Source organism: Setaria viridis, chromosome 4 (assembly GCF_005286985.2).
Source record: "Setaria viridis chromosome 4, Setaria_viridis_v4.0, whole genome shotgun sequence".
NCBI lineage: Eukaryota > Viridiplantae > Streptophyta > Magnoliopsida > Poales > Poaceae > Setaria > Setaria viridis.
In genome coordinates, this window is record NC_048266.2 from 1,394,001 (window position 1) to 1,449,986 (window position 55,986).

At 46.9% G+C, this 55,986-nt stretch overlaps 3 protein-coding genes across 4 annotated transcripts; 2 read left to right on the forward strand and 1 right to left on the reverse strand.

Annotated features, from left to right (window-relative positions):
* Positions 1 to 9,505: 9,505 nt before the first annotated feature.
* Positions 9,506 to 13,095, forward strand: LOC117851621 (wall-associated receptor kinase 3). Its single transcript, XM_034733467.2, has 4 exons — positions 9,506 to 10,570; positions 10,662 to 11,177; positions 11,406 to 11,558; positions 11,643 to 13,095. The coding sequence occupies exons 1-4, from the start codon at positions 9,610 to 9,612 to the stop codon at positions 12,854 to 12,856; spliced, it is 2,844 nt and encodes a 947-aa protein (XP_034589358.1). The 5' UTR covers positions 9,506 to 9,609; the 3' UTR covers positions 12,857 to 13,095.
* Positions 13,096 to 30,801: 17,706 nt separating this feature from the next.
* On the forward strand, positions 30,802 to 34,422 carry LOC117851727 (wall-associated receptor kinase 3). Its single transcript, XM_034733604.2, has 4 exons — positions 30,802 to 31,882; positions 31,974 to 32,489; positions 32,717 to 32,869; positions 32,947 to 34,422. Exons 1-4 carry the CDS (start codon positions 30,838 to 30,840, stop codon positions 34,152 to 34,154), a joined length of 2,922 nt encoding a protein of 973 aa, XP_034589495.1. The 5' UTR covers positions 30,802 to 30,837; the 3' UTR covers positions 34,155 to 34,422.
* A 10,362-nt stretch (positions 34,423 to 44,784) lies between these two features.
* On the reverse strand, positions 44,785 to 51,339 carry LOC117851368 (uncharacterized). 2 transcript variants are annotated; one of them, XM_072292989.1, is made up of 15 exons: positions 50,921 to 51,339; positions 49,656 to 49,793; positions 48,904 to 49,045; positions 48,364 to 48,472; positions 47,683 to 47,733; positions 47,231 to 47,352; positions 47,066 to 47,138; positions 46,590 to 46,705; positions 46,108 to 46,177; positions 45,932 to 45,997; positions 45,752 to 45,814; positions 45,595 to 45,675; positions 45,468 to 45,501; positions 45,270 to 45,356; positions 44,785 to 45,191 (listed from the first exon to the last, which is right to left on the reverse strand). In XM_072292989.1, exons 1-13 carry the CDS (start codon positions 51,195 to 51,197, stop codon positions 45,493 to 45,495), a joined length of 1,317 nt encoding a protein of 438 aa, XP_072149090.1. In that variant the 5' UTR covers positions 51,198 to 51,339; the 3' UTR covers positions 44,785 to 45,191; positions 45,270 to 45,356; positions 45,468 to 45,492. The 2 variants fall into 2 exon arrangements, with proteins under 2 accessions (XP_072149090.1, XP_034589064.1); XM_034733173.2 differs by having other exon boundaries at positions 45,468 to 45,511; positions 50,921 to 51,338.
* Positions 51,340 to 55,986: the final 4,647 nt, after the last annotated feature.

Sequence of the window (55,986 nt, forward strand, 5' to 3'; positions counted from 1 at the left end):
GCTTCACATTCCTCGATTTCTCCTCCGAGCCTAGCTCCGAGGCTGAGGGGAAGTCATAATTCCGAACCGCAAGTGCAAGGAATTGAGGACATCTATGTTTCTCGAGGAGCTGAATTGTACTATCCAGGCAGAAGGATGCAGCGAATTCATTGATGCCCGTAATAACCTCGGGCAAACCCTCAAACTCCTCCTTAATCCAGTCAAATATCTCTTTGCTTTTTCATCACCTGGGAATAGGAGAGGCTTTGTGCCAAACTATGTGAGAGCAGCTTTGTACTCCACATAATGCTTCGCGAATTTCTCTTTGACAGCATGCTCTGCTTCAATAACAAAGTCTTTCTGCTCTTTGAGATCACTGCCGAGGAATTGAATTACCTTCTCTTGCTCTGCAATGATCTGCACATCTCTTTCTGTGGTACTCCAAAGTTTCTGTAACACTTTGAGATTGTCTTCACATTTTTTTCACAAGTTTTTCCTTTTGCTCACTAAGTTTCTCATTCTCTTCCAGGAGCTCTCTGCAAGTATTCTTCAACAAAGTGTTATTCTTCACAAGATCATTATTCATCTCGCTAAGCTCGCTTTTCAAGTTAAGTAAAATCTTGTTTTGCTCCTCAAGCTCAGCAACTCTAGCCTCGAGCTGCACTATCCTCCCACTCTTGGCTAACATGCTCTTCTGCCTAGCTGCTGCTTTTTCCTTAGTAACTCTCCCAAGGATGACAGACTACAAAACCAAATCGCCAACACCAAAGTCTTATAATTGTTTCTCATAATAATAGCAGAATAAAATAGTAAAAAACAAACTTGCAAATATACCTTATATCCGAGGGTAGCAGTCATCCTGGAAAGGTCCTCTTCTACAAAATGACTAACTGATTTCTCATACTCTATCAAAGGAAAAGTATGTTAGAACGCAAGTAAAATAGAGGCCAAGTATAAACAAGACCAGCCTTAGGACCAAAGAAGAGCTTACTCTCATGATCAAAAAACTTATCCTCCTCATTAACTTTGGCTAGCACCTTGGATTTTATCAAAATCTTGAGCGGAGCAAGCCTCGCCTTTCTCCTTTTTGTCTGCCCAGCTAGCCTTGCCGGCGACCGCCACAGGCTTCTTGATGACCTCTTTCGCCATTTTTTCTACAGCACGCAATCCCTCTTGAGCCTTAGCTCCCCACAACAAGGGTAAGTTGTAGGGGTTATAATCCTCACTTGATCCCGGCACGTGAGCAGCAATAGCCTCCTCTCTAAGATCCATGTTGAAAGCCTCGTTGTAACTCATCAGGGATGGCGACAACTCAGAATCTGCAGAATAATGTTTCACTGGGAGTTTTAAACAAGGTCCCCTGTATAGCTCTCCAGGAGCACCAATGGTTCTCTCCAAGTCCATCAAAAATCTCAGTGAGGTTCCGCCACAATCAAAGAATCTTAACCGAGGCAAGCGCACAAAGACGTGTTTACCTGACTTGGCCACCTTCAAAGTAGGATCCTTGAGTTCCTCGGCAATGGCATCCACCATTTTCTCCTTCGAAGATTTAGCCTCCGAATGTAGAGGGGGTGCAGTGACCTTGATCTCAGCCTCTGTCAGAGGAATACTGGCCTCGGGGGCGTCATAAGGAACCACTAGCAATCCTATGTCTATCACGACATCTTCCTCATCCTCAATGACCATGGCAACGTGAGACTTCATTGCAGATTTTTTCAATTTCATACCGGCCAAAGCGTCGGCGGCCTCAAGCTCTGGCTTAGTGGCACTTCGGGTGACTTTGGAAACATGTCGAGCAGATGGTTTAGCAACCTTGCTGGAAGAGCATTGCCCTAGTTTTTCCTTCTTTTTCTGAGCCTCGAGGCTGGAGGTTTTCAACTTCGATTTTGCAGCCTCGAGCATCACGCTAGGATGGCTGGCTTCCTTTTTCAAAGTCACCTCTCTGGAAGCGGTGCTATCGGTATTCCTTCTCTTTCCTCTTCCACCGCCACCAGCCTCTCGTGAACTCTTCGAGGCCCTACGGGCTTTGGGGCGGGGAACCACTTCAATCCCAAGCTCGTCGAACACCCGGTTCACACGAAGCTCATGAGCAACAATTTTCTTGACTGATTTTTGCCCAATCTTCGTAATCGGGCCAATGACGTCAATAGCGTGCCTTTCCACCTCTTCAGCAAAAAGGCTAGGGACAACTGTCGAGGGCAACTCCACTCCGAATCGAGGGTAAGGGAGCAGGCTCTTGCTCCATGAAACCTCTTTGGGCACAAGTTCCACCAGACTCCACCCATTAGAAAGGAGCCAAATATTGGCCGCCAAAAATTCTTCAACGAGGTCTCGCCCGACAATTGACTTCGAGACCAAAAGGAAAACACCCTCGCACTCCCTAACCGCCTTGGACCTCGTAAATGGAGGGGTTGTGGCAACATCCATCGGGTCTAGGGGTGCATAAAAAGGATACAGGAGACGGCTGGTACCAGATGCATTAGATGTGTCAATCTTGATGTAGAACCAGTAGTTCAGCTAGTCGTCCTCCCATCTATTTTTCTGAGCATGAGAAAGCTCAATCCTCTTGATTCCTTGCCTCTCATTTTTTCTCCGCGCAGCGAAGGTAAAACATCCAAATTGATTCTCAAAACACCTTCCTCACCATCGAAGGTAACCCTCTTCTTCTGAATATGGAGCTCAAACAGCCTCGCAAATCCATCCACAACAATATGACCGCTGCACTTGCTCTGCACCTAGTAGAACTTAGATAGGGCAACAAAAGCGTTCGGTGTAAGGTGGTGTTGCTTCGCCCGGTATCGGTCCAAAATCGAGGGTAGCAACTTATCGCACGGGAATCTTAAGCTAGCGGTAAAGAAATCTGATGGGTCCAGAGACTCGGGGTCCCCAACGGGACTGCTTCCCGTGACATCTAGACCAACAAAGAAGACATTGCAACAACGAGCAGCTGAGCTGGCCCAGCCGCTTGTGGTTGGGCCGAGGACACAGCCTGGTTGCTGACTAGGTCCCCCAACCTGGAGCCTCGCTCAGAGACCAACCGAACGAGGCCCGCCCAAGGTGGGACCGTGGTCCGACCCTGACCACAGGCTCTCGACCAGCACCCCTGGGTCAGATGCCCCTGACCCGCTCTCCTGACCTGGCTCTTCGACCAAGTCTCCACTATGCCGCCAGCGTTGACCCCCGACCAGGGATGGCCACCCCTTGTGGGCCCTGGGAGCAGGTGGGGTGGATAACGATGCAACACCGAGGTCAGCCAGCCGTATGCGAAACCATACCGCGCCACGCCATGCGCATGTCCATACAGTAGCACCATAAACCTACCTGCTACAGCATGATGGCCTGATGTAGCAATATGATGACCTAACAAGGAGAACAACAACCAAGGACGGAGGCCATACCATATCCGCCAGACAAGGGATTCAACAAGACTAGGCAGCGCCCGCATGTCCACTCTCTGATCTTCTTCCAATCTGTAAGGGACACCCCCTTGGACTATAAAAGGGCACGTATCCCCTCCTCCAACAACAAACAAGAGCACGAAGAGAACAACGAAGATGAAGACAACAACACACAAGAAAACTCCCCCTCCACTTTTCGAGCCCTTTGGAAAGAAGTTCCAAGCGAACGTTCCTGCTCTGGAAGAGCTCTCTCGAGAAGACTCACACACCACACACTTGTAACGCACCACACTCCCAACACTTAGCTCACATCTGGGCTCCACCTCACCGGGGGCTCTAACACCCCCTCCTTCCTCCTCTCATTTGTACCCCCACTGCAAACTTTGAACACTTGGGCTTAGGAATAAAGTCAATGACGGACCCCCTAACTGAATGTAGGGCACGTTGCCCAAACCAGTATAGATCCTGTGTCATTGAGTGCTAGGCCATATCTGATATAACGCGCAACAAAACTACATATATTTATTTGTCGGCCATATTTCGCACCGACAAAATCCTTGAATACAATAGCCTCGCCGTGCATAGGCTCTGGAACCTCTTCATTGCTAGGTGCCCTGGCAGCACCCTTCGGGAAGTAACCCTTGTCAACATAAAACTTATTTTGTTGACAGAAATGGAGGACCTTCCGAACCACATAGTGGGAATATAAACATCCTTGACAGCCAACAGTTCACATATGTCGGTGTCAACTCCAGTAATGTCCTCACTGCTGTCCCCCTCAGCCTCTTTGCCCGCAGCACCCTTGTCAGCCTCAAAGCTAGTTTCAGAATCACTGCTGCTCGAGGAACCCTCATCAGCAAAGGTTAGCTTTGAAGCTTTGGTGATGGCCTTTTCTATGTTCTGATTCTCTAAAGCTTGCTCGGACTGCTCAGCTTCGTTGCGAAGCCCAGCCTGTTCAACAAATCCTCCAAAGTCATGGGCCTAGCAGTCTGAATGATGCGAGCCAGCTACAAAAGCATTGAAACGTCATCTTAGAAAACGAAAACAAGAAAGATTCATAATTTAAAAGAAACGTAAGTAACCTTCCTACCTTCGAGATCCTCGAGGCCAAGGACACAAGCATGCATCGCACGACCCTCAAAGCATGGAAATGGCAAGTAGGAAGCAAGAGGCGCAGAACTTTCAACCGCGAAGGTAAAAGTGAAAGCGACCCGCGCCCCCCCTTTTATAGGTGCGGTAAAAGGGCGCGAAGCGACACTTGTAACCGCGAGCCCAATATGAAGGGTTACCCAATAGAAAGCCGACACGTTAGACTTAAAAGGTAACCGTTGGTTCGTTCTCACCGATGCTCGAGGGTGATGTTTTTTGTAAGAAGATCCTTAAGTCGCGGGTTTGATCGTCGGTATCAAGCCTCGTCCACGAGGGGCTACTGTTGGGGATCGACCAAAAAGATGGTCACCCTTGAGGTTAATTCGAACTGGCGTTCTTTGCGCAGCTCTGAAAGATGTTTAACCTCGGGTGGAACCCACTAACCTCGGGTGAAAAATGCAAGGTGGAGAAGTACTCTGTGCATCACGATCCTAAGGTTCGGTCCGAAGCTAAGTGGTATTCTTCAGTCTCCTAACTAACTAAGCTTGACCTCGAGCACTCGAAGCTAACCACGAGTGTTGAGACATCCGCTATCTTGTGCAGTGTTGCGTGCTCGAAGCTACGAACAAGGCGCGAGGTTAGGCACCTCCTGGACGTGAAGCTGAGGCGGTCGAAGACACCCGAATCCAGGGTAGCTTCGGGTGCAAGGTCATGGTCACGAGCGCGAGGCTAAGGAACGTGAAGACGTTGAAGCGGTCAAGGCGTGATTCGCGGAACTATGTCAGAGCATGATTCCTGAGACTATCGGGAGGCGTGGGAAGCGTGATCTCCAAAAGATCTTCATGTAAAGTATATTCCAAGAACGTAGTGGTTGAGTAGGGGTGATTGTGGAATGTAAAATACCCTCCGAGACACTATAAAAGGGGAGCCTTACCCCCGTTGTAAATTTTACATTCACTTCTTCATGGAAAGAAAGCATAAGTGTTTTCCTCACTTCGTTGTGTCTAAATCTCACCGAAGTTAGTGACCCAACACTTAGATACTAATTAGGAGGACTAAACATAAGCTAATTACAAAACCAATTGCATAGAGGGAGGCTAATTCGCGAGACGAATCTATTAAGGCTCACCAATCCCTCGTGGAATCTATTAAACTAGCGAGATTAGCTCTAAGGAGATAGCTGAAAGGTCTGCGCACAGAGAACTCGAAGAACATAGGTGACTCACAGAGAGACAACTGAGATAGAACAACTATGAGACATGATTCTCAGGGAAACACGAAACAACCATGATAGGATTACTTAGACAAAAAAATGAGTAGATAGAGACCTACTGGGTAGAATAGAAACTCTAAGAAAAACTATTTTGTTTATTAAGGCACACAAACTGTGCTTGAAAAGGAAAGACTTGGTTAGCTTTATGATACAACTGGATCTGAGCTGGAACTGAATTGGAAAGATCTAAAGCTTTACAGAAGGCTGGATCTACAGAAGAGATACTGAGCTAAAGCTGACAAAGAATGACGATCAAACAACTTGCATTTATGAAAGCACAAAAGACTATAAGCTAGGTTTATTTTAATTAGCAAAACATATGTAAAGGATATTCCGAAAAGAAAATACCCTAAGTTGGAATTAATGCAAATTATACTTTATTTGCAAAACCGAGGTAAATCCTAGTCAAGTTTTATTCATAAATGTTTATCTATAAATCATACCAATTACACACTTAACTTTAGAAAGGTAAGAACAACTACTCGAATAAACACATATGTCGTGTTGGCTAAACAAACTTTATTTAGAAAACAAGGTCCATTATGTACATTAGTCATTTCATCAACAATTAAGAAAAACCGAGTTATAACTTAACAATATTTTAATTACAAATATTGAAGTATAGATTATACCATTTAACATTTGACTTTAGAAAGGCTAAACTATATGCAACATCTAAACATATGCTTTATTATTCAAGTGAGTCAAATTGTTATTGAAAACATATTCATGTTGACATTTATCAAGTTAATATTTATTTATCAAAGCCAGGGTAGATTCCTAATCAGCTTTTATTTAGGAAAGTTTATTCAATGTTGAACATTAAACAAATTAACATTTAGTTCATGAAAAGGCGAGTTGTAGCTCAAATTAGCTTTTATTTAGAAAAGTATATGAGAGTAAGCATTAATCAAATTAATATTAAATTATTTTCAAAGATATGCGATGATGGATAATATCACTACTAACGTGTACATTATGTTATTATGAATCTAACGCAACTTGAACAGATTAAAACGGAGCTAAAACATAGATTCTATGAGCTAAACAAGATTGCAAGGACCTAGTCGTGATTAACCGTAGATAACAGGGGCTAGCAAGGAAGATTCCCGAGACACAGGAAATAGTGCTCGCGAATATCAGAAATAATAGGGTTAGATCCATAAACGTGTGAGCCTCGGTTTAGATTGAAAGAAACCGGAAAGATTGAGGGGTTTTCTGTAAAGTTGCCAAGACACAAGAAAAGGATCACTAATTACAGATTCTTCCGGGGATCCATTTGCAAAACCAGGGCCTTCTTCCTTCTCTACCTGATTGCGGCGGTTGCTCTGGCCGGCCAACGGCGGCGCTTTGGCAGCCGGGCCAAGGGGAAGGGGGGGCGCTATGCGGTGGTGCAGCCGGCGGCGGCACTAGGCGCGAGAGCGCGTGAGGTGACCCGAGGCGAGGCCCGCTACGCGACTGGGCGCCCATGGGCGATGGCAGGCGGCGCGTGCTAGCGCGTGCAAGCGCGGGCGGCAGGCGGCTCAAGGACGGCGGCCTGCACGGTCGGTGCTCGGGCGTGCAGCGTAGGAGGGGGGCGCCGGGTGAGCAGGAGCTCGGGGTCGACATGGCCGGGCCGGCATGGACAAAGAAAAAAAAATAAGAGGGAGAAGGAAGGGGGGGATCGCCGGAAACGACAACCAAACTCGTGCATAAACGGCAAAACGGAACGAGAATGACGAGATGAACGACATTGTGCGCTCACCAGGGCCAGAGATGAACGCCATAAGGAAAAGCTTGCCGGAGTTGGAGAAGAGCTCGCCGGAGCTGAGGAAGACGACAGTGCCGATATCGGATTCACGTAATCCACCACACCATGGCATAGATCTCGAAGAGAGGAACTCCGTGGTGGTGTCGGTTTTCGCCGAAAGTCCACGGTTTCACCGGAAAAGCTCGCCGAAGTTTGGCGAATACCGAACTTTGACTTCAGATCCATGGAGCTAGGAGGGGCAACTTGTGAAAACGTGTTCAGATCTGGAATCCTTGTGTCTAGACGAACGCGGTGATATATAATATATATATATATATATATATATATACACACATATATATCTGCGCGAAATTTCTATTTTCAGGTTCGGAAAAGTTATTTTCAGGTTGACTTTTCTATTTTTAGAATTTCTGGATTTATTTATCTGCGCGAAAATAATTCCAGAAATAGCTAGACTCGTTTTCTAAAGCTAGAAAAATATCTAGAAATTTCCAAATATTCCGAGATAAATCTCAGAGTTGGATTGGGACACAAGGAATGCAAATAAAATACTTGGAGCTCGTGAAAAGGATTCTAGAGCCCTCCAAAATTAGATTTAGCTCTAGAAAAAGGAGAATAAATTCTAGAAAAATCTGAAAAATTCTCAGAAGGGGTGGATAACATCTAAATGTATAATAAAATATTTTGCACTAAAGAAATACCAAGATGCATCAGCATAAATGCAACACACAGAACAACCTTATTTAATTTAGTACAAACAATTATTTTTCCTATACTAAATTTCCTGTAAAGAAAAATAAATGTTAGGAAAATTTTAAAATTATGAGAAAATTATTGTTTAATTATTTTTTTATCACATCCTGAAATTCAAAAATTTCAGGGTGTGACAAAGCATAAGTGTTTTCCTTACTTCGTTGTGTCTAAATCTCGCCGAAGTTAGTGACCCAACATTTAGATACTAATTAGGAGGATTAAATATGAGCTAATTACAAAACTAATAGTACAGATGGAGGCTAATTCACGAGACGAATCTGTTAAGGCTCACCAATCCCTCGTGGAGTCGCCACCAAGGCTCGTGCCAAGCCGGATGAGACGCTAGCCACTGAGATAAGGCCCACCAATCCCTCTCTTCCGGTCATATTGACACCGTCGACTCCACTACGGATCTTTTCCACATTGTTATAGTAAAAACCACAAAAAAATAAAAAAAATTTAATGGTACACATATGCCCCCCTCTTCTTTATTTTGATGTTATAAATAACCAAAATTCGCAGCAGTAGGCGTATGGGATCAGGTCCTGATTGAGAGCTACTTGTGGAAGAATTGTACGTAAGAAAAATCGCTGACTGGTGACTAGGTGATAATTCAAAGTCTACCCTGGTAAACTCTCTCGCTGTAGCACTATCGCCCTCGAAGGTTGCGTGGTGAAGGTGCGTCCAACGTGCAAGATTTTTCATCCTGCAGATTTGTGCTATTCTAAACTACGCATCAGCAGAGACTGACTTTCCATGCACTTCTTTTTCCCCGATTCAGGTCCGTGATTAAAGGAGTTTTAATCCCGGATCAAATATTAACCGGGACTAAAGGTCATCTTTTTATTCCGGGTCAAAAATCAACCACCTGTGGGAGACTTTTTAGTCTCGGGTGAAAAAATCAGCTGCCCGGGACTAAAGCCCTCGACCCTTTAGTCCCGGTTGGTAATACCAACCGGGATAAAAGGGGGTCTTTATCCCAGTTGGTATTTCCAACCGGGATAAAAGGGTCCCCACGAGTTAATACAAAAATATTGTATTCCCTACATAGTTAGATGTGTTGTGTACGTGAGATGGTAAGAAAGCTACGCGTGAGCTTTGAGGTCGTGGGTTCGAATTCCCGCACACGTTAGACGAGTCGCGCGTGTAAACATTTGACGTAACCGAGACTAAAATTTAGTCCGAGCTGTCAAACACTACCTTAGCCATCGCGCGTGACTGACCCGGCGGGCGACGACTGCGCGTCAGCGATTGTACTCTGCTCATCAGGGACGCCTTTATACGCGTAGTTGCCTTAACCCGGAACACCAACACCAATTTTTACTCGCAGACAAGCTGATTAGCGTAACGTGAGCTCGGCCAGAGTGATGGTTTGCGCCATGGCTTTCGTTCTGGCGTGCTTGGCAGCCATGCCGCCTGCATCCGCAGCCTTGGGAGACGGAGGGATACTGTATATCCCGTCCGCCGCCTCTGTAGCTCACTGCCCCTCCAACTGCGGGGACGTCAATATCTCCTACCCCTTCGGCATAGGGGCGGGGTGCTTCCGGCAGGGCTTCGAGGTTACCTGCGACAACACCACTCAGCCTCCAAAGCTGTTACTGATGAGGAACAGCACAGCTGAGATCACTGAGATATATGATGATGGGTTTGTTGAGGTCCGTATTTTCTTCAACAGTTCCTTTGGACCAGGTAGGAACAATATGTCTTGGGAGTGGGAGGCTCCCGGTAAGGGTATTACTATTCGCAGCTATAACAATTTCATTGTCCTTGGATGTGACTTTGATGTCAACTTGTTCGATTATGAGAGAAACCATGTCGGCTCCTGCGTCAGTAGGTGCCACGGGGAGGTATTGCCAACTCGAGGGTCTTGCAGCGGGATTGGTTGCTGTTTCATCAGTTTACCGAATGCCATGTCAGGCTTCCAGGCAACATTTTCTCGGGCTGATGGTATGGCAGGACAATCATCAGGTTCTATGTACCCTCGCATCATGGCTTTCATAACAAATTTGGGTGACACGAGTAACGTGACTGACCTTTTATTGGGTTGGACAAACACAAGCAAGATCTATGGTGCTTATGTTGAGGTTGCCATCACGGATCAACCAAGCTGCGAAAGCGCGCGAATGAACAACGCAAGTTATGCTTGTGCCATCAACAGCATTTGTAGAAATGCGTCATCATATGGGGGTTACCACTGTTACTGCTCCGGTTTTTCTTATTCCTTCGGTGTTTCAGGCCTAGGGGGCGATCCTTACTTTTACGGACTGAGTTATTTGTCCGACGACGACGGCAATAATAATCCTTACCTTTTCGAAGGTTGCATGCAAGGTACTCCCTCCTTGCTTTTCTTAAAAAATGAACATATTTAAGTTTTAACCACTTGCTTATTCTTACTATATGTTAATATATTATGGAGCAGATTATAACCCCGAGCCTAAAGAACACTGCCGGAGGTCATGTGGAAACATGAACATTTCCTTCCCTTTTGGGCTCGAAGAAGGTTGTTTTGGAAACAAAAAGTTCCGACTTAATTGTACAACAGCAAATGACACGCTTTTTAGCACAGGAGATACACAGTACCGCGTGACTGGTGTCTCAGTAGAAGATGGAACTTTGACTGTAACAAACATGCTAAGCAATGCGAGCACTGAAAAAGAAGCGATAATAGTTTCGACTCACGAGAGCGGAGGTATGGACGTCTTCAACGGCCCCGTGGAAGATGAATTTGATTTTTCTATGGAAAATGACATTGTCCTAAGATGGGTGGTTACCAATTCAACTTGTCAACAAGCTTTGCGGAATATAACTAGGTATGCATGCCAGAGCGTAAACAGTGATTGCCTACACGTAACCCATGGGAAAATGTTTATGGGGTATCGTTGCAATTGTTCTTCTGGCTTCGAAGGAAATCCATACATACAGGACGGCTGCACAGGTAATCCCTCTCCTCCTCCACTATGCTCTACATCACTAACATCATACTGGAAAATGGAAGAAAATTAATCAATTCACATACTCTAACAGAATTGTATTTTGTAGTAAGAGATTATAAATTCGATCAGGCTGATTTAAACATGGGATTTCTTTCAGAATCTAGCAATGCAAGAGTATGTCTATAATAATGATCCACATATATATTAAATAACAAATGAGCTATCTACAGATATTGATGAATGCTTACGGCCAAGCTACTGCAATGGTACATGTCAAAACTTTCCTGGGACTTATAAGTGCACACTGTGCCCTCATAATAAAGTATTTGATTCAAGAATGAAGCGGTGTGTTACACCAGCTAAGGAACGAAATCTTCTTTTGGGTAAGTGTCAAGCAAACAAAAGCACCATGCAATTGCAATTTATAAACATTAGTATGATTTCATAAGAACGGCGAATGCATACAGGTATTGCAATTGGAATTGGAATCAGTTGTGGCATTGGCTCCATAATTATTGCATTGGGTGTAATCGTACTTGCCAATAAGTGGAAAAGGGGCATCCAAAAGAGAATCAGAAGAGCACACTTCAAGAAAAATCAAGGCCTGCTATTGGAGCAATTGATTTCTGATGAAAGCACCACAAGAAAAACTAAAATATTCTCATTGGAGGAACTAGAGGAGGCAACAAACAACTTTGATGCTACTCGTGTTCTTGGTCGTGGAGGACATGGCACAGTTTATAAAGGGATTCTATCAGACCAACGTGTGGTGGCCATAAAAAAATCCAAAATTGTGGAGCAAATAGAGATCGACCAGTTTATCAATGAGGTTGTCATTTTGTCTCAAATCATCCATCGCAATGTGGTGAAACTGCTTGGTTGCTGCCTCGAAGATGAGGTTCCCATGCTTGTCTATGAGTTCATTTCAAATGGCACCCTGTATGAACTTCTTCACTCTGATACTACAGTAAAATGCTTGCTTTCATGGGATGATCGCATTAGGATTGCAATGGAAGCAGCAGGAGCACTTGCTTATCTACACTCAGCTGCTACAATACCAATTTTTCACAGAGATGTTAAGTCTTCAAATATACTCTTGGATGACAACTTCACCACAAAGGTCTCAGACTTTGGTGCTTCAAGATCTCTTTCGCTTGATGAGACTCATGTGGTTACGATTGTCCAAGGTACATTTGGCTACTTGGACCCAGAGTACTATCATACTGGTCAGCTTACTGAAAAGAGTGATGTATATAGTTTTGGAGTAATACTTGTTGAACTTTTGATAAGGAAGAAGCCAATTTTTATCAATGATTTAGGTGCTAAACAAAACCTATCACATTACTTCATTGAAGGACTTCATGCAGGGTCCCTTGTAGAAATACTGAATAAACAAGTTGTGGAAGAGGCAGACCAGGAAGAGATTAATGAAATCGCCTCACTTACAGAAGCATGCTTAAGGGTCAAAGGAGGAGACAGACCAACTATGAAAGAAGTAGATATGAGGTTGCAATTTTTAAGAATAAAGAGACTTAGAAAAGGTTTAGCTAAAAAAGATGCAGATATTGAGCCTTTGTTATGCCCACAAGATAAGAACTTATATGGGCATATCGATCTTGTCAATGCTGGGAGCTCTGGGTGCTACAGTTTGGAGCAAGAATTTGCATCTTTGCCACGCTAATTACATTTGTGCAAGATACCGATCGATGGCTTGCTTGGATGTTGAATATAATGCATCTGAGGTATGATGTATTTTATTGAAGATTCACATTATATTAGTTTCCTTTCGATGATACTATATCACATAGATGCATTTCACGTGTACAATATATTGTAGACCGCGACTGTTGTATACTTTTTATATTTGTACATAAGTCACTGTACTAAAGATAAGCTTGTATAAGAAAATTGTTGTGGTTATCAACGAGTCCAGTAACAATTGGGTATAAATTGCCAGTGGCTTAATAGGTTGGTTCCAGTAGACCGCTGACTGATATACTACGGAATATGATTTATTTTTTTTGAAAAGGCGGAATATGATTTAAGCTGCAATTATTACGGTATCTTTTTGCAAAGTATTATCATGATTACTATGAAGTGATACTCATAACTCAAAGGTCTGGAATGACGCCATGACGGCATCACGACAATAGGAACCCCACTCTTCCGTTGCATGTCTTTTCATGTGACACAGTATCGAAAAGTGTTGAACATAGAACTTTAGAACTCCATTTTCTGATCTGAAAAGTACACTCTAGCTAATAACACTACGGCCTTGTTTGTATACGCTTTTCTGGAACTCACTTATCTGATAAGCAAGCTTATCTGATAAGCCTGCTGTCTGGAGAATCTGCTGTCTGAATAAGCAGGGTGTTTAGCAATCCTGATTATTTTGTGTCGATTGTCTGTCCTGGTTGGTAAATTGACATGAATGCCCTTAAGGCTGAATGGCGGCGGGGGCTAAGCCTGGCGGCGGGGGCCAAGCCTCCAGGGGCCAAGCCCGGCGGCGGGGGCTAAGCTCGGTGGCAGGGGCCAAGCCGCCAGGGGCCAAGCCCGGCGGCGGGGGCAAGCCCGGTGGTTGGCACCCGACGTCGGTTGCAGGGGCGGCGGCGGCGGACGGGAGCCGGCGGCGGGGGCCAAGCCGCCAGGGGCCAAGCCCGGCGGTGGGGGCAAGCCCGGCGGACGGCACCCGACGGCGGTTGCAGGGGCGGCTGCGGTGCACGGGAGCCGGCGGCTAGGGCCAAGCCGCCAGAGGGCCAAGCCCGGTGGCGGGGGCAAGCCCGGCAGACGTGAGTCGGCGGCGGTCGAGGGAGGCGCGGGGGCGGTGGCGGCGGACGGGAACCGAGCGCCGGCGCCGAGATCTGCAGGCGGCGGGACCCGACTATGGGATCTGGCGGCGGACGGGATTGGGCGGCGGACGGGAGCCGGCGGCGATCGCGGGAGGCGCGGGAGCGGCGGCGGCGGACAGGAACCGAGCGGCGGCGGTGGGCCAAGCCCGGCGGCGGGACCTGGCGACCGACGGGAGCCGGCAGCAGTCGGGAGCCGGCGGCGGTCGCGGGAGGCGCGGGGGCGGACGGCTGGAGGCGTCGATGGGTGAGGGGCAGCGAGGGAAAATTTGCTTCGCTTATTGGAGAAGCGTCTCCCGCCCCGCGTACAGAATAAGCTGGATGCCAGTTGTTTCCCAGCTTGTGCACTAAGCGACTTACATAGCAAGCGGGAAATAATCAAAGCGTTTGGGTGGGCTTATGGCTTATTTCCACCGATAAGCGGGAAATAAGCAGATACAAACAGGACCTACATATGCAACTGTTCTGCATATAGAAAACCCCAGTTAGCTTGTCGTATGTTAGATTTCTAGTCTTTTGCAACATTTTGAGTGCGCGTGGATCAGTACCTACCTTTGGAATATTCGTACCAACCTTTGTTGATACATGAAGCAATACATTCCATTGAGATGGTCATCACTGTGAGGAATCGGTGCTCATAGTCTAAGAGGGGAAGGGGGTGCTCGTAGCCTAAGAGGCGAAAGGGGTGAATTAGGCAACTTAAAACCTCAATCTATGGCTTCCACTATTTTTGCATCAAACCTAAACTAGATCATGCTATCAAGATGTGCAACTATGGTTAATCTAGTGTGAAACCATCATCCCAAAATAAGTTTTGCAACCTAGAACCAATTCTAGCAAGATACTATACTAAAAATGTAAAGGCACACAAGTTGCAAGTATGAAATGCGGAAAAGTAAGAGGTGAGGATGAGGGGAAGCAAACTCTTGACATGATGATTTATCCCGATGTATCGGTAGGCACTAAGCCACCAGTAGTCCACGTTGTTGAAGCACTCACACATGAGTATTGCTTCCCGGTCACAAGTCTCTTCTAGGACACCCCTTGTGTCGGTGTTCCGAACCGCCGACTAGTGATTGTACGCCGTGCTCTCCTCACTTCCAATGGCTAGCACACAAGAGACAAGGAATTGTACTAGTTCGGGAAAATCCCTACGTCCAGTTTTGGCAGGAGTCATATTCTTTGGATCAAGTGCTGAAGCGTCCCCACATAAGTAGAGACTAAATGTGATCCAATTATCAGTCCCAGGAGGCTGATAACACATTTATTCAACAGATAGTTCAGAAACCGTACAACTCCCGAAGGAGCGGGCGGGCAAGCCACACCCAAAGCAAGACTAAAGCGATAACAATACAAATCCAAGTTGCAGTCCAGTCGGACTCCGGGCTGCAATCGGAACTATGCGTCAGCGGAAGCATCCTGCAAAAGGGCCAACACCGCAGGCAGCGTTGGGTGCAGACGCAACCTCCTACTCGAAGTCCTCGGCGACGAAGTTCGGATCCTCCTCTGGAGTAACAACACAAGGGTGAGTACAAAGTACTCAGCAAGTCCAACCCCATCCACGGAGGGGGATACAACAAGAATATGCATATGAATCTTCAAGGATATAGCTATGGTTTATTTGCAATAAAGCTGAATTTTAGACATATGTAGGGTTTCATTTTAAAGAAGTTTCATGAAAACATTTTAATAAACGATATATCAAGTGGGGTTGATCCTACATAAAGGATCCAAGTTTTATCGCTACCGGACTCCCCGTCCGCCGTAGCGCACGGCACAACTGCCGGACACTTCCAAAATTCCACACACCCACACACACCGTAAATACCATTCATCCCCAAAAGCTAGTTGTGTGACCGAGCCGTAACTCGTCCAATGCCGTGGACACGGCTACCCGGATAGGTTTTAACTCTGCAGAGGTTGTACACTTTTCCCACAAGTAGGGTACCGTATCGCGATCACCTTAGTGACGGTACGGATCCTAACAAAGCCATTACCCACCTTAGCCAACACTGACTAGTCCACACGGAAGCACCCAAGGGGTTAGCAACCCATCCACGGGGCCGAAACCGGGACCTAAGTCACCAAGAGCTTAGTCCTTTTCCAAGGGCTCCCGTTGCTCACCAGCACACCTGAAGCCTAGCAGTTTAGCTAGTGGGGTTTATGCTAAGCCGTTGCCCATACAACGGTCGAGTGGTTGCACGATGATGGAATCAGGCAGGATGACACATCAACTCGGTCCTTAGCCATGACAAGATGGATATCTCCCACTCTGCTCAACCACTTAGGTACGAGCCCAACAACCCGGCATTCCACACAAGAAACGCCCATCCATCTCATCCACCACCTCTCTTTACACCGAAAACCCACTCCTCAGTTGAACATACTCACACATTTACTTTCCGAATAAACAGATGTAGTCATGTTTGAATTTGGATAATGAGTTCCTAAGCATTCTAGCAGTATTTATCATCTAAACAGAGCAACTCATATTTAGAGATAAATATGGGACAACAAGGAATAATCATAACAATCAAGGGGTGGCTATCCAACCATGTCTTGCGATAAAACAATATGCATTTTATAAAACAGGCCAATAGATTATGTCTGAAAAACTGGGTATTAAATATGCATCAAAGGGTGAGATTGGACTTGCCGTTCTCAAAGCCTTCCGGGAGCTCCTGCTCGCGGTACTGGTCCTCGGGCTCGGGCTCGCGGTCGAACTCCTCCTCGCGCTCCTCCTCGGTACTCCACGATCTACGGCACACACAAACGAGCACACAATAAATAAAAAGGAAAAAGATTTTACCCGTTGAGCTCCGAACAGGAAGTATGAACGGAAAATAGGTAGGAGGGGTATTTTCATGAAATTTTGATATGCCTCGGCGGAAATATATGAGAGGGGGTCGTGGTCGAATTTGGGATTGATTGGAGGAAATTTGGCGCATGAAATGACGGGTTAAAGGGGTATTAGGGGCTTTAAAATGAGGTTTAGGACTAAACCGCGAGAGTAGGGGCCTATCTGTAATTATTTTTGGAATGGTGGGAGGACTTGTTCGCGAATAGGGAAAACTTGAGGGTTAGATCGGGAGAGGAGGGACTTTATCCTCTTCTTCCTCCTTAGGCCATAACAGGGGATGTGGGGGAGGGTTGACCGGCGGCGGGCCGGCCGGCCTTGCTCGCCGGCGGCGTGGCCGAATGGTGGGGAAGGGAGAGGGTGGTGTGGGGGACCCGTTTTGGGCCCTCACCTTGGCCGGCGACGGTGGGGGAAGGGGCGCCGGCGGTCGGTCCAGGAGGGGGCGGCGGCGACTAGCGGCGGCGGCAGTCGGGCGCACGGGGAGGCAAGGGAGAGGCGGCGGCGAGCTAGCGGCGGTGGTGGTGGTGCGGAGGGCCGGGCGTGGCCCCTTTTATAGGCCGTCAATGGAGGGGCGGCCGGTGGCAATGATGGTGGCTGGGACTTTCCGGCCGGTGGCGTGCCCGGGCGGGCTTGCTCGTGGATGGCGTGGCGGCGTGGTCGACGAGGAAGCACAGGGGCGGCGACTTCATGGGGAAACGCGCCGGGACGAGACATCCGAAGACCGGCCGGCGGACGGTCCGGCGCGGACGGTCCGGCGCGGCCGGCGGCGCCGGGCAGCACGCGCGGCCCGGCGAAGGAGCCACGCGCGCGCGCGCGCGGCGGCGCGGCCTGACGCGGGCGGCCGGGCGCGGTCGGCCGGGCGCGGCCTGGACGGGAGGAGCTAGGCGACGGGCGCTAGGCGCCAGGAGAAAGGTGCGGTAGGGAAGAAGGAAGGAGAGAGAGGAAAGAGGAGGGAGGAAGAAGAAGAAGAAAGAGAAAAAGAAAAAGGGAAAAAGAAAGGAAAGAGGAAGGGAAAAAGGAGGGGCAGCTCAGCGAAAGACGCGGGATTTAGACGGCTCGCGTGATGGATTGGACGGGCACGCGGCGAAATTTACGGGGAGCGGAAAAAGAGGGTTGACGAGTCGGGCCAGAACGACGGGTCCGACGGAAGGGAAAAGATTTGACGGAGCTCAGCGGTCGGAAAAATTTTGGAATGCATTTTTAACGAGTGATTTAATTGGGTGTATTTTTACGGGCGTTACAAGTGCACTGGGCTTACAACGGGGTGCCTGCAAGCAGGCATTCGTGCAATGTGTGGGTGTATGCGTTGAATGTGTATCAGAGAGAAAGGAGTCCCGGTTCCCCTTATATTAGCTAGGGACCGAGCAACAATGTTGAAAAATTGAGGGGGTTCCTGACCTCGAAGGGCGAGGGTCATGGCGTGGTCGGGGTAGCCTTGCGCCAAGAAGCCTCCTTGTCCAGTCCTCTTGATCGGTTGTGGGCTTCGCACGCCCTGCACGGCAGCTCCTGTGCAGCGTGGGCTACTTACACATGACCTAGCCTGCTTCCACGGCATGCCTCATCCTAGCCGCACGGTGTGAATGGACGGAAGAGGCCGTTGACGTCCGCACCGGAGATGAATGGGTGAGCCCCGGTCAGCAACCTGGGCGGGGCGTACCGCTCCCCTCGGCTTTCCCCAACCTGCCCATGGCCAATCTGCGCCATGACGAACGACACTAGGTCCCACCTTGCCTGCAGGTCCGTACGGGATCTGGCATAGTGGCATGACCTTGAGCTTGACTAGTCGTCTTGGCGGTGAGAGTGATGATGACGTTAGGGTGCATGGGCGCATACGGCCGTGCATGGCCTTGTCCTGTGAGTGGTCCTGGGCGGTTTATGGGGTGTAGCCTCACCCTCGAACACCTGTTAAAGGTCGGCTTCCTCCGCCTGGTCATGTCCCCCGTGGGGCGGTCGAAGAGGCCATGCCCCACATTTAATGCCTCTGGTACGGTGCAGGTCTTCCTGAGCCAAGGAGTGGGCGGGGTGCTATGGGCCCCTTGCGGGCCCTCCCCCGATCTGGCCGGACTTTCTTGAGCCACCTCCAGCATACTTCTAGCTGTTAGGCCTTTCTTGAGGGTACCCTGGTACAAGTACCCCCTTTCTTGAGGTACCAGGTACCCATCACCTTGACTTTCCATAAAAGCTTGGCCACTAAGGTTCACATAGTCACACCAAGTTCCCTGGTCACCTTGATGCCGTCTCCACTAATAAGCTTCTCTACAAAGGAAGGGGTCTCCATACCCCTACACACGGTTGTCAACACCGCTCCACACCAAGCCGGAGGATCGAAGACTTGCCGACGAGCCACCAAGGCTCCAAGGTGCCGGCACATCTTGTACAACCGTGGTTCACTCCTAGAACCAATCACAATATAGGCACACCTTGCACTCTCTCTTTCTCTAGGCCTATGCTAGCACTAATCACTCTTTAAGCTTGTGCTAAGCCTTTGATTAATCACTTATGCACTTTTGGTGGCTTGGATGTATTCTTGATGAGTCTTGATCTCCAATGGACTTATGCACACACTAGCAACTTCAAATGGGTGAGTGGAGGGGTATAAATAGCCTCCTTGCGCCAAGTTCTTCACTGACACATCAAAAATTCATCCGATGCTTTATCCGATGGTACCGTCGGATCATCCGGTGCTTAAGAGCTTCTAGCCAAAACCTCTTTGCAAACTTCACAAAGTAAATATGTTTCGTCCGACGCTCCTCTTAGCCCACTATCAGATCATCTATCGGATCATCCAGTGCTATAGGGTTTTCTTCATTTCTATGCAAATTGCTCCGATGCATGTAAAATACAGGCCATCGGATCATCCGGTGCACTTGAACTTTTTCCCTGATTTTCCCGTTGTACTGATTGCTCCGATGGTTAGTCCGACGCTTACTCCGGTGGACCATCGGGATATCCGATGGTACTGAATTTTCTGATTTAAATACCAATACTTGCACACTGAAAATACCATAAAATAATCCTAGATACCATAGTTTGGTCACTTGAATACCATAGCTTGGATGCTTGAATATCACGATTTGAACCGTTGCCATGATTTTGCAAATTTGAAAATTAAAAAACCTACAAGATACATGCTTGACAAATCATTAGTTCCAATGACTATATTGTCACTCAATCATCAAAATCTGAAACTATGACCTAGTGGGACCACGTTCGTTGCAATCACCCATCAGGCCGCGTGCCAGGGGACGATCGTACCAAAGTCTAGGAAATAACAGTAACCAAGGCATCGCATTGGCTGGCTGCTGCTCGCACTGGGAGCGTGTTAGCGTGGGAGGAGTGGAGAGGAGATTCCGAGCCCGAGGGGAGGCGTGCCCCCGCCCCGCCTGCCGATTCCCCTTGCTCTATCGCCGCTCCGGCGACCTGTCAACAACGAAGAGTGAGGTCTAGGAGTGGCGTGGTGGCCTGGTAGGTAACGTAGCGCGAGTTCGTGCTCAAAACGATATTACTAGATGGTTCGTCCACCGAAGTTGTGCGCAATCTTTTGCATTCTCCGGTTCCCCTCGTCCCGCCCGCATGGGATGGCCGGTGGAACTAGTGCAAAAGTTACAGAAGTTGGTCTCTAGCGGTGTGTGTGTGGCAAGCGTTGACCCAAGGCACAAAGCCAACAAGCGACCCACGCACGCACGCCGGAAGGTCACATCTGTCACTCACTGTCGTCTAGACGTACAAGACTCTTCACTCCAGCCGGCCGGTCCTAGTCCTATTTAACTCACTTCATTGTGGTCTCCTCATGTGAGTTGTGACCGGTCGACACCTCGCACTACGTCAGAAACGATTTGTACTCACACAAGCAAATTAGCATGCTGACGGATGTGATTGGCACCCGCCAGCACAAAGCTTCCTTGAGCTGGCGAGGGAGCATCCGCCAATACAATGGCTCCTGTGCTGGCGGGCGACGCACCCATCTGTGCTGGCGGGTGCTTATGTCTAGTCACCCACCAACTGTACAAATGACCTCCAAAAAATGATTATAAGAATGTTTCTTGCAATTAACATGTACAAATTTTCACAAATAAGATCAAAAAATTTCAGAAGATGATGTTAAAGACACATGTTTCATTTTAACTCAAACCATGAAAGTCCATGAAAGATTCACAAAGTTTTTAGGTACATTTCTCACTTTTATTAAAACTTTTAGTGAAAATAAATTCTAGTAATATCTAAACGTGGTCCAAAAATTATATAAATTGGTATGGAATCATTTTATGAGTTCACAATCTTGACATAAAAGTTTCAATATGTTATAAGAAAATTGGAATATATATTGTTCACAGATGTATACTTCATCTACAATATTTACTAACTTAGTACTATAACTAATTCATAAAAATATGATTTCTATCAAGTGTAATTTTTAGATGCACTGTAATCTTCTATCCAGCATAGATCGTGAATGGAGAGCGGGCTTTATTGCGCCTCTCCTTTATCTCCTCCTCCTTTCTCTCTACATCTCCTATCTCTTTTACTGCCTCTCACTTATACCCTCCCCATCTGCGCATGGCCTGCGAGCGGGCACCAGAGGCGGGCGGCGAGCGGGCAACGCTTGGGGGCGATGGCAACCGACAGGCGAGGGGTGGCGGTGGCCTGCTGCGATGGCAACCGGCGGGCGAGGGGTGGCGGTGGCCTGCTGGGAGCGAGCAGCGACAGCCCCGTGGGGACGAGGAGCAACGGCACCGGCGGCTCCGTGGGGGCGACGGGCGGCGGCGGCACGCAACAAGGTAGGGCTCCTCCTCCTCACCCCTCCCCTCTTCATCTTCTTTCTCTCCCCTTCCACGGCAAGATCTGCGAGAAGGATTGGGAAGGGAAGGTTGGGGGACGGTGGCTTCCCTTCTTTATTTGTTTGTTTGATTTTTATTTCATCTCTGGTATCTCAGGCGACGGGTGGCGGCGGCTTCAGCGGGCGGCAAGAGCGGCGGTGGGCGTGGCTTTGGCGGCGGGTGGGACGGAGGGGCGGCGGCTTCAGCAAGCGGCGGGAACGGCGGTGGGCGCAGCTTCGGCGACCAGTGGGGTGGGCCTGAGCACGGCTTCGGCGGCGGGCGGGCCGGTGACGGGCAGCGACGACATGACTGCAACGTACGGGCGACGGGCGACGTGCATGCTTTTTTTTCGAAAAATTAACTGTGCTGATAGGTGACATAATCACCCAGAGTTTGGGAGGAGAAATGAACATAATCACCCACCAACAGAGTTTGGGAGGAGAAGTGAACTGAGACCTTGTTTAGTTACTCTAAAATCCCAACTTTGATATTATAAAAAAGAAGATTCCCCCTTCACATCAAATTTACGGTAAATGCATGGAGTACTGAATGTAGATGAAATCAAAAATTAATTTGCACAGTTTGGTTGTACTTTGCGAGACAAACTTTTTAAGCCTAATTAGTCAATATTTAGTCAATAATTCATAAATACAAACGAAACGCTACAGACCCGTTGGGGGCGCTCTTGCGTCCTTGGACACAGCCACGCAGGGCACGGCGCCGGCCAGCCCTGCCCCTGCTCATTGCAACTGTGAACGAGGCGGGCGACCAGGACCCCCTGCGGCAGATTCCTGCTGCCACCATCTACAGACCTACAGCTAGAGCAACAGCAAAATTTAACTGTTCCCGGTACATCTGCAGATCCTGCGAGGGTGCATCAGATCATTTCCTTTTGCTCAATTTACAACGCATTGAGAGGCATCGCGCCCCGGCTAATCGCAGCAAGCTGCACACATTACGGGGGGTCGCTGCAGCACGACCCAGGACGAGCAGGCCAAGCGTGAGCCTGACCGCTCCCTGAGCACCAGTGCCAACACTGCTCACTTCAACTGTGAGCCACGAGATTCATGGTCCAACCGTCCCGGCCATCAACAGCAACGACGAAATCTTCTTCCTGCGCTGGCGCTGCACATCAGGAAATTTCGGAAGCTGCCGCCTGATCATGGAAATTTCTGAGATACGATGCGATTGAAGACCAAGTCACGGAAGGCATGGCGAAGAAGAGCTTTGACATGGAAACCGCAATATGTTACACTTTGGAGTCGCTGCAGGATGCAGGGCGACTGCAGACGCGCACCAGGTGAGCCGCCCCTCACGCTATGGGCTATGGTTTCTGTTGCTGTACAAAACTACAAAAGCCATCCCAGTCATGGCTCTGGGCAGCTGAGAGCGTGACTCCCTGAGAGGCAACGTTAAGCTACCCCAGGCAGCAACAACTCTTTTAACAGGCTGAGACGACAAAACGATGTCCGACCATAATGTCAAATAATGTATGGCTTCATCTTGTTAAATGAAGGAGGTGAGAGCTCCCTTGTGAGTCCTACTGTCCAAAACACCAAGAAAAACACCTGCATACAGAGGATGGACGGGAGGCACTGCCAACACGGGTAACTTAACTGTACACGAGGAGATAGAGTAAAGTAGTTATTACCATTGTGCTGGTGGAAAAATGCTGAGTCTGAACCAGTCATTATCAAAAGAAAAAATCCTGTATATTCTATTTCTTGATTGACTTGGGTCTGGAAAGTGAAAACAAATGGAAGGGTGTCTGTCAATCTGTCATACATTAAAAGAGACTTAGAGAAACAACATGGAAGTAATCTTATCAAGTAGATGGACATTGTACTTACCAGAGCTAGCACTGAATGTTACCAATCATGTTCTCTTTGCAATCCTTGCAATATAACAAGAGGTCTTTCAGCGCATTGAATTAAGATAAGTAAAAACAAGAAACGGAAGGGAAACAAGGAGAACAAACTTAGTAGTGATGTAATTCGGGAAATCATTGATCTGACGCTCTATTCCACGGTGGCGGTGTGTTCCCGCGGTTAAAGAGAGCTGACAAAAATTATTCGTGCATATGTCAGTGTAATTAGCGTGGTGGCAAACTCAGAGCATGCATAAGACATCTAATCGAATAACTTTGCATTTCGGTTCAACTAAACATGTTAATGTGGAAAAGGCATTTGTAATATTACTAAGCATATTAACTTTATTCATGAAAACCGATATATAACACTATATACTTTTATTTAGAAAAACTAGTTATAATTATGAATTAACCAATTAAATCTTAGTTTATGAAAAACTTTTTATTAGAAAAGTAATTGAATAAGAATTAGTCAAGTTCACATTTAACTTTGATGTTAAAAACCAGAAACAGGTAAACATACACGGCTAGCGCATAAGTTAAGGTGAAACGAACGAGAACAACAAAACGGACTACTCTAGAGCGTAAAATAAAAGCGTAAACTAAACTAGTCGGTAGAGAAACGAACTAGCGAGATTGGCTCTAAGGAGATAGATGAAAGGTATGCGCACAGAGAACTAGAACAACATAGGTGACTCACAGAGAGACAACTGAGATAGAACAATAATGAGACAGGATTCTTAGGGAAACACAAAACAAGCATGATAGGATTACTTAGATAGAGAAAATGAGCAGCACAAAACTACTCAAGAAGATAGAGACCTACTAGGCAGAACAGAAACTCTAAGAAAAACTATTTGGTTTACTAAGGCACACAAACCGTGCTCGAAAAGGAAAGACTTGGTTAGCTTTACGATACAACTAGATCTGAGATGTAACTGGAATTGGAAAGATCTAAAGCTTTACAGAAAGCTGGATCTACAGAAGAGATACTGAGCTAAAGTTGACAAAGAACGACGATCAAACGATTTGCATTTATGAAAGCACAAAAGACTATAAGCTAGGTTTATTTTAATTAGCAAAACATGTGTAAAGGATATTCCGGAACGAAAATACCCTAAGTTGTGTAATACCTGCCATTTTAGTCATCAAAGTGACTTTGAAGAAATGGAAGCAATTCGTGAAGAAAAGAAAAAGAAATTGGCCAAAAATCAAATTCGGGTCAAATTTGACCGAAATTTGAATTTTGAATTCGAAATTCAGAAAAATTCGACAAAAATATGGAATGGAGATGTAAGGGTGATTAGAACTCAAGTATCAAAATTTGGGACAAGAATTGGTCCTGAATACCTCAAGAAAATCAAAGAAAGAAAATGAAAAACAAGTTTATTGTTCCTCGTCCGACAATAGCTGTTTCAGAAAAACAGCACAGAGTTCCTTTTTGGAAATTGAATTCTGTTGAATTTTTCAAATAAGTGGATCCAAAAAACTATACCATATTAAAGTATGGACTTTGGACAAGCATCTTTAGGTGTTGTTGGCCAGGAACAGTGAGGGTAACAATTTCGAATTTGAGCTCAAAGTCAGCACATTGTCACGGGTTGACTGTCCTGCTGAAATTGCCTAAGTCTGAAACAGCAAAAATAGCTGAGTTTGGAGCCAATTTCAGAGAGATCTAGTGCAAAGGGTATGAGTGATTATGGGCAAAATGGAATCCTTGGATGTCATAGAACATGAATGGGAAGAAGTTGGACCGGAAGAGAAAGATTTGGATCACTAAATTGATTTACGAAGTCAGGTAAATGACCCTGTCAGGTGACTGACGAAACTGAATGGAGGGATAGAACGGTTCAGCCATTTGCCCGAGGAAAAATTCAAACTTGAAGACTTTTTGATGTTTATCTCGGGCAAAGGTTTAAATATGAAGTGTAGAGCTCAAACTTATCTACAACTTTGGTTAAGACACTTGGGGACCGTCGGATTTGAAATCGGCCGTGATGGAGCTCTAAATTTTCGGGCGTCAGAGATAAGGAAGGGGAGGATGACAGATTCGAGCTCGACGTGTCGCCGCCGCCGTTCTCGGTCGCACGCCAGCGCGGCAGCTACGCCACCTCCTCACCACGCAAGCCTACTAGTAGACCACGGTGTCGCCCATGCGTGCAGTAAAACGTTTGTATATCTACCGCTCCCGCGCCGCCCGTTTTACCGCCGCTCTTTTCACCGCCGCCGCTCCTTCTGTCAAGCCGCTGCCGCCAAGCAAAATACTCCCACCACACCGCAGCTCCCGTCGATTCCTCTCGCCCACTCCTCCACAGACACCCCAGCTACACCCCAGCCGAGCCGTTGTCCAACATCCTTGTCGGAGTAACCGTGCTCGCCGTTGTCTCTGTCCGCCGTCACCGCACCACCTGCTCACGGTGAGAACCCCCTTGCGCTTGCTCTCTTCCTTTTTGGGTAGTCGTAGGTAGGTCCTTGGGATGCCAGGATGGTGTAGCAGTAGTCGTTGGGGTAGGTTGCGCCGTCGTCGCGCGTAGCCGCGACCGGCCGTAGGTGCTGCCGCCCGCCGCCGTGAAGGGAGTGGCTCCGGCCATCTCCTGAGGAGCTGTTGCCACGCGCGGGTGCGTGAGGGCACAGAGGTGCTTTTCCGACCTAGCCCCGTCGCCGGTAGGGCGCCGGCCGGCGAGCCGTGCCGCCCCCTGTCGCGCCAGTTTTGGCGGGAGGAAGAAGAAGACGCTAGAGCCGCGGGCCCGCGCGTCAGTGGAAAAGAGGAGGAGAGGAAGTAGGCCGGCCGCAGCGGAGGCCAGTTGGGCCGCGGTCTTGAAGGCCTAGGAGCACGCGCGGTTGGCCGTAGAGAGAAAAGGGCCGGAGGCCCAGGAGAAAGACAGGCCACGCTCGCGAGGGAAAGGAAAAAGAAAAGTGGGCCGTTGGGGCGTCACCGGTGGAAAGAAAAGAAGAGAGGAGAAGAATCGGCCCAGTAAGGCCCGCCCGGGGGAGAAATAGGCCAGCGGGTAGATTGAATAGGAGAAGGAGTGGGTCCGCGCCGCGGGCCCAGCGTAAGAGAGAGGGGGGTAGAGTCGAGTCGCGTGAGAAAAGTTGCCGGGGGAGTTTTTCGGGAAAATTTAGATTACCTTTATAGAATAATTAGTTTAAATCCGAATCTCACCATTTAAATCACAGAAATTTCTAGGAATGTCCAAAATTAGTGAAACCAATTTTGTTAGGCTTGTTTTATTTTCCTTTACGCATTAAAATTTTTATACCCTAGAAAAATAATAAAAATTTGGGTATTTATTTATGCCTTTCTTTTAAGGTAATTAAATAAATACTTAATCTTTATAAAATGCATAAAATATGGAATAACATTTTCATAATCACAAATTATTCTTAACTCATAGGAAATTAGATTTTCAAGTTAGAAAATAATTGTAACATTTTCTAAAAATAAAAGAAAAGGCCTTAAGTAAGGTTAAGTAAGGAAATAAAAACTGTGGGCTAATCTTTTCGGGTTTTCGTGTGTTGGCTTGCAAATTTATCATGATAAATTGTATAGTCCTTGTTGGCTTGCAACTTTATCATGAAGGAAAGTTGTATAGTCTTTTATTCAAAAAGTTGCATTCCTAACCCCTGCATATGTTGTGCTATAGACCCCGAAGCACCAGAAGGAGATTACTCAGAATATTCAGAAGGATCTTCGGAGTTTGAGGAAATCTTTGAATTGGTCCCCTGCGAGGCCAACCCTTCGGACAGTGCTAACTTTTTAAGCGAACAAGGCAAGCCCCGGTGCATTACACCTATTATTTTGAAGTCAATATTTCATGTGTCCTATATTCAGCTATTTGCTTTATGTATGCACTAAGTCTAGGAGTTGATTGAAACCCATCCTTGTGCATTATCATACCTTATTTTAAGGACATCTTTGCCACTTGTTCAACCTTTAGTAGACAACCCAAGTCTAGAATTGCTTAGTTGCCTAGATGCTTGGTTTACCAACCTTAAGAAAAACTTTTGAGTCATACATGTTATTTATGAAGAGATGACTTGGAAATTGAGGAGTGGGCAGAAGCTAGGGATGTAGTTCTGTCTGCTAGATTAATCTGGTTAAGGCCCGATTCGTTGTCTTAACCTTTGATCAAGTGATAATCATCTGATCACTTACTGGGTATGGGACCAGTAAAGCCCAGTAGGTTAGTAAACTCTCTGATCGGGAATACTTCGTACCCGCGCTTGACGTGCTGGAGATTGGCAGGGGCGTAGCCTGAAACTCACATGGTGATCGGGCCAGACGTGGGGTCCCATGTGGGGGTGCGTCCCTGGGTCCGGGTAGTCTTATTCCCAATCATTGGATTTGCTAATCGAAAAGTCGTTACGTACGACCTGGACAGTCGTATATAACTGGTGATCAGGGTACTCTCCTGCAGGATGTAATATGATCCCGATCGCCGCAATTCTCAGTTATGAATGCACTTGATCACTGTTAAGCATCATAGCATAAATTCATGATGTTATATCTTCTGTTAATGATTGATGTACGACTTAATACCTTGTTTTTCGCAATTAATCTTTTCTCATCATCTAGAATGGTTAGGTAACGACTTAACTCAAATAAAAGATAAAACTAAGGCATCACTTGTAGTAAGCTTTTTGGCAAAAATGTATCAACCAAGTACACCAAAAAGCTATCATGTACTTCCAAGAAAAACTATTATATTGGTTAGTCGGGTAAGACTTGCTGAGTACACCGTACTCAGGGTTATCCCTTGTGGCTATCTTTTCAGAAGCACCGCAGGAGTCCACTGAGGAGGAGGCCCCGAAACTCTAGGGTATTGTTATGAGTCTCAAAATACCCTTAGAAGAAGTTTTATAATGCTCATCTCCACCTGAACCGTTTATGTTTTAAGTCCTAGAACTCTATCTAACACTGCACTATTAAGTTTGCTTCAAACTATGTTCTGTATTAACTCGTACCTCTTGTATGTATGTAAAAATGTAATATTTATTGATGCTATCCCATCGCAGATACTATCCTGATGTATGGCTATGAGACACGACGTGGATTTTTTGAGGAGTCCTAGGAACACTCGACGGACGACCGGACTTATACTGTTTTAAGTGTGCTTTGGATAATTGCTGCGTCGGCAGCAATTAGGCGCATTTAAACCAGTTTAAGTTGGACGGTTCTGCCACAAGTTGAAATTGATGCAAATTATACTTTATTTGCAAAACCGAGGTAAATCCTAGTCAAGTTTTATTCATAAATGTTTATGTATAAATTATACCAATTACACACTTAACTTTAGAAAGGTGAGAACAACTACTCAAATAAACACATATACGGCTCTATGCGGTGGCACGTCCGGCGGCGGCGCTAGGCGCGAGAGCGCGCGAGCTGACCCGGGGCGAGGCTCGCTGCGGGACTGGGCGACCATGGGCGACAGCAGGCAGCGCGTGCTAGTGCGCGTAAGCGTGGGCGAGGCAGGTGGCTCAAGGATGGTGGCCTACACGGGCGGTGCTCAGGCGCGCAGCGCAGGAGGGGGGCGCCGGATGAGCAGGAGCTCCGGGTCGACATGGCCGGCCGGCATGGACAGAGAAAAAAATAAGAGGGAGAAGGAAGGGGGATCGCCGGAAACAACCAAACTCGTGTATAAACGACAAAACAGAACGAGAACGACGAGATGAACGAGATGGTGCGCTCATCTTTGGCCAGAGATGAACAATGGCGACGGAAAAGTTCGCCGGAGTTGGAGAAGAGCTCGCCGGAGTCGGGGAAGACGACGAGTCGACATCGGATTCGCGCAATCCACCACACCATGGCGTAGAGATCGAAGAGAGGAACTCCGTGGTGGTATCGGTTTTCGCCAGAAAAGCTCGCCAAAGGTTGGCGAAGACCAAACTTTGACTTCAGATCCATGAGGCTAGGAGAGGCAACTCGCGAAAACGTTTTCATTTCTATATATATATGTTGGGTTCGGAAAAAGTTATTTTCGGGTTGACTTTTCTATTTTTGAAATTTCTGAATTTATTTATCTTTGCGAAAAAAATTTCAAAAATAGCTGGAGTTGTTTTCTAAAGCTAGAAAAATATCTAGAAACTTCAAAAAATTCTGAGATAAATCTGAGAGTTGGATTGGGACACAAGGAATCCAAATAAAATACTTGGAGCTTGTGAAAAAAATTATAGACCCCTTAAAAATTGGATTTAGCTCTAGATAAAGGAGAATAAATTCTAGAAAAAGTTGGAAAATTTTCAGAAGGGTTCGGACAACATCTAAACACATAATAAAATATTTTGCACTCAAGAAACACCAAGATGCATTGGCATGAATGCAACACACAGAACAACCTTATTTAATTTAGTAAAACAAACAATTATTTTTCACATACTAAATTTCCTACAAAGAAAAATAAATGTTAGGAAAATTTTAAAATTATGAGAAAATCATTGTTTAATTATTCTTTTTAATCATATCATGAAATTCAAAAATTTCAGGGTGTGACAAAACATAAGTGTTTTCCTCACTTCGTTGTGTCTAAATCTCGCCGAAGTTAGTGACCTAACATTTAGATACTAATTAGGAGGACTAAATATGAGCTAATTATAAAACCAATTGCATAGATGGAGGCTAATTCGCGAGACGAATCTATTAAGGTTCACCAATCCCTCGTGGAGTCGCCACCAAGGCTCGTGCCAAGCCGGATGAGACGCTAACCACTGAGATAAGGCTCACCAATCCCTCTCTTCCGGTCACAATGACACCGTCGACTCCACTACGGAGCTTTTCCACATTGTTATGGTAAAAACTACAAAAAAATAAAAAAAATCTTTTAATGGTACACATATGCCCCCCTCTTCTTTATTTTGATGTTATAAATAACCAAAATTCGCAGCAGTAGGCGTATGGGATCAGGTCCTGATTGAGAGCTACGTGGAAGAATTGTAGGTAAGAAAAATCGCTGATTGGTGACTAGGTGATAATTCAAAGTCTACCCTGGTAAACTCTCTCGCTGTAGCACTATCGCTCTCGAAGGTTGCCTGGTGAAGGTGCGTTCAACGTGCAAGGTTTTTCATCCTGCAGATTTGTGCTCTTCTAAACCTACCGGGGCACGAGTCAGCGTCCAGCTAGCGACGACACGTTGGGCGAGTCGCGGGTGTAAACATCGCGCGTGACTGACCCGGTGGGCGATGACTGCCCGTCAGCGATGTACTCTGCTCATCAGGGACGCCTTTATACAGTACTGTATCTAGCATTCACGAAACCTTGTGTCGCTTCAGAATATGCGTAGTTGCCTTAACCCGGAACACCAACACCAAATTTTACTCGCAGACAAGCTGATTAGCATAACGATGAGCTCGGCCAGAGTGATGGTATGCGCCATGGCTTTCGTTCTGGCGTGCTTGGCAGCCATGCCGCCTGCATCCGCAGCCTTGGGAGACGGAGGGATACTGTATATCCCGTCCGCCGCCTCTTTAGCTCACTGCCCCTCCAGCTGCGGGGACGTCAATATCTCCTACCCCTTCGGCATAGGGGCGGGCTGCTTCCGGCAAGGTTTCGAGGTTACCTGCGACAACACCACTCAGCCTCCAAAGCTGTTACTGATGAGTAACAGCACAACTGAGATCACTGAGATACATGATGATGGGTTTGTTGAGGTCCCTATGTTCTTCAATAGTTCCTTTGGACCAGGTAGGAACAATATGTCTTGGGAGTGGGAGGCTCCCGCTAAGGGTATTACTATTCGCAGCTATAACAATTTCATTGTCCTTGGATGTGACTTTGATGTCAACTTGTTCGATTATGAGAGAAACCCTGTCGGCTCCTGCATCAGTAGGTGCCACGGGGAGTTATTGCCAACTCGAGGGTCTTGCAGCGGGATTGGTTGCTGTTTCATCATTTTACCGAATGCCATGTCAGGCTTTCAGGCAACATTTTCTCGAGCTGATGGTATGGCAGGACAATCATCAGGTTCTATGTACCCTCGCATCATGGCTTTCATATCATATTTGGGTGACACGAGTAACGTGACTGACCTTTTATTGGGTTGGACAAACACAAGCAAGATCTATGGTGCTTACGTTGAGGTTGCCATCACGGATCAACCAAGCTGCGAAAGCGCGCGAATGAACAACGCAAGTTATGCTTGTGCCATCAACAGCATTTGTAGAAATGCGTCATCATATGGGGGTTACCACTGTTACTGCTCCGCTTTTTTTTATTCCTTCGGTGTTTCCAACCTGGGGGACGATCCTGGCTTTTTCGCAGATCTTAGGTCCGACGACGACGGCAATAATAATCCTTACCTTTTCGAAGGTTGCATGCAAGGTACTCCCTCCTTACTTTTCTTAAAAAATGAACATATTTAAGTTTTAACCACTTGCTTATTCTTACTATATGTTAATATATTATGGAGCAGATTATAACCCCGAGCCTAAAGAACACTGCCGGAGGTCATGTGGAAACATGAACATTTCCTTCCCTTTTGGGCTCGAAGAAGGTTGTTTTGGAAACAAAAAGTTCCGACTTAATTGTACAGTAGCAAATGACACGCTTTTTAGCATAGGAGGCACACAGTACCGCGTGACTGGTGTCTCAGTAGGAGATGGAACTTTGACTGTAACAAACATGCTAAGCAATGCGAGCGCTGGAAAAGAAGCGATAATAGTTTCGACTTATGAGAGCGGAGGTATGGAAGTCTTCAACGGCCCCGTGGAAGATGAATTTGATTTTTCTATGGAATATGACATTGTTATAAGATGGGCAGTCATAAATTCAACCTGTGAGCAAGCTAAGCAGAACTATAGCAAGTATGCATGCCAGAGCGTAAACAGTGATTGCCTACACGTAACCCATGGGGAAATGTTTATGGGGTATCGTTGCAATTGTTCTACTGGTTTTGAAGGAAATCCATACATACAGGACGGCTGCACAGGTAATCCCTCTCCTCCACTATGCTCTACATCACTAACATCATACTGGAAAATGGAAGGAAATTAATCAATTCACATACTCTAACAGAATTTTATTTTGTAGTAAGATATTATAAATTCGATCAGGCTGATTTAAACATGGGATTTCTTTCAGAATCTAGCAATGCAAGAGTATATGTCTATAATAATGATCCACATATATATTAAATAACAAATGAGCTATCTACAGATATTGATGAATGCTCACGGCCAAGCTACTGCAATGGTACATGTCGAAACTTTCCTGGGACCTATAAGTGCACACCGTGCCCTCATAATAAAGAATTTGATTCGACAAAGAAGCGGTGTGTTACATCAACTAAGCAACGGAATCTTCTTTTGGGTAAGTGTCAAGCAAACAAAAGCAATGGCAATTTATAAACATTAGTATGATTTCATAAGAACCGTGAATGCATACAGGTATTGCAATTGGAATCAGTTGTGGCATTGGCTCCATAATTATTGCATTGGGTGTAATCGTACTTGCCAATAAGTGGACAAGGGGCATCCAAAAGAGAATCAGAAGAGCCCACTTCAAGAAAAATCAAGGCCTGCTATTGGAGCAATTGATTTCTGATGAAAGCACCACAAGCAAAACTAAAATATTCTCATTGGAGGAACTAGAGGAGGCAACAAATAACTTTGATGCTACTCGTGTTCTTGGTCGTGGAGGACATGGCACAGTTTATAAAGGGATTCTATCAGACCAACGTGTGGTGGCCATAAAAAAATCCAAAATTGTGGAGCAAATAGAGATAGACCAGTTTATCAATGAGGTTGTCATTTTGTCTCAAATCATCCATCGCAATGTGGTGAAACTGTTTGGTTGCTGCCTAGAAGATGAGGTGCCATTGCTTGTCTATGAGTTCATTTCAAATGGCACTCTGTATGAACTTCTTCACTCTGATACTACAGTAAAATGCTTGCTTTCATGGGATGATCGCATTAGGATTGCAATGGAAGCAGCAGGGGCACTTGCTTATCTACACTCAGCTGCAACAATACCAATTTTCCACAGAGATGTTAAGTCTTCAAATATACTCTTGGATGACAGCTTCACCACAAAGGTCTCAGACTTTGGTGCTTCAAGATCTCTTTCGCTTGATGAGACTCATGTGGTTACGATTGTCCAAGGTACATTTGGATACTTGGACCCAGAGTACTATCATACTGGTCAGCTTACTGAAAAGAGTGATGTATATAGTTTTGGAGTAATACTTGTTGAACTTTTGATAAGGAAGAAGCCAATTTTTATCAATGATTTAGGTGCTAAACAAAGCCTATCACATTACTTCATTGAAGGACTTCATGTAGGGTCCCTTGTAGAAATACTGGATAAACAAGTTGTGGAAGAGGCAGACCAGGAAGAGATTAATGAAATCGCCTCACTTACAGAAGCATGCTTAAGGGTCAAAGGAGGAGACAGACCGACTATGAAAGAAGTAGATATGAGGTTGCAATTTTTAAGAACAAAGAGACTTAGAAAAGGTTTAGCTAAAAAAGATGCAGATATTGAGCCTTTGTTATGCCCACAAGATAAGAACTTATATGGGCATATCGATCTTGTCAATGCTGGGAGCTCTGGGTGCTACAGTTTGGAGCAAGAATTTGCATCTTTGCCACGCTAGTTACATTTGTGCAAGATAACCGATCGATGGCTTGCTTGGATGTTGAATATAATGCATCTGAGGTATCATGTATTTTATTGAAGATTCACATTATATTAGTTTCCTTTCGATGATACTATATCACATAGATGCATTTCACGTATACAATATATTGTAGACCGCGACTGCATAAGTCACTGTACTAAAGATAAGCTTGTATAAGAAAACTGTTGTGGTTATCAACGAGTCCAGTAACAATTGGGTGGTTCCAGTAGACCGCTGACTGATATACTACGGAATATGATTTATTTTTTTTAAAGGTGGAATATGATTTAAGCTGCAACATATTACGGCATCTTTTTGCAAAGTATTAGCATGATTACTATGAAGTGATACTCAAAGATCTGGCATGACGGTTCCTCTGGTCTGGTGAGGATAAGGTCAGTGGCGCTCAATGTCTGGTGGCGTGGGACACTGTTTGCCAGCCAAAAGCATACGGCGGCCTTGGCCTGAAAGATCTTGCTGCTCAAAACAAGAGCCTCCTACTGAAGCTCCTGCACCGACTCCATCACCCCGAAGGGTCCTCATGGGCTCGATGGGCGCGAAGCCTGGTCAGCCTCTGTAACCTCCAGGGCGCCATTAGAGGCCTCCATTGGAAGGGGATGCAAGAACTTCTACCAATGTACCAGGCTCTCACCTGCTCAGTGGTCTCCAACGGCACCAGTACTTGCTTCTGGCATGACCGATGGCTCAGCGCAGGACGTCTTTGTGACTTGTTCCCTCTACTGCACAGTCATGCCCGAGAAGATACCGTGAGTGTGGCTGAAGTGCTAATGCAAGGACTAACACCATACCTCACCCCACGTTTATCCTCTCAGGCAGCTTCGGAGCTTACACAAGTGAATTGTCTGCTGCAAGAGGCATTGCTTGGCACTGAGGATGATCAGCGCCTCTACCTCACCAGTCAAGGCCCCCAAATGACCACCTCAGATGCATATATCAAGCTAAAAGCTGCTGCTGGTTCCTCTCCGTCCAACTTCGCTGCCTTCATCTGGCACAATTGCGCTCCACCACGGGTAAAATTCTTTGGTTGGCTACTTGTGCAGGGAAGGATTCAGTGCCGGCTCAATCTTGTCAAGAAGAACGTACTGACGAATTCATCCTGTGAGCTTTGCGGGCAAGGGGAGAGCTGTGATCACATCATGTTTCACTGCCAATTTGCGTCGACCGTCTGGACTTCTCTTGGCATAGATACAGCTAATGCAACCGTTGCCGCCCTTTGGACTGTAGCCCGTCCGACAACAGTCCCAAAACGCCACTTCCCCGGTTTCCTGCTCCTTCTCTGTTGGCTGCTCTGGAAACAAAGGAATGCTCTGGTCTTCCAGCAAGTGCAGCCATGCCACACAAGCTTCTGGGCGCAATGTAGAGATGAAGCCCGGCTCTGGCGCCTGCGCCTTAAGCAGGATGATCGATATGTAGCTGATGCATGGTGCCTCCTGTTCTCTTCAATGTAAAACGACTCAATACCTATAAAACCCTCTCCCCCCATCCTAGTTTTCCTGCTGAACGTCTTTGTATAAGCTTTTGGCCGCAACAGGCCTAATGAAAAAATTTCAGGTGGAGATCTCCCCCCCGTTGACCCTCAAAAAAAAGATCTGGCATGACGCCATGACGGCATCAGGACAATAGGAACCCTACTCTTCCGTTGCATGTCTTTTCATGTGACACAGTATCGAAAAGTGTTGAACAGAGAACTTTAGAACTCCATTTTCTGATCTGAAAAGTACACTCTAGCTAATAACACTACATACGCAACTGTTCTGCATATAGAAAACCCCAGTTAGCTTGTCGTTTGTTAGCTTTCTAGTCTTCTGCAATATTGTGAGCGCGCGTGGATCAGTACCTACCTTCGGAATATTCGTACCAACCTTTGTTGATACATGAAGCAATACATTCCATTGAGATGGCTATCGCTGTGAGGAATCGGTGCTCGTAGTCTAAGAGGGGAAGAGGGTGCTCGTAGCCTAAGAGGTGAAAGGGGTGGATTAGGCAACTTAAAACCTCAACATATGGCTTCCACTATTTTTGCATCAAACTTAAACTAGATCATGCTATCAAGATGTGCAACCATGGTCGATCTAGTGTGAAACCATTATCCCAAAATAAGTTTTGCAACCTAGAGCCAATCCTAGCAAGATGCTATACTAAGAATGCAAAGGCACACAAGTGTGAAATGCGGAAAAGTAAGAGGTGAGGATGAGGGGAAGCAAACTCTTGATACGATGATTTATCCCGATGTATCGGTAGGGACTAAGCCACCACTAGTCCATATTGTTGAAGCACTCACACATGAGTATTGCTTCCCAGTCACAAGTCTCTTCTAGGACACCCCTTGTGTCGGTGTTCCGGACCGCCGACTGGTGATTGTACGTCGCGCTCTCCTCATTTCCGATGGCTAGCACACAAGAGACAAGGAATCATACTAGTTCGGGAAAATCCCTACGTCCAGTTTTGGCAGGAGTCATGTTCTTTGGATCAAGTACACTGGGCTTACGATGGGGTGCCTGCAAGCAAGCATTCGTGCAATGTGTGGGTGTATGCATTGAATGTGTATCAGAGAGGAAGGACAACCGGTTCCTCTTATATTGGCCAAGGATCGAGCAACAATGTTAAGAAATTGAGGGAGTTCCCGACCTTAAAGGTCGGGGGTCATGGCGTGGTCGAGGTAGCCTTGCGCCAAGAAGCCTCCTTGTCCAGTCCTCTTAACCGGTCGTGGGCTTCGCACGCCCTGCATGGTGGCTCCTGTGCGGCATGGGCTGCTTACACACGGCCTAGCCTGCTTCCACGGCATGCCTCATCCCGTCCACATGACGTGAATGGACGGAAGCGGCCCTTGACGTCCACACTGGAGATGAATGGTTGAGCTCCGGTCAGCGGCCTGGGCGGGACGTGCCGCTCCCCTCAGCTTTCCCCAACCTGCCCATGGCCAATCTGCGCCATGACGACCGACACTAGGTCCCAACTCGCCTGCGGGCCCGTACCGAGTCTGGCGTAGTGGCATGACCTTGAGCTTGACTAGTCGTCTTGGCGGTGAGGGTGATGATGATGTTGGGGTGCGTGGGCGCGTACGGCCACGCATGGCCTTGTCCTGTGAGTGGTCCTGGGCGATCCAAGGGGTGTAGCCTCACCCTCGGACCCCCTGGTTAAAGGTCAGCTTCCTCCGCCTGGTCATGTCTCCCATGGGGCGGTCGGAGAGGCCATGCCTCTGGTACGGTGTAGGTCTTCCTGAGTCAAGGAGTGGGCGGGGTGCTATGGGCCCCTTGCGGGCCCTCCCCCAATCTAGCCGGACTGATGGGTTGCGACCCTCAACCCCCGATCAGTGGAGGTTGGGAGGTGGGCCACGGTGTCTCCTGGCCACCTCCAGCATATTTCTAGCAGTCGGGCCTTTCCTGAGGGTACCCCTGGTACAAGTACCCCCTTTCCTGAGGTACCTTGGTACAGGTACCCATCACCTTGACTTTCCACAAAGGCTTGGCCACTAAGACTCACGTACTCACGCTAAGTTCCCCGGTCACCTTGATTCCATCTCCACTAGGGAGCTTCTCTACGAAGGAAGGGGGTCTCCACGCCCCTGCACACGGTTGTCAACGCCGCTCCACACCAAGCCGGAGGATCGAAGACTTGCCGATGAGCCACCAAGGCTCCAAGGCGTTGGCACATCTTGTACAACCATGGTTCACTCCTAGAACCGATCACAATGTAGGCACACGTTGCACTCTCTCTTTCTCTAGGCCTATGCTAGCACTAATCACTCTTCTAAGCTTGTACTAAGCCTTTGATTAATCACTTATGCACTTTTGGTGGCTTGGATGTATTCTTGATGAGTCTTGATCTTCAATGGACTTATGCACACACTAGCAACTTCAAATGGGCAAGTGGAAGGGGTATAGATAGCCTCCCCGCGCCAAGTTCTTCACTGACACATCAAAAATTCATCCGACGCTTTATCCGATGGTACCGTCGGATCATCCGGTGCTTAAGAGCTTGTAGCCAAAACCTCTCTGAAACTTCACAAAGTAAATATGCTTTGTCCGACGCTCCTCTTAGCCCACTATCGGATCATCTGGTGCTATAGGATTTTCTTCGTCTTCTCTGCAAATTGCACCGACGCATGTGAAATACAGGCCATCGGATCATCCGGTGCACCTGAACTTTTTCCCTGATTTTCTCGTTGTACCGATTGCTCCGATGGTTAGTCCGACGCTTGCTCCGGTGGACCATCGAAACATCCGATGGTACTGAATTTTCTAATTTAAATACCAACACTTGCACAAAATACCATAAAATAATCCTAGATGTTATGGTTTGGTCACTTGAATACTATAGCTTGGATGATTGAATACCACGATTTGGACCATTGCCGTGATTTGAATTTTCTGATTTAAATACCAACACTTGCACACCGAAAATACCATAAAATAATCCTAGATGTCGTGGCTTGGTCACTTGAATATTATAGCTTGGATGCTTGAATACCATGATTTGGACCGTTGCCATAATTTGGTTTGCATATTTGGCTACTAGAAAACCTACAAGATACATGCTTGACAAACCATTAGTCTCAATGACTATATGTGGCGGAACACCTCGGATTAACTCAACTAAAGCACGGTTAAGTCGCTTAACACGCGAATCTCATGCTTTAATCAAGTTAACTCGATGATCCATCGGATTTCATCCGATTTAACCACTTAAACAGGACCGAGTTAGCATAGCTCACACGAAGGTGAGTGGTTCCAGAGAATACAATAGATCCACAATTAGTTCAACAATTCATTACACACTGGTTTGAAATCAGAGTTTTACAAGGTTCGAAAACAACGGAAGTTAAAATATAGCGGAAGCTAGCGCCGGGGTCGGATGTCCCTGATGAGGCCAAACAGGACATCAGTGATCCCACTCCTCGCCGTCCGAGGAAGGATCCCACTCGACCGTCCACCCAGGAAGGAGCTGGGGCAGCCAAGTGCCAACAGCAGCACACTCGGAAGTTTCAACTTCACCTGAAAAGAGATGCCACAACAAGGCTGAGCTTCTAAGCTCAACAAGACTTAACCGACCGGTGGGAAAAACAACTCCACCACTTCTAGACATGCAAGGCTCTTTGGCTGAGGGGTTTTGTTTGCCAAAAGCAACTATGTTAGGTCCTTACTTTCAAAGTTTCAGCTCAGATTCTAAGTTCATTAACCAGTCTACATTGGCAACTTATACTAAACAAGCATAGATCCAAACATTATGTGTATAAACTCAACATCAAGGTCATGTCATCATCAGATTCCTTCTTTACTCAGTGTAGCATAGCGATCAAGCAGTCTCAAACTGTGAGAGGCAGACGAATCGAATCGAATTCCTTAACCATGCATGGCGAACCTAACCTCACGACATCCACGCACCACCGAGGGTCGCTTCCTGTGTCGGCCGTCCCCATCAATTCCCTAACCCGTGTCGGGCCTACTTCTCTTGGTGGAAGGTTCCACGAACCCGGCATTTGCCGTTCCGTGACCACACTTGCCACCATATGCGGCTGCAGGGGAACTCCGTTCCAGAGATAGTGGATCGAACCGCTCACGTCGAGGTTCAATCAGGTACTAGGCTTCCCCATCCCATAATGGGTATGAGATTAGTACTTTCAAACACTTGATCACGAACACCACCACTGTCGGGCCATAAACAGATTCAAGTAAACAGACAGGGCGATCAGCCGACCACCAAAAGAGTTCACCAAGCCCTGCCCTGTCCATCGTCCTTATAGTTGTAACCAGAGGGAGAACAACCAACTCCTATAACTCGCGAGTGACGGGAAATCACTCGACTTCTGCCGAGCCCTATTAAGCATTGCAATTACTCGGACTCAACAGACTAGTGTTCAGATCCAGGGAACTAAGTCATGCATCTATGGTTTCAAACAACTCCTATACGTAAATGCACATACATATGAAGGAAGGCATGTGCAAGTTTAGAAAGTTGGGTTCATGCTCCGGGGCTTGCCTTCGAGCGGGGTGGAGGCAAACTGGTCCTCAGCGGGTTCTGCTTCAGCTCCGGCGGTCGGCAGCTCAGCTACTGCTCCGTCTTCTGGCGCCGGATGCAGTTCATAGGTGCCGTCAGCGAGATTTAGCTCTACACAAATGCAATGCAGGAGTTAGCACTTAGATGGTTATTTCAACAACACTTGCACGTTCAGCTCAGACACTTGTAGCAAAGCTACAAGAAAGGCGGAGGAGTCCAACTTCAGTTGGTGGAGGACAGGATAAAAGGGTCGGATGGGGAGAAACTTATGATCTGATCCTTAGACTTGAAGGAATAACTGTACCGGGGTCCTCATACTTAACATAGAGAAGTCCCCGAAATTTTACACAGATACTCTCGGGTCAAAGGAAAAGATACAGCCGAGCCCTCGGGCGAAGCGGATAAGGGTCGGCGAAACAGGCAAGGTCGGGCGAGACGGAAAAAGGGGTCGGACGAACCAGACAGGGTCGGCAGTTTACCTTTAGGCCTACTGGTGAAGTCTTGGGGTCGGGAAGGAACAGACTTAGGCGGAAAGACTAAAGCGCTAAGGCTTGGATGGCGGCGAGGTTCGACAGTGCTCCGGCGGCGGCGGTGCTTCTTGTGGACAACAAGCAAGCTCTAGCACCGTGCGGAGGATCAGGCGGCCGGTAGGTTGGGGAGAAGCGGGTTTGAGCGGAGAAGGGAACTTATCAAGAGCTTAAGCGGCAGTGCTCAAGTGCGAGCAGAGTAGGGTGCGGTGAAACAACGATGGCGAAGGAAACTCCGGTAGGGGCTCTGGTACTCCTCTTTATAGCTGCGCGGAAGAGAGAGAGAGTTGAGTAGCGTGAAGATCGGGAAGAAAAGGATGGAATGCTCTGCCTTGGCGGTGATTGAGCGGCGATGAGCGGCGAAGCAGAGCTTCGGGGACAGGGTCTTTGGCCATTAGGCACTGGAGACAAAGACGGCGCAGGCGCGGTTTTGCCGGGATTAAGAGTTGGCGAAGGCGAGCAGGGTCTGTTCGCGTCAAGCGGCGGATTGTGGGCGGCGACTTGACTGGCGTGTGACAGGAAGGAAGGCACTACAAGCGAGGTCGCAGCAGGCGAGGTGACAGGACGAGCGGCGGCGCGAGCAAGCGCAAAACAACGGCTTGCCGGGGCACATCACTGGCGAGGCGGAAAAAGGAGTTGTCCCTGCCGGAGCCGTGGTTGGCGAGGACGGTATCGTCGTGGAGCGCGCTCATGGGCGGCGTGACTGTGGAGAGGCGGAAAAGCCGAAAAGCATCGGGGCGCGCGGCCGGGGATCCGGACGAGGTGATGGGTGCGGGATGCGAGGCGGTCTGGCGCGGCAGCGGCAAAACTTCTGCCACGGCGGCGACAGGGCGCCTTGGCGCGGTCGGCGAGGGTGCGAGCGAGACGAGGCGAGGCAGAAAGGGCTGCAAGGGCTTCCGCTGCGATTGGGAGGAAGGCACGCTGATCTATCTTGTCGCGATCGGCGACTGGGCGAGGCGGCGCGCGTCAGAGAGATTGAGCCACGCGGCGGGGAAGTTCTGAAGCGGGGCACACGCTGGCTCTGGCGCGTTTGACTCAAGAAAATCCGAGGATCTGGTTGTGGGTCCACCTTCCAGACTCTGGCTCTTCCACGTTTCTAAGATTTTGGAGGAACGCTGTTTCGGGACTTAGAGAAGAGCTGTCGTTTGCCGGTTGGTGCGGTTTTAGGGGTCGGACCGGTGGAACTGCAGATTGGGATTAGCCTTGAGATTAACTAGGCTGATTAACCAAGGTCGTTACATTATATTGTCGCTCAATTATCAAAATCTCAAACCATGACACAGTAAGACCATATCCATTGCAATCACCCATCAGGCCGCGTGCCAGGGGACGATCGTACCAAAAGTCTAGGAAATAACAGTAACCAAGGCATCGCGTTGGCCAGCTGCTGCTCGCACTGGGAGCGTGTCAGCGTGGGAGGAGGATTCCGAGCCCGAGGGGCCGGAGGCGGGCCCCCGCCCCGCCTGCCGATTCCCCTTGCTCTATCGACGCTCCGGCGACCTGTCAACAGCGAAGAGTGAGGACTAGGAGCGGCGTGGTGGCCTGGTAGGTAACGTAGCGCGAGTTGGGGCTCAAAACGATATTACAAGATGCTTCGTCCACCGAAGTTGTGCGCAATCTTTTGCATTCTCCGGTTCCCCCCGTCCCGCCCGCATGGGATGGCCGGTGGAACTAGTGCATAAGTTACAGAAGTTGGTCCCTGGCGGTGTGTGTGGCAAGCGTTGACGCAAGGCCACAAAGCCAACAAGCAGCCCATGCACGCACGCACGCCGTAAGCTCACATCTGTCACTCACTGTCGTCTAGACGTACAGGACTCTTCACTCCAGCCGGCCAGTCCTAGTCCTATTCAACGCACTTCATTATGGTCTCCTCGTGTGAGTTGTGACCGCTCGACGCCTCGCACTATGTCAGAAACGATTTGTACTCACGCAGGCAAATTAGCATGCTGATAGACGTGATTGGTACCCGCCAGCATGAAGCTTCCTTGAGCTGGCGGGGGAGCATCCGCCAGTACAGTGGCTCCTATGCTGGTGGGCGACGCAAGCACCACCAGCACAGATCACCCATCTGTGCTGACATAAGCACCCGCCAACTGTAATGGCCTCCAAAAAATAATTATAAGGATATTTATTGCAATTAACATGTATTTGAACTAAAATTTTCACGAACAAGATCAAAAAATTTTAGAAGATGACGTTAAAGACACATGTTTCATTTTAAGTCAAATCATGAAAGGTCATGAAAGATTCATAAAGTTTTTAGGTACATTTCTCACTTTTATTAAAACTTAGTGAAAATAAATTCTAGTAGTATCTAAACATGGTCCAAAAACTATATAAATTGATATGGAATCATTTTATGAGTTCCTAATCTTGACATAAAAGTTTCGATATGTTATAAGAAAATTGGAATATATATTGTTCAGAAATGTATACTTCATCTACAACATTTACTAACTTAGTACTATAGTAACATGTGAACAAACTAATTTATAAAAATATGAATTATATCCAACTGTAATTTTTAGATGCACTATCGTGACGTGTATGTTTATATGTACAAGTTTCAGACATGTTTGAATTTATTTACTAATTTACAAAAAAAAACTTTTTATTTTTTAAAATTATCTGTGCTAGCGGGGCAATAAAGCTCACGCGGCTTTATTGCCTGCCAGCATAGATCGTGAATGGAGAGCGGGCTTTATTGCGCCTCTCCTTTATCTCCTCCTCCTTTCTCTCTGGATCTCCCTTATCTCTTTTACTGCCTCTCACTTATGCCCTTCCCATCTGCACAAGGCCTGCGAGCGGGCACCAGCGGCGGGCGAGCAGCGCTTGGGGGCGACGGCAACCGGGGGCAAGGGGTGGCGGTGGCCCGCTGGGCGCTCGCCCCATGGGGACGAGGAGCAGCGGCACCGGCAGCTCCGTGGGGGCGACGGGCGGCGGTGGCACGGTGAGGTCGGCACCGGCAGCTCCGTGGGGTGACGGGTGGCGGTGGCACGGCAAGGTCGGCTCCAGTGGTGGCACGCAACGAGGTAGGGCTCCTCCTCCTCTCCCCTCCCCTCTTCATCTTCTTTCTCTCCCCTTCCGCGGCAAGATCTGCGAGAAGGATTGGGAAGGGAAGGTTGAGGGACGGTGCCTTCCCTTCTTTATTTGTTTGTTTGATTTTTATTTCATCTCTGAATATCTCAAGCGACGGGTGGCGGCGGCTTCGGCGAGCGGCGGTGGGCGTGGCTTTGGCGGCGGGTGGGGCGGAGGGGCAGCAGCTTCAGCAGGCGGTGGGAACGGCGATGGGCGCAACTTCGGCGACCGGTGGGACAGGCCCAGGCGCGACTTCGACGGCAGGCAGGAGCGGTAGCCGGTGGGGCATGCGACGGGCAGCGGCGACCTGACTGCGACGTACTGGCGACGGGCAACGTGCATGCTTTTTTTTAATCGAAACATTAACTGTACTGTGCTGATGGGTGACATAACCACCCACCAACACAGCCATTTGGGAGGAGAAATGAACTAAAGTGCTATTGGGTGCGCTCTTGCGTCCTTGGACACAGCCACGCAGGGCACGGGGCCGGCCAGCCCTGCCCCTGCTCATTGCAACTGTGAACGAAGCGGGCGACCAGGACCCCCTGCGGCAGATTCCTGCTGCCACCATCTACAGACCTACAGCAACAGCAACAGCAAAATTTAACTGTTCCCGGTACATCTGCAGATCCTGCGAGGGTGCATCAGATCATTTCCTTTTGCTCAATTTACAACGCATTGAGAAGCATCGCACCCCGGCTAATCGCAGCAAGCTGCACACATTTCGGGGGCTCGCTGCAGCACGACCCAGGACGAGCAGGCCAAGCGTGAGCCTGACCGCTCGCTCCGTGAGCACCAGTGCCAACACTGCTCACTTCAACTGTGAGCCACGAGATTCATGGTCCAACCGTCCCGGCCATCAACAGCAACGACGAAAGCTTCTTCCTGCGCTGGCGCTGCACATCAGGAAATTTCGGAAGCTGCCGCCTGATCATGGAAATTTCTGAGATACGATGCGATTCAAGACCAAGTCACGGAAGGCATGGCGAAGAAGAGCTTTGAGATGGAAACCGCAACAACGACGAAGAAGACCATGTTACACTTTGGAGTCGCTGCAGGATGCAGGGCGACTGCAGACACACACCAGGTGAGCCGCCCCTCACGCTATGGGCTATGGTTTCTCTTTTGCTGTACAAAACTACAAAAGCCATCCCAGTCATGCCTCTGGGCAGCTGAGAGCGTGACTCCCTGGGCAACGTTAAGCTACCCAGGCAGCAACAACTCTTTTAACAGGCTGAGACGACAAACCGATGTCCGACCGCCGCCCATGACGGTCATGCACCCAGTGGTGGCGCACCATAATGTCAAATAATGTATGGCTTCATCTTGTTAAATGAAGGAGGTGAGAGCTCCCTTGTGAGTCCTACTGTCCAAAACACCTAGAAAAACGCTGCATACAGAGGATGGACGGGAGGCACTGTCAACACGGGTAACTTAACTGTAAACGAGGAGATAAAGTAGTTATTACCATTGTGCTGGTGGAGAAATGCTGAGTCTGAACCAGTCATTATCAAAAGAAAAATCCTGTATATTCTATTTCTTGATTGACTTGGGTCTGGAAAGTGAAAACAAATGGAAGGGTGTCTGTCAATCTGTCATACATTAAAAGAGACTTAGAGAAACAACATGGAAGTAATCTTATCAAGTAGATGGACATTATACTTACCAGAGCTAGCACTGAATGTTACCAATCATGTTCTCTTTGCAATCCTTGCAATATAACAAGAGGTCTTTGAGCGCATTGAATTAAGATAAGTAAAAACAAGAAACGGAAGGGAAACAAGGAGAACAACCTTAGTAGTGATGTAATTCGGCAAATCATTGATCTGACGCTCTATTCCACGGTGGTGGTGTGCTCCCGCGGTTAAAGAGAGCTGACAAAAATTATTCGTGCATATGTCAGTGTAATTAACGTAGTGGCGAACCGTTATTTTTTATGTGCGTACAAACCTTGTTAAATAATTCAGACAATGGAGACGGATTGCCCTTCCTGCTTGATGATAAGTTGAATTCCTACAAGTTTATAAACCACAAGATGCACGTGTTTTGAGAAATTGAGGGGTTATACATTCTCAGCCACAGGCACAAAGTAAATATCTAAGGGGAAAAGGAGTGTCACTACAAAATTACCTTAGGCACAGTTGTATTCTTTTTTGCGCATCGAAATACACCAACATCACCTTTGCTCGCTAATATCTGTTCAAGGAAGAAGATACAAGATTTACTAGTTGCAGCTGCTGTTTGCAAGGCATGAACCTTCATAAAATGAGCTCACAAATAGACAGAAGCTATTAAACGCTCGCTACCTTTCTATCCACAGGCCGAGCTTTAAATTTAAACAGATCACCTCTGCAATCTTCTGGCTTTTTATCAACACTGCCATGAGACAACACAGAAACATGCATAAGTTCTTTGTTACAAAGACAAAACGGCCGCAGAAATGCATCTTATCACTTCATGCTTAATTGCCCATGTTTTGTAAAATCGTAGGCGGTCCATAGAGCAATCACAAAAGGAAGTTATAGATCACCTTTTGACAGATCAAACCATCTTGACAAATGCTGTCAAAAGATCTGGTGATTTGATCTTCTATAACAGTATACCAGCAGTAGAATTTGGGTAGTCTACTGGAATAAAAAATTAGATACTCCCTCCGTTCCAAATTGTAGATCGTTTTGGCTTTTCTAGCTAGATATAGTGTATGTCTAGATGCATAATGATACCTATGAACCTTAAAAAGCTAAAACAACCTACAATTTGGAACGGAGGGAGTATGAAATAGTCATACTTGTTAACATGCCTAGCATGATTGGATGTACATGCTGGAACATTTGACCCAACATGGTCACGTTGTCTGCTTGCATGCTGATGACCATGACCAGTAGCCCGGAGAGGTTGAACTACCTGCTACAGAAAAAAGGTGTTCAAACTGAACCAGAAGCAAAGTATATAACCATACAAGAAAGAGAAACATTTACAATTGCAAATTCAATAGTTCTCTAATTGAAAATGCATGTGCCTGTTCTAATAAAGCACACCTAAACAAATGCTAGAGGAAAATATAGGAGCAAACCAACAAGGATAAATAACAGTAACAGAAAGCAAGGCTAATCAACTAAGCATATGTTCCTGGGTGACAATGTGTTCATTTTTTTAAGGTAGTGTGACTATAACATGAATTTAGAATTAGCTTCAAGAAATGAGTGTAAATTTAGATGTAATTTATAACTAGTTTAAGAATTAATAAGTGCATGATATTCCCACCTTTCTAGTTGACACTTGTGCTGTAGAAGCAGATGGTGCAGCCCGTGGATTTAACTGCTTCGGATTAGTTGGCCTGAAATTTCAGGCGAAGGTGTGAAAACTACCATAGTACAAGTACCTAATATTCAGGAATAAAAAAATGAAACCAAGTGAAAATGACTTTACACTGATCTTAGAACCCTTGACCTCTCTGCTCTTAGCTTTGTGGCCAGCTCAGGTTCTCTGGGGATTGTAATCTTTAATTTAGGTAGACCAGTGGGATGATCCATGTTACGATTCATAACATTCTGTAGCATCATCCAAAAGAAATTGTCATCAAGCAAATTTGAGGGAGAACTAAAAGAAACTATTAAGGAAATTAGCACAATGGCCATGTTTTGTAACATAACTTTTTACATAGCGGTTTAAGACACTGTACAACAGCAACAACTAGTTGTAAAAGTAGCAAATATGTGTTTTTTTCTTTTAGAAATAAAGCAATATAAGCAAGTAGTCTCAGAGAACTGGAACAGTACAGCATCTCAATGATGATCCTGGAAATAAAGGATGTCGGGAGGATACAAGTGTAAAAATCCTATTTATAATCAATTTAGGCAGATGGCTTAGGATGTATTTACCTTTTCATGATTTTTATGAATAAACTCGTGCTGGTTAGTAGTAGCCGCAGCCTGTACCACAAGCAAATAGCTTCAGTAAAGAACAAGAAACAAAGTCATCCAATAGAAAAAAACTACCAATTTGCATCATTAGGTTCACAAACAACTCAAGATAACGATTAAATATCATCAACAGAGGTGCAGTATTTAGATCTAATTCAATGTATATTTTTTAGTTCACATCAAGATGGTATTTTTTTTCCTTCCACAAATAGAAGTTAACGTGTATTGCCAACTTCTGAAGACTCTTGGTACTTCCAGTAACTAACTGAACAACGGTTCATCCAAATTAGCAAGGAACTTACTCCCTCAGCTTCAAATTATAAGTCATTTTAGCCTTCACCAAATTTATAAAAAAAATGCATAAATATCTGCAACATCAAACTAGTTTCACTAGATAGACCATATTTTCATAGCATTTATTTGATATTGTAATACACACCTAGGCATTCTACCACTTGGTAGAGGAATACTGGAAAGTTAACTAGCTGTTATATTTGCCACAATAAATGCAACAAGAACTGCAATTGCTACTTGAATAAATCAAAGCCAAGACAAACATTGTAAATTAGTTCATACTACAGAAAAAAATAACATGAAAATTTGACAAATCTCACATCTCTGCATGAAACTGTACCATACCTTGTTAAGATGCCCATTCTCTAATCTCTGTCTTTTAGCAGATTGGTAAGTGCAATCGTTTGAGCTTATGGTACTTCTCTCACTTGTAACTCCCACTGACTTTTTACTCCTGAAAAAAAAATCAAGGCACAGATGGTATTCACAATCATGAAGTTAAAGTCTTCTTTCACTTTTTTTTAAAAGACAAATGACACAGACATTTGTTGAAAACTAATTATGTAGAGGGTAACAATAACAGACATTTGTTCATTTGGGGATACAATGAAAAGAGAGAAGAGGGTAAAGGTGAAAAATAAAGTGATGAGGTAGAAATGCTTGTGATTATAAAATATTAAAACTCTTAATTTGCCATAAACTGTTATGTCCGCTGTTGAAGACCCAGATTTCACAGAGAATGATTAATCTAAATGAGCAAACAAGCAAGTGTGGTGAAATTAATTTGAGGATTTCAGTTAAAAAGGTGCCTCACAAAATCAACCAAGAAAATGCAATTCAAATTCTTTTACAAAGGCAGTTAGTTCAATGCATAATAATACTTACTGCATCACATTCCTCGGTTCCACTTGTCTGTTTTGCCTGGCTAATTGGCTGGCTGTAGGTTTCATCAGTGTGGAGCCTTTCATGGTAGTTCGACAGCCAGGTCGGCGTTCATTTTCTGATGCGCCATTGCATGGTTTCCGTCCTATTTAGCAGGGAAAAACAAATGATTAAAATTTCTTAGAAGAAATCAACAAAAATATAGAAGCATGCTAGGCTGGACAAACAGGATCAATTTGGGCCAGAAGATTTTAAATAAAATGGAGAATGTAGTTCTCCTGACTTTTTCTCATCAAGGAAAGAGTTCCTTTGGGTTAGGAAAATACTTCCAAGAGTTTGTTCAGTTCTTTTAGATGTTTTGAGTTTTGCCCGTGCCAAGATAGGCATGGGCATGTCATCAAACTCAAACATGTTGATTTTCAACCGACCAGACACCTTTTCGTCAGTCAAAGGACTTTGCTTAGCATGTCTTGGTATCAATACTATTTGTTCAAGAAAGCTGGAATCCCTTGTGTTTCCTGCTACTTCGACCCAATGGTTATAAAAAGGTAAAAATATATTAATGGAGATGGAAGTGCAATGCTCAGACTTAATAGTAATACCCAAAGCATGAAGCGAAGTAGAACAGAAACATTGATTTAGCCACATATTTAGTAAAAAAATAATATAGATGATATCTGGATCATGGAACAAATCAACAGAATAGAAATGAAATAATGAACTTCAGGAAACTCAATATTTAGTTTTTTCAAGACCTTGAACCCGATGCGTTTTTTGCCCAGGGCCACTTGAACATCCATAAGATGTTGTAGAACACTGCACAGCATCCGTATCCGCAATGCTTCTGACAGTTTGCAATCCAAGATCTTCAGCAAACATCTTAGCAATTAAGGCTGACAAAAGGAAAGATGAAAGGTTAGTGATATACTGATATTTACTAGGAACAAAATGCCAGTAACAGCTACAAAGAATAAACATAAAAGTTTAAGGCTGAGGAAGCAAACTAAAGTAGCATGCGAAAATTTTCTGCACAATGGATCAATCAACACTTATCATTGGAAGTTTGCAAGAGCTTGCATTTTGACATCAGTGCTTAATTACATGCAAAAGAAACTCGCAGTCACTTATTCAAATTACTCCCGTTTATAAGAGAATATATGCATATTTTGTCCTACCCATCAGACACAATACTAACAGCAAGAGCAGCTATACTCATCAAACTACACAAAAATCCACTATGGTGCAGCCCTCAGCTATATTATTTTTGCAACCAAATTCCCAACCATATAGTTGCAAAGAAGAGCATCAACTTCCTCATTAAATTATAAATGATGTCATGAGAACAAATGATATGGCCACAAGCAAACATGGTGCTTGTTTTCTGTGTTCCCAATTCACCCCCTAGCTTTTTTCCACGGTGTGTCAGCATGGTAATAATGAGGCAATCAAGCTCTACATATCTACACTAGTTTAACAACAAAAAATTGGCGACCTCCACACAAACACTATAACCATGGATTGGACACTAATGACAGATGGGTGACATTTGATCATCATAGGCTTCATATAGCACGACACTGACAAAACCCGTTTCATAAAAAAGGAACACCGACTAAACCCTCAACGTTTCGCAAAATTACTAACGGTCAAAGGACTGAAAATGGGGAGATATTCACCTTCGCACCAACATTTCCCGCAATGCTCAAAACATCAAATGGCACATGCCCGTTCTACCACGCAAGACACCACAAACCCCGAAACTATCTCCGATCATTTATCCATGATGAGGATTGCGCACTAAAATAGGAAGGAACCACAAAAATGTCGCGAAATGGACACCTCCCAAATCCACTAGACACATATCGCAGGAGGAATGCTGGAGCATCTCAAATTCCAAAAAGGCAAACTCGATCGACGGAACCTCGGCCATTCCCATAGGACCGAATCACCCCCCTGTACGCGGAATACAAAACTAGAGAAATTTCGAGACGAGGGAGGGAGCAAGCGGGGGAGCACGCACGAGAGGGCGGGTAGCTGGGGGCGGAGGCGAACCACCCCTGCGCCGCTGCGGCCTCCATCGGCGGCTCCTCCTGGGCGAGGTCGAACCACCGGGGCGCGTCGAACTCGTAGTCCAGGTCCACCTGGAACCACGCCACCTCCATCACCATCACCCCCTCGCCCACCTCCTCCTCCGCTCCCTCCTCGAATTCCCCCTCCTCCTCTCCCGCACCGCCGCCGGGCGAGGCGGGGGCCGAGGAGGACGAGGCGTCGCACATCTCCTCATCGTCGCTATCCATGCCGCCGCGTACCGGGAGCTAGAGTCCGCGCCGGGATGGTTACGGCGGCGGCGGCGGCGGCGAGGTGTTTGAAGGCGGTGGCCGGAGGGTGCGGAAGGAAAGGGAAAGCCTTGGAAATTTGAAATGCGGGGTCGGCACGGGGAGGGGGCGTGTGCCGGATTTGACCCGGGGCGGTCGTTTACGTCCGGGTCCCTGTAGTTTCCGGTTATTTCGGTTGGAGGAGGACCAGTAGCAGTAGGCACTGGCGCGACGCAGGAGAATGCAGGGTACCATCGAATCGTGCACAGTACTGTTGCCGGTAATGTGGAAACAAGTGGCAGCTGACGCGGTTGGTATCGACGATTTATTGTTCTTTTTTCCATTGTATTTATATTTTCTTCATCTCGGCGTCTTCACTATCACATGTACACGTACATAACACACAGAGTGATTAAAAAATAATAGTACAATTTAACTTGAAAAGCATGACGTAAGATATTGGTACAGTGATAGTTTAAGAACAAATCATGTCGAGAATGAAAATTTGCCGGTTGTTTGGGTTTAGGTCACGTCCACCTTGGATTGATTAAACCTGTACGCTCCGTTCGCTTCAACTTATTAGCCGGTTTATCAGCTACCGAATAGTATTTTTCTCTCACAATAAATCAATCGTTTTAATTTTTCAACCGGCTTATAAGTCCAGCCGAACTACTATTGGACCTGGACCAAACGCGCTACGGCAGCCAATCTCGAGCAGCTGACATGCTCAGCACTAAAGCAAGCAGGGTGGTATCTGCAAAGAAAGCGAGCTCCTCTCCTCCTCTGCAAAAGGCCGGTGAGCACTTGACTTCTTTCCGGTGCTGGCCCCACGTTGTCGCGCCCCCATTTTCCATCTGGCAGCGCCACAGGGGCCCGCCTGGCCGGCAGCGGACCGCACGAGTAGTCTTCTTCGGCCTGTCGCGAGTGCGGCGCCGGAAGGAAAACAAACGGATCCAAGTAGCTGGCTGGCCCCGAGACAGGCAAGGGCAACCCCCAACCCCCAACGGGCAAACCGAGCAGGGGCGCGTCCGTAATTTCCCCCCGGCCTCCGTTCGCTCGCTCCTGCCTCGGAAGGCGCGCGCAGGAATCCGATGCGCGCGGGCAGCAGGCGCTTGTCGGCTTCTCTTCCATTCCGTGGCGCTGCCCTACTACTCTACTCTACTCTACACGAGGGAGGGTCTACGAGCTGTAGTATCTCACTGCTCGCACGCGTCGAGATCCGGGCGCTCCATCCATCGAGGTTCACACAGGCCGTGCCCCACGCATCCATCCATCGGCTTGCCCAAATTTCGCTCGGATTCAAACTTTCGAAATGACTTGAATCTGGAAGGAAGAGCACCAGCTCACTGGAACACTTTGGCGGTCACGCTCCTCTCGCATGGCCTCATGTTTGACGGCGTGCCGGGTCGCCCACGCTGCAGCTGCTGGTTTTGGCAGCTTTGACACTCGCGAGTGCCAGAAGTGGGCTCGTCAGACAGAACGCGCAAGCGTACACGTAACCCCTTTTCAATTACTCCCAGTTGCAGCTAGCCGCTAGCGTCCACGTAGTACGAAATCCTTTACTCCTACAAGACAAACACGCACGCGCACGCACGGCACGCGACGCGTAGCAGGAGCGTATAGCGTAGGCATCCCTGCCAACGTACGAGTTCGCGGAACGGTACGTGACGACACTGTTTGCCGTGGCAGCGTACGTGTTTGTGTGCACCGGGCGCCGATGCAGAGCCGAGAGCTCACTGTACGCGCGCGTACGTGACCCCCTTTTTTATCTGCGTGCATGGGTGCACCGATCGAGTTAATTATACGCTTTTTTGTACGAGTGTACCGGCAGCCCTGTGTGTTAAAATGGTTGGCGTACGAGCAAGGCCACTGTTGGCACGTCTTTCTTCCTAGAAAAGTCCAGGCATCAGCAGCTCTGCCGGTCCAGTTAATGAAGAAGCCATTAGTAGAGTTACGGGGTGTTTGGGAGGCATGTGCTAAATTTTAGCACATATCACATCGGATGTTTGGACACTAATTAGGAGTATTAAACATAGCCTAATTATAAAACTAATTGCACAACCTCTAGGCTAAATCGCGAGACGAATCTATTAAGCCTAATTAGTCCATAATTTGACAATGTGGTGCTACAGTAACCATTTGCTAATGATGGATTAATTAGGCTTAATAGATTCGTCTCGCGATTTAGCCTAGGGGTTGTGCAATTAGTTTTGTAATTAGACTATGTTTAATACTCCTAATTAGTGTCCAAACATCCGATGTGACAGGTGCTAAAATTTAGCACCTGCTATCCAAACACCCCCTTACAAACTATGATAATAACCACAACCACATCTCTGAAGGTGGAGACAATTGTGCCAGTGGAGTGCGTGTACCTTAGGTACAATCCATCGCTACATGGATAGCATCACGACAAAAAAGGAGGACCGTATGTTTTTTTTTCTTGTACGGTTAACGCAACGACGGGCATGTTCGCTTCAGCTTATAAGCCGGCTGAAAAGCTGAAACGACTGATTTGTTGTGAGAGAAAAATACTGTTTGGTGGCTGATAAGCCCGCTGAATAAACTGAAGCCATTGCAAGCCTTGGATTATTTTAGAGTATTTTTTTATTCAGTTTAGTGTGAACGAGGAATGCATCGTCCGGTTACAATCCTATTGGAAAGTCTAGTTAGTTCGGATATTGTTGCCGACTTAGTAAAAAAACTAAAATAAACTATAATGAGTTGAATAAGGGGAATGTTCAGTGGTTATGTAAAAAAGATAAAATATTTACCGGCTAACCTCCGGCTTGATTAATTTCTAGCTCATTTATGTAGTAGTATAGTCGGGTCGATCGGTGGGCCACCCGATCCCATAATCCAATTGCACCTGCGCCTCCAGGTACGATCCGTGGCGCCGGACCGGGGGCCGCTGGTGACCGGCCGGCCGGCGAGGCGGGTTGATTGCTCCGGTGCGGTGGCAGGGCCAGCTCCTGCGGCGGATCGGCGGTCCATCCGATCAGATCGCCATTGATGCCCGTCTCCAGTCGCTCAGTAGGCGATCGTCGTATCGTCTCTAGTCTCTACAGTGTCGACCACTGTCGAGGCCAGCCGCTGCGTGCTGATTGGACTGGACCAAATCTGCTGCACTGCGCCTGCGTCTGATCTGGCAGCGGGGAGAGCGACACACCCAAGTTGCTTCGATCATCAATTCACCATCAGGCAGGCTATCTCTTCTCCTCTTTTTTTTGAGCTCATCTCTTCTTCTGAGAAAGCTGTGAGGTGGGTGGGTGTGATGGAGACAGACGAGAGAGAAGGGGCTCGGAGCCCAGCGGCCTAGCAAGGTGGTTGGGCCAAATGCGTTGATTATATGGACCGGGCCCATCTGTTGGTGTCTACTGCTAGTGATGGGCCGTGGAGGTGGTGTGGTCTTTGAGTTTCACGATGCAGCAGCTACCTGCTTTTATGGAGACTTCTGGTCTTGTGGTGGAGAAACGGAGCATGCTTCACACAGGACTGGATAATCAGAGACCGTGGCAGCTTTAGCCGACGGCACGAGAACACGAGAAGGCAGAAGGGACGCGTCGTCGGAAGACACGCACCGGACTGGATGCTTGTTTTGTTGGTCTTTCTTTCGCCTCCTTTTTTGCCCAAAGAGAAAGCAAAAGCGCCGAGTTTGCTGCCTGCCGAGACGCCGAGTGGTGCCACCAGATGACACCGCAAGAGTTAGCTCGCCCTCTCGCCCTCTTCCGTTCACCGCTGAACTCGCCATCCTTCTTCTTTCAAAAAGAAATGACTCGGAGCCATGGTTTAGTATCCGTGCTCCATGATTCTGGTCTGAGTGTACACTAGGTAAGGTGACAAGCTCGCATTCCGTTCCTGCTTTTTTATCGAATCGGTAGAAAAGAAATTTGAAAGGTTGCACGGGTCCAAACGAATGAACCCTGGTGTGTTCTTCCTTCCTTCCTTCCTTCAGTCAAGTTGTTGCACGCTCCTCCAAACCCCGTGCTCCTGGAGATCGCCGCTCGGCAGGAAAGAAAGAGCACAAGCCAAGCTTTGGCGATAGGAGCCGAAGCCCACCCCTTGTTCCTGTCATGTGGACGTTTTCTCTTCCCCTTTCTGTCTGTTTCTTTCGTTCAGCTGCACTGGTGGTGCTTCCAGAGACAAGCAGCTGCTTCCTTTCAATCTGGGTATCTTCCGTAAAAAGAAAAGCAACTCCAAGAGTCATCCAAAAAAACCATTTCCCCAAAACAATTTACTGGGGCTCTGCTAAAAAATTTATTTTCCCAAAACCATATCACCCCACAGCAGATCTCTAATAATAAACTCCCTAATACTTCAAAATTAGCCAGATCAGCACGTTTGGATCCTAGCTATCAGCAATCCCACCTACAGATCAGCACACTGCTAAGTGCTAACTTACAACACACGTACACAATCATGTGAAAACAAGATTCACCCTGTACCAAAATCAACATCAAATCTGACAAATCACCAATCATCCCAAACCAATCACTCTAGCAAAAGTGCTAGCAATGCGCTTTAGATCAGAATGTTTTGATCCCTCAAATAGGTAAATCCTATACAGGGGCACCGTTGTTACCTCACGCACCGTCAGTCGTAGAGGGGCGCCCCAGAATGCCAACATGTGTGAGTAGTGCCCAGAGATGGGTCATGAACTCCCCGCCGATGGCAAGCTTCTCAGTGTGGATCTCAACATTGCTTGATGTCGCGAGGAAGAGGATGAACTCGGCCCAGAAGTCAGCCAACACCTTCCACCTCTGCTCCTCCG

Coding starts and splice junctions, on each gene's coding strand:
- LOC117851727 (XM_034733604.2), top strand. CDS start 30,838: ATGCGTAGTTGCCTTAACCCGGAACACCAACACCAAATTTTACTCGCA. Junction 32,490..32,716: donor CATACAGGACGGCTGCACAG/GTAATCCCTCTC, acceptor AGCTATCTACAG/ATATTGATGAATGCTCACGG. Junction 32,870..32,946: donor GCAACGGAATCTTCTTTTGG/GTAAGTGTCAAG, acceptor GAATGCATACAG/GTATTGCAATTGGAATCAGT.
- LOC117851621 (XM_034733467.2), top strand. CDS start 9,610: ATGGTTTGCGCCATGGCTTTCGTTCTGGCGTGCTTGGCAGCCATGCCG. Junction 10,571..10,661: donor TTTCGAAGGTTGCATGCAAG/GTACTCCCTCCT, acceptor ATTATGGAGCAG/ATTATAACCCCGAGCCTAAA. Junction 11,178..11,405: donor CATACAGGACGGCTGCACAG/GTAATCCCTCTC, acceptor AGCTATCTACAG/ATATTGATGAATGCTTACGG.
- LOC117851368 (XM_034733173.2), bottom strand. CDS start 51,197: ATGGATAGCGACGATGAGGAGATGTGCGACGCCTCGTCCTCCTCGGCC. Junction 46,706..47,065: donor CACAAGTGTCAACTAGAAAG/GTGGGAATATCA, acceptor TTTCTGTAGCAG/GTAGTTCAACCTCTCCGGGC. Junction 45,676..45,751: donor TGTCTGAATTATTTAACAAG/GTTTGTACGCAC, acceptor AATTTTTGTCAG/CTCTCTTTAACCGCGGGAGC.